The 72,089-nt window shown below is 39.2% G+C and overlaps 3 protein-coding genes, 1 long non-coding RNA gene and 1 pseudogene across 15 annotated transcripts; 4 read left to right on the top strand and 1 right to left on the bottom strand.

Annotated features, from left to right (window-relative positions):
- Window positions 1-8,785: 8,785 nt before the first annotated feature.
- LOC141598994 (alpha-galactosidase 1-like) lies at window positions 8,786-13,455 on the top strand. Its single transcript, XM_074418854.1, has 15 exons — window positions 8,786-9,009; window positions 10,050-10,108; window positions 10,196-10,252; window positions 10,376-10,410; window positions 10,527-10,630; window positions 10,769-10,844; window positions 11,084-11,208; window positions 11,307-11,390; window positions 11,495-11,559; window positions 11,663-11,745; window positions 11,987-12,034; window positions 12,072-12,114; window positions 12,514-12,563; window positions 12,852-12,992; window positions 13,111-13,455. The coding sequence occupies exons 1-15, from the start codon at window positions 8,858-8,860 to the stop codon at window positions 13,201-13,203; spliced, it is 1,215 nt and encodes a 404-aa protein (XP_074274955.1). The 5' UTR covers window positions 8,786-8,857; the 3' UTR covers window positions 13,204-13,455.
- A 17,055-nt stretch (window positions 13,456-30,510) lies between these two features.
- On the top strand, window positions 30,511-33,093 carry LOC141639286 (uncharacterized). The gene is made up of 2 exons (XM_074448468.1): window positions 30,511-32,363; window positions 32,538-33,093. Exons 1-2 carry the CDS (start codon window positions 30,511-30,513, stop codon window positions 33,091-33,093), a joined length of 2,409 nt encoding a protein of 802 aa, XP_074304569.1.
- Window positions 33,094-34,158: 1,065 nt separating this feature from the next.
- On the top strand, window positions 34,159-42,674 carry LOC141639212 (alpha-galactosidase 1-like; annotated as a pseudogene).
- A 779-nt stretch (window positions 42,675-43,453) lies between these two features.
- On the bottom strand, window positions 43,454-51,678 carry LOC141598950 (uncharacterized). 6 transcript variants are annotated; one of them, XM_074418822.1, is made up of 7 exons: window positions 51,274-51,678; window positions 50,514-50,776; window positions 50,271-50,357; window positions 48,394-48,498; window positions 46,810-46,984; window positions 44,869-45,466; window positions 43,454-44,241 (listed from the first exon to the last, which is right to left on the bottom strand). In XM_074418822.1, exons 3-7 carry the CDS (start codon window positions 50,311-50,313, stop codon window positions 44,125-44,127), a joined length of 1,038 nt encoding a protein of 345 aa, XP_074274923.1. In that variant the 5' UTR covers window positions 50,314-50,357; window positions 50,514-50,776; window positions 51,274-51,678; the 3' UTR covers window positions 43,454-44,124. The 6 variants fall into 6 exon arrangements, with proteins under 6 accessions (XP_074274923.1, XP_074274915.1, XP_074274907.1 ...); XM_074418814.1 differs by having other exon boundaries at window positions 50,542-50,776; window positions 51,274-51,677; XM_074418806.1 differs by having other exon boundaries at window positions 48,394-48,530; window positions 51,274-51,675.
- Window positions 51,679-54,633: 2,955 nt separating this feature from the next.
- On the top strand, window positions 54,634-62,659 carry LOC141598824 (uncharacterized). 7 transcript variants are annotated; one of them, XR_012523637.1, is made up of 5 exons: window positions 54,634-54,823; window positions 55,314-55,460; window positions 57,534-57,793; window positions 58,024-58,236; window positions 62,285-62,659. It is a non-coding gene; the product is annotated as an uncharacterized LOC141598824 (long non-coding RNA). The 7 variants fall into 7 exon arrangements; XR_012523634.1 differs by having other exon boundaries at window positions 62,265-62,659; XR_012523636.1 differs by having other exon boundaries at window positions 54,636-54,823; window positions 57,534-57,798; window positions 62,297-62,659.
- The last annotated feature ends 9,430 nt before the right edge of the window (window positions 62,660-72,089 follow it).

Below are 72,089 nucleotides of genomic sequence, written 5' to 3'. Positions count from 1 at the left end.
AAATACTGTCTCACCTCAAGCATAATTTCATCCTTATTATATTATAGTAAGCTTGGAGCTTCAATTACCCCGAGTTTTACTTTTCCATCAAGGTGTTAAGTCATGAACTCATGATCAAGATCTTACTTTTACCAACATTCTATACGTAAAAGAAATAGATGCCAATATAGTATCTTGTTGGATTGATAGGCTCAAAAGGCAATTAACATGACATTGAGTACATAGCTTGTTAAACATTATCTTCCTAAACAAAAACTATACCTAATAAGTTGTAAATTCATTGTTTTTATCAAGTATAACACTGATTTCGTGTATACATGTTCGCAATATCGTTTTCGATCATCGCTTGAAAGCTATAGTAGCCTATATTCTTGCATTTGTAAAATTGAAAGACCAGTAATATAATAAGGGCAAAGTTTTATCGTCAAACACAAAAACTTAAATTTAAACTTTCAAGTTACAAATTAACAACCATTGAATTGGTTGTAAGATGAATACCCACACAATATTAGTACTACGTAGCACATTACAAATATGAGTCACACCAAAAACCTAAATTTAGATTATTAACCCATATTGTTAGATGATACAATTTCTTTATGATGTATCTTTGAGACTTTGACTCCAAGTGCTTTTTCGCTTCTATCTACGAAGTATAATTATTCATGAAAAAGAATTCAAATAAACAAAATAATGTCCAAGATAATTAGAGAAATAGAAACATGGAATACTTAATTTATTTTATATGAGGTACCTTAAACTTTGTCATATAAAAAATATGGTATTTGTGACAAATAAGATACCCTTGCCATTAACTGCTTTAAGTATACTGTATAAGAGAATGAAGATATTAGGTTATAGATACGGAGACAAATCTTACAAAAATTGAACCATGCCAAATATGAAAGACATAACGGAAATTTAAGCTATTAAACTACTTCGATTGAATTATTCAATCTAATAGACCAGAACAGATTTTGAACACATAAGTAGTTTGTCTTACCGGAATATATTCATAATTTTTTTTGACCATCTTCAGCTTCCAACAGCTCTTCAATATAATTTTCCTCGAAAAATTTTCATTAACCTGTATCACATAAATAAATAAATAAATAACTGATGTCAGTAAATATCGCTAAAATCATGAGTTACGAAAATTTAAAACACATCAGATAACATAGTCGAAGCGAAATATTTTAGTTAGGCAATCGTCAGATGCAACGCGCAAGAAGATGTAAAACTTAAACTTATATACTACGCATGAATGCATGATGTCTTTGACCATCCCCAAGCAAAGGTCACGCTAACTAGGTCACGAACCGATTTTACTCTTAATTCCACCTTATTAACCTTGACCAATTTTCATCCTCCCAAGTAGAAGGTCGCGACCTAGGTCATCAACCCAATCATTATCCATTTTACAACATTCCCACTATCATATTATATACTTCTCTCTTACTTTTTCTAATTTTATAAATATATTCATTGTCCTTTTTTTTTGTGTCCAACAAACCAGAAAATGACACCTATTGGGTCATGGAAGAGGTCACCAAATGAAGCAAAGGTCATAAATTGACCTCCAAAGGTCACAAATTGACCTTTGGTCACAAATTAACAACTTTGGTCACCAATTAAGTAGCTTAATTAAGTCACTAACCATGACCAAGCAAGGTCATGACCAAGCAATTGACCTTGCTTGGGGATGGTCGTATTAGAATTGGTCTATTAGCTTCCACTTTATCTTAAGCAATTACGATTCATTTGGTGTGTTTTGAGTTTAAGAGAAACATTAAAACTATCATCATATTTATATTTACAAACTGGCGTATTGATAAATTAGGTTATTTCAATTACAATCTCCTAACCAAATTCATATACTCCGTAATTAGATTATCTTATTCGCTCAAAGGTGTTTCGTGAAAATTGGACTCTCTTTAATCGTTCGAAAAAAAGCTTCCTTTAATAGTATAGATAGATAGATATATTGATAGATATGTTTACTAATAGACATTGTTGAGTAGATCTAATACAATAAACTATGAACATTAAAAATAGATTGATAATATCTGAATTGATATCTAACTAATAACCAATAATATGTGTTCCGGGTGTAATTCCGGAGCAGGATTGTGACCACTTGAACTTGTGGAATGATGTCGTTGCTTGTCTCTTCCTTTCACTCTCTCCTGTAAAGATGAACAAACTGAGAGCTCGGCTTGGTACCGAGCGTACTCACTCCGACGCTCAAGTCAGTAAACTTAGAGGGATAAGTTGTATGTTTAACTTGGCAAAGTATATTGTAGAGAGATAAGGGAGTTTATACCAGATTATTCAGTTAGTTTCTCAATGAGAGATGATGAGTATTTATAGACTTTCACCTTTTGTCACGTAGTGGCCAAGTGGCCAAGTGGCGTAGCGGGTGGAAAGATCGCTTTACCCTCGGCCGAGGGACCCATGACAGGCCGCGAGCTGGTTGACTCCATGCCGAGGGGACTGGATGTGAGTACGCGGATATGCCTCTCGGCCGGCTAGTTGCCAAGCCGAGACCCAGTGACAGCCGATGTGCTTTGTTCGGTTAGGCTGTTAATATGTTGACTTGCTGTCTTTTAGCTTTGACATTGCTCAATATGTTGACTCGGTCAGCAGGTGCAGAATATGCCCCATCAATATGAATAATCTAAAGTGTACTACCCATAACCGTTTCAAGCCGAATTAAATCGAAATTGAACTAAATTCTACATATCCGAAAGATACTCGAACCTAAATGCATATGAACCAGGTATAAGTTAAACTAATTGACTCGAGATAAAAACTTATTAAATTCTCTCATTAATTATTATAACCTGAAACTATTTTCAAATATCCGACTCAATCCGCATTCGAACCATAAAACTACGAGTCGTTTAGGGTGTAATCAATATCAAATAAACCAGAACGAAATTGAACTAAAATTAAAATTAAGGTGGTTGTGAATTTATGACTTGAATTTGTCTAAAAAACGGACTAAGTTAAGGCAAAGAAGAATAAAAAAGCCTCGAAGGACCAAAGTAAGACCGAACCGGTATTAGAATCCGTGAGGCGCGCGTATGGGTACTGAGTGGCGTCAATTTCATGCATATACTTGGCCTTTATAATTGGACGTTTTCTCAAGTGCTCTAGTCTCTTAGTGTTTGACTATTTGACTTAAGACTTTGATTTCTTTTGGTTATTTTTTTTTTTTGATAAAATGTAAGCTTTCATTAAATCAAAAGAAACCGGAACCATATCCCGATCGAATGAGAAGTCAAACTCATTCATCGAACAAATTCAGAAACTAGCCCAAGCCCAAGAACAATACAAGACGGACCTCAAAACCAAATTACAACATAAAGACGGACAACAAATCCAAATTTCAACAAAACCTTATCTAGAAGAAAACCAAAAAAATCAATCAAAGAAATCCCAAATCTATCGTCTTCCTCCTCCTTCTTTGTGGATGACTACCGTGCCTTCATCATCTCCCACACAATAACCTCATCCAATCATCCCCCTTTTTCTTCGATCTCTCCTGATTATTAACAATCCAAACTTTGAGCTCCTTGATTAAGTTATCAGCGACTTTTTGAGGTTTGAGTAGCTGCATCTCAAACCTGCTTGCGTTCCTTTGCCTCCAAATGGAATAGATGAGAGCATTAAGGACGCCATTGACGACATCTCCCTTAGACCTGGATCCCTGAAAATGGATTCTCCAATCAAGCAGATTTTGTCGAGGTAATTTAATGCCCAACCAATTCTCAACAATACTAACTATATTGCTACTGTAGATGCAGGAAAAGAAGAGATGGTCCAGCTGTTCCGCTCCTACTCCACACATGTAACAGGTATCGTCTGAGGTAATACCTATATCTTTAAGCTTAGCATTAGTATTTAGAGCTTTATGGTGATAAAGCCAAGCTACCAAGCTATGCTTGGGTATCGTCAATTTATTCCAAACCATCCTTGACCATTGTACCTCCTGAAATTTCTCTCTGAGGAACTCATAACCTGTAGAGATGGAATAATCCCCTTCTCCCTGTTCTGTCCGGTCTTTAAGGAGATTCCTAACCGGCAAAGTTTTCAAAGCATCGGCTAGTGTCATTTGTGGGGCGTAGCTTTGCCAATCTTGCCCTTTGAGATACGTGTGGTTGATCCACTTTACCCATAGATGGTCAGTTTTATGAGAAATCCACCACACTAATTTGCCCAATCTTCGCTTTGTTCCACAGTAATCATTTTTAAGCCCCAGTCCCCCTTCTGTTTTGGGTCTGCAAACCTTATCCCAGGCAACCAGAGGGGTTCTAATATACTCACTTCCTCCATCCCAGAGGAAGTTTCTGCAAATTCTCTCAATGCGAGTTATCACTCCACTTGGGAGAATGAACATTGTAGCCCAATAGTTGTGATAAGTTTTTAGGACTGATTTAATGAGCACCAGGCGCCCTGCATAAGAAAGCTTTCTTGTTCCCAAACCCCTAATTTTAGAAATTATCTTCTCAATAAGAGGAGTACAATCATGGGCATTGAGCCTGGTAGGTTTGATTGGCACTCCCAGATATTTGAATGGGAGGTCCCTCAATACTGACGACACTTGAAGGATGTCTCTCTTGATCGCATCTTGCATTCCATTGAAATAAGCACTGGATTTCCCTTTGCTTAGCCTCAATCCAGAGGCTTTAGAGAAAGTAGCATAGGTCCTGAGTAAGATCATTATAGAGTTCACATCCCCCTTACTAAAAAGGAGGAGGTCATCTGCAAACATGAGGTGAGAGAGCCTCATGGGTTTACAGAGAGGGTGAAAGTGGAACCCCATTGTCGCAGTAGTATAATCAAGTAATCTGGTCAAGTACTCCATGCATATAGTGAAAAGAAGGGGAGATAGGGGGTCTCCCTGTCTCAGGCCCCTTTGACCCTTGAAAAAACCAAACATGTCTCCATTTAAATTCAAAGAATAGGATGCTGTAGTCACACATTGCATAATCCACTCAATGAACTTCCTTGGAAATCTCATAGCATATAACATTTGATGTAAGAATTCTCATTCCACAGTGTCATAGGCCTTTTGGAGGTCTACCTTAAAAAGGCATCTTGGGGAGGCCGTACCTCTAGAATATAGTCTGATGATGTCCTGACATATAAGGATGTTCTCCATGATACTCCTTCCCTGAATAAAACCCCCCTGGTTCTGGGATATGACGTCAGGCAACACCTTTGCAAGCCTATTACAAAGAATCTTAGCAATGCATTTATATATTACGTTGCAGCAGGCAATAGGCCTGTATTGTAACACAGTTGAGGGTCTGTCCACCTTTGGAATCAAAGTTATTAGAGTAGTATTGACTTGCTTGAGCATTCTACTGGATCTAAAAAAATCCATAATGGCCTCAGTGATATCATCTCCAACAATGTCCCATGAATCCTTAAAAAATTTGCTACTAAAACCATCAGGCCCAGGTGCCTTATCATTAGGAATGTGAAAGATGATACTTTTAATTTCCTCTTTAGTGACACTTGCCAGCAGCTGCTGTTTATGATTTGCATTGCATGTTTTCCCCTTCCTCACAATATGATTATTAACTTGCTCAGTATGGCTTTGAGAACCTAGCAGGTGTTGATAATAATCCAAGAAGGCTTTCTGTATTCCTTGGGCATCTGTGTGTAGATTATCATTATGATCTCTAATTTCATGAATATAATTATGTTGCCTCCTTGCTTTAATGACCCCATGAAAGTAAGCACTATTGATATCTCCATCTGTGATCCAATGAGCTTTGGCTTTCTGCCTGAGATATGCATAATTTGCAGCTTGGAGTCTATTAGCTTTCTGATTAGCCTCATGTTCAAGGCCCATCAGAGCAAGATCCTGGGGATGATCCATGAGCTGCTTCTGTAACTGAATGAGTTCAGTCATGGCTTGATCTGCTGCATTTTCAACATCGGAAAACTGGCTCCTGTTCAGTTCTTTTAGTCTGGGTTTGAGATGTTTTAATTTCTGAACAACCCTGAACATTTTAGTACCCCTATCAGCTTGTGCCCACACTTGAGAAATAATATGTAGAAACTGTGGGGAAGAGCTCCACATATTGAAGTACTTGAATGGTCTATTGTGTTGGCCCTCACTGTCCACCCCTTGTATCACACAAGGGCTGTGATCAAACGTACCTTCTGGTAAGAACTTGGCAACATGAGTTGGGAACTGATTAGTCCAATCCTGATTGACCAAGAACCTGTCTAATCTACTATACACTCTAGACTCCGGTACCTGCTTGTTATTCCAAGTAAAGTAAGCTCCAGTTGCTTGACTGTCAATCAAATGGCAGTAATCCAGGCAATCTTGTAAGGGTTCAGATTCAGCTCTACTTACCTTACCTCCTAACCTCTCACCATCATTCAACACACAATTAAAATCCCCTCCCACTGCCCAAGGAGAGTTCATATTCCTGGCAATTCTTCTCAAATTCTCCCAGAGAGGCTCCCTCTCACCAATACCATTGAAAGCATACACCACAGTGAAGAAAAAATTATTATTATGAACCTTATCTCTAACAAACATATGAATATACTGTGCATTGTATTCCAGAAACTGAATCTCATACCAACTTGTCTTCCATAGGATTAAAATTCGACCCCCGTGGTGATAGGCATTATTAGTAGAGATACTCCAATCACTGAAAATTGCACCCATAGTCTTATTCTTACTACCAGTTTTAATCTTTGTTTCCAGAAGGCCAAAAAGACCTATTTTATTCTTATGCAAAAAATTATTTACAAACTGCTGCTTGTTCTCCCTATTCAACCCTCTCACATTCCAAAATCCTATCTTAGTCATGGGGAAAGATTGAAAGGATCAATACCTTGGACACCTATACCATCTTTAGGGGAGCCTTGACCACTCAGGACCTCTTTATAAGTAGGAGAATCCTGAGTAGTCTTGCTAACATCACCAGTGCCCTGTCTTGAAACTCTGATAGGGGACATTGACCCTGAATTTAATTGCTGAGGCCTAGTATTTGGCGTGACTGCACCATCTTGCTGACTTTCTGTAATTGCAGGTCTGACTGTTGTCACCTGTAGAGGTCTTTGAACAGGTCTCCAAACCCTCTGAACAGGTTTAGTCACACTCTTCTTACCGTTCCTGCATTTATCTTGCTCATGCCCTATATGTTTACATTTGTTGCAAACACTAGGTTTCCATTCATAATCAACAGAAATGTGGTTCATTTTTTGTTTTTCATCAAGAAACTGAAGTTTGTGAGGAAATTTCTGGCCAATTTTTAACTCTACCATTACTCTTGCAAACCCTAATCGAGTATTTGTCTGTGTAGCTGTGTCACTCTTCACGTATTTCCCAACCAGATTTGCAATTTTGGGAAGGCTGTTGCCCCAGAACTTCAAAGGCAGGCCTTGTAGCCTTATCCAAGCAGGTACACATTTAACCTCTTCCTTTTCTAAATCAATGTCAGGTTGCCAAGGTTTGATGATAAGTGGTTTATTATCAAAGAGAAAATATCCACTGTTTAACACTGTCTGTTTCATCTCTTCTGTTTGAAATCTAGCCAAAAATACACCATTGGGTAAGAATGAAATTTTGTCTATTGAGTACTTACTCCATATTCTTTTCAGGAACCCCTCAAGGATCTGCCATGGTGGATTGGCGCCCACAATAAAACCATACACTGCCTGATTCCAATAGGTAATTTCATCTTTAACATCATCCTCTGTCAATTGTAATATCTCCTCTGGTTCTTCATCAACCATTTGAATAATTCTTTTTCCATGCCTTTGGAACCATTCACCCTCATCATCTGTTTCCTTTCCTGCGTTTTCAGGTTCAGAACTCTCCTCTTCAGTCTCCACCAGTATCTCATTTATATCATATGGAGGAAGCCCTTGAATTTCATTCACACTCTTCGTTTTCCCTGCTTCATCCACATCTGGCTTTCCTATTACTTTTTCCTTTTCCAATTGAATTGTACTCGCTGATTTCTTATGCTTGTTAGGGCTTGGATGCTTAGCATTATTAGATTTAGATGATTTCCTAACCATTGTAATCAAGAAATCAAGAAAGAACTACGATTAATGCAAACCCTAGAGACGACTTTTTCCTTTTTTTCTCTCTAGGTTAAACATCCTTTTTTGTATACACAATAGTTCATGTGATTTCTTTTGGTTATTACTTCTAGTAATTACGTATGGTTTGGTTTTACGTATGGTTTGGTTTTGTTTTTAAGAAATTCTAATTTTCTAACGACATAGTAAATAGGTTAACGTATAAATTTTTATTTGTGACGAGTATATCGGTTAAATATTACTCCCTTTGTCCCGGTCATTTGTTGTCCTTTGTTTTTGGCACATAGAACAAGGAAAGAAGAGAAGGCCAATAGCTAAATGACAAGTGGAACAAATTGAGTGTAAATGATCAAATTACTCATCAAGTTCATTCTTAAAATAGAAAGGACAACAAATGAATGAGACACCCCAAAATGGAAAAGGACAACAAATGACCGGGACAAAGAGAGTAACATATAGGTAAATAAAGATAAGTTATTTGTTACGGAGTACCCTACATGCATTTTGATTTTTGTTTTTCTATAACCCGTTACAAATTTGTGATGGATAAACTTATTGAGGTTAAGGATGAGAAGATATAACATTATCCTAATACGGAAACTTATGATGACTACAAAAATGATAAAGAGACGTAGCTGGTAAGCTAAGCCGGTAAGGAACTATAAATACAGAGTACGGGGGATTATGTGAGGAACCAAAATGTTATAGCAATAACAAAAGTCACTTAAAAATTGAATACTACTATACTAGTAGCATATATATCAAATTAAACATGGGAAATAATTATAAATATGCATTCTTATTGTGTTTGTTTTTGTTATTAGTGATTGATTACGGCATCAACACCAGCAATGCTACTGCTGCTCATGATTCATACAGAAGATTTTTGCTTTCTAATGGCCTTGCCCAAACTCCTCCCATGGGGTAACTAACTAACTCTACTCTCTTTCAAATCATTTCCGTTTTGGCTCTTTTTTTTGGCTGTCATTGTTTTCTTATCTAAGACGGATACCGCCGTTTTAAACAAGAATTCGTGAATAAGAAATTGAAGATACATTCTTTATTTTGTTTTGTTTTTTCGTATTAGGAGCAGTGGCGTAACTAGAAAATTTGATTAGTGGGATCTTAACGTAAATTTAATAACCACCCATAAAATAAAAGGCTCTTACGTAATAAAAAAAATACAATCGTACATATACTGGCATACGATATGGTAAATTTAAAAAAAACTGTGGGGTCTCAAGACCCCCTCGCTCATAAAGGTAGCTACGCGCCACTGATTAGGAGTCATGACTTTTTTTTTAGGTTAGGAGTCATGACTCTTTGATTTCAAGTATTATGGATAAGATTTTTAATTAAACAAACAGTTCTATATTTAACACCATATCTTCTTTTATTTCCACTTTTTTTTTTTAAGTGTGAGAGTCAATCTGAGTTAAGACTTAGAGACGGTTTTATATAAAAATGGTGATATAATCTAACTAGTCTGATACTCTGATACGAAGTGCATGAAACTGAAACCCTCTTTCCTTGATTTAAAAGGCAATTAATTTACAATAACAAGACTATACAACCATAATACAACTGATTGTATAGAACTCGAGCTTTATAATACATTATCTGAACTTAGAAACGTACTTTCGCTTTTATATACGTTGTTTACTAGATTATATACGTAATTTATGGTGCTGAATGTCTAGCGTTTCGGTTTACTAATGGGAAGGAGTCTTTGGGTTTGAATGTTTGATCGACATAAGGGTTTTATTTTTATAAGACCATATATTAATCGAAACACCAGTTAATGTACCAGTATAAACTCAGTGTATAAGAATTAATTAAGAAACTAAAATTCAGGATAATTGTTGTAATGTTTTCTATCAACAATCTTAGAATCAAGGTATAATTAAGGTGACTTTGATACTTAACAACATCAATTATATCTATTTAGTTATTGATTGAATCAGATGGAATAGCTGGAATCACTTCAAGTGTAATGTAACAGAAAAGATTGTCAGAGAAACCGGTAAGATTTCCGACCCCTATCTATTCTTAATAATGTAATTCAAGTAAAATAAGTGCTGATGAGATTAGAATCCACATTAATTGACAGCTGATGCACTGGTCTCTACTGGTCTCTCTAAGCTTGGTTATAAGTACGTTAACATAGGTACGTCCTGTATTTCCTTATAATCCGTTTTATGATCCTTAACTTTTTGAAGTTTAGTTTGTAGTCTGACAATTTGCTCGGATGTATCCTAATCCCTTACCGGTGTGTTCTTTGCTATCTCAGATGATTGTTGGGCTGCATTAAAGCGTAATAGCACGGTACGCGTATATAATCTATGAACTAGTTGATACTTCCCACTTCCCAATACCAAATCTGTAGATAGTTTAATCATTTGCCAACCAATCCAACTAAATGTTATGTTGATATGTTTCAGGGTCATTTAATGGCCAAACGATCAACTTCTCCGTCTGGTATTAAAGCTCTTGCCGATTATGTTCATAGCAAGGGTACATTTGTAGCAAATCACAAATTTATCATGTACTCCCACCGATTCTTAAGAATTGGCCCCATTTGATTAAAATACTCCTCACAAATCTTAAAACGTGGGGTAATTCCAAAGAATCGGATAAAGTAGTTTCTTATGCGGAATTAATGAATTGTTTTCATCTTTGATAGGTACTACACTTGTAGCGGCAAAATGCCGGGGTCATTGGGGAATGAACAGAAGGATGCAAATACATTCGCCTCTTGGGTATCTATCCCTCTTGAGTCGGAATTGTTATATGATTTGAAATTGCCCATTTATGACAATTAAATTATATAGTTCACACTACAAATTATTTGCATCCTTTTGTCAAGAGTGACTAATAATCATTCTTTGGAATTGCCCATTTATGACAAATTAAATTATATATTTCACACTACAGATCATGAATAGGCCATTTTTGAGTCGGAATTGTTATATGATGACTAATGATCGAATTTCTATAGGGTATCGATTACCTAAAGTACGACAATTGCAACAATGATGGATCAAAGCCAACTGTTAGGTATCCTGTGATGACAAGAGCACTGTTGAATACTCGTCGACCAATTTTCTTTTCACTATGTGAAGGGTAATACGAGATGAGTCGAAAAAATGGTATCTTAACAGTATGTGTCAATAATGTGTCACTGGTGATTCTTTTTTTTTTTTTTCTATTTCTTTCGATAGGGGGGGAATGCATCCGGCTCTTTGGGGTTTTCAAGTAGGGAATAGTTGGAGAACGACCGACGACATTGTTGACAACTGGGATAGGTAATGCTTGCAAATCTAACGGTCTCGTTTGTTACAAAAAATGTGTTTTCTGTGTGAATGTTGAGCTTTTTAGTACTATAACGGTCGTGTTTGTTACATTATAGTATGGTCTCTAGAGCGGACATGAATGAGGCTTACGCTGAGCACGCTAGACCCGGTGGCTGGAATGGTATGTTTAGTTAGATTCGAATTCAGAAGTTCTTTCGAATTTTGAATATTCATGTGAATGATTCTTTGTCTCTACTTAATGTTAGCATTTGCTATTTGAATAGATTCGGACATGCTTGAAGTGGGAAATGGAGGGATGACGAAAGACGAATACATTGTTCATTTTAGTCTATGGGCAATTTCCAAGGTGAAATAATTTTCTTGAAAAAAAAAAGCGAAAATTGAAAAACAAGAAAGTAGATGCTTCCTCCGTTCCATTTGTTTCTTTACGTAAAGAAACAAATGGCAACACAGTATGAATATTAAGAAAACGTACATTGGTATATATATGTATAAAGCAAACGTACTAAATATAGATGGTATTCTTAATTTGTGTTAAATAATGGCCAAGGACCTCATACGAACTGAAATTTTGAAAAAACATATAGGCCCCTCTTCTGATTGGGTGTGATGTGAGAAATATGACAAAAGAAAACATGGAAATGTGATGTGAGAAATATGACAAAGGAAAACATGGAAATCATTGGCAATAAAGAAGTGATTCAAGTTAACCAAGGTAAGGTCACATTCATTTGAGCACAATTTCTCTCCATTTCCAAAATGGAGAGGCAAGTTTTTATTATTGGTCCGGATCGCATTTTGGCAATATCTAACGATTCTCAATTTACACATAAAAGTAAAGGAAAAATGGGAGTGAAAGGGATAATTATTATTAAAATAAATTGTGAGAGGAAATGGAGAGAAAGGAAATGGAATTTCTATTTCCTTGAAGATAGACTCGAAATCTATGAGAGCATTGACTCAGACCATAAATAGTACTTCGTAAATACTTAACAGAATTGCTTTTGAGGAGGTTTGAAAAATTCCCTTCAAATTTTAAATTCTTACGGACGAGAATTTGAATATTAAATTAAAGTTTTTGGTGATTTAATGATGTACTCCGTATTATGTACAGATCCTCTGGGAGTTCAAGCAAAAAAAGTTAAGAAGGATGGTGTCCGAGAGGTAATGAATTAATACAATAATACTTCCTCTAACACAAATTCTATACAAATTGATATTTTTAACATCAAAGCGTCTTGCTTGTGACCTCTCACAAAAAGGGAGAGGGGACAAGGTGTGGCACCCCCATGTGCTTCCCCACTCACCTCTCATGAGTATTTTGTGAGAGAAAATGGTATCCGTCATAAGCTTGTGACGGATATTGTCATCTTCAATGAGATTTTGTTTTTTAACATATACTCAATTCTATGAAGTACAGTTTTTGTTGATAATGATAAATGTGGTGAACAGGTGTGGGCTTGGCCATTGACACATTATAGGGTGGCCGTTGTTTTGGTGAATAGAGGTACACATACCCATCATGTAACAGCCCATTGGGATGATATCGGCATTCCCCAAGGCAGCGTCGTTCAAGCCAGGGATCTTTGGGAGGTACATAAATCATAATGCTTCTCTCCGACTTCAATTTAATTATGATGAGTACTTATTATGTTAAATAAGCCGACTAAAATTAACGAGGTTTCGTTGTCATTTGTTATTGTTATAACAGCACAAGACCTTAAATGAAAAGTTTGTTGGGAATTTGACAGCAACATTGGAGCCTCATACCTCCAAGATGTACATATTAAAACCAATTGCTTGATTATCTCTATTTTCTTTTGTTACTTATAAGCATCCGTGTGGAATGAGGTATAATCCATTGGAATGACGAAGGAAGCCATTGAAGAAGCTTACAGCAGAAGTAGACAAGTATTTGTGAAATATTATATAGAGAGAAAATCTAAATATAGTGTTTTGTGTATTGATAAAATTATGATGTATGTACTGTATCTATATATACAATTAATTCCTACTTTATGAATTAATAAAAATATCTTTAACTACTTTACAACAACTTGTAACAACCTTCGTATTCTGTTATTTGTGAATTGTCGATGAGGTAGTGTGGTTACGCGTGCCCTCATTCTCGAGTCCTACCTCGAATCATGGTTGAAAGCGTTGTATCACCTTACGAGAAGTGCATTTTTTCTATGATTTTTTTTGCGAGGCTTTTTGTATAGTTTTTTTACTGACGGCATCAAATTGTTTCGGTAAAAACCATCAATAGTTATGTGAATTAGTTAAGTTAACCAACAACTTCTCTCTAGGCGGGTTTTGATTTCCGTTGATGCTCCTTATTGGAACGTATAGATGTGCAAAGGTAATAATATGATTTACTCAATAAATTGTGTTTACAAAGCTATGTAACTATCCTATATATACATCTCCTAGGATAGGATAAATAAGGGAGGATATAATCACTATAATATATATTTACATGATTTGGTAAAAGTTCCCTTCAATAGGAAGGATATTGTTGCCGTAATAGTTGCTAAGGCAACGGCTCTTTGTAGCTGGCAATGGCTCCTTATTTGCTCGTTAATATCCCCCCGCAAGTTGGAGTGTGGAGATTCGAGACACCCAACTTGGAAAGTAATGTGGCGAATGAAGTACGTCCAAGAGATTTGGTGAGGATGTCGGCGAGCTGAGCTTTTGTATGAACGTAACTGGGAGAGATAAACCCCTTTTGAATCTCGTCGCGAATAAAGTGACAATCAATTTCTATATGTTTTGTGCGCTCGTGGAATACCGGATTTCGAGCAATATGAAGTGCGGATTTGTTGTCACATTGGAGTTGTATCGGTTGAGCATGTTGTATCCCAAGAAATTGGAGTAAGCCTTTCAACCATTTAAGTTCGCAAACGGTAAATGCCATAGCACGATATTCGGATTCAGCGGAGGAACGGGACACCGTTGCTTCTTAGTTTTCCAGGAGATTGGGGAGGATCCCAAAAAAACGAGATAGGCTGACAAAGACCGACGGGTTGTAGGGCAAGAATCGTAGTCGGCATCACAATAAGCCTTTAGGCATAGATCATTGTCGGAGCGAAGTAGAATCCCTTGACCTGGAGAGTTCTTGATATACCTACCACATTGAGAGCGGCGGTCCAGTGATCGTTGGTGGGAGCATTCATAAATTGGGCCAAGATGTGCACGGAGTAGGTGAGTTCTGGTCGTGTAATAGTAAGGTATACGAGACGTCCTATGAGGCGTCGGTAAGGTTGAGGGTCAGGCATGAGCGGGGCTTTGGATAGACCGAGCTTATGGTTTTCTTCCATGGGAGTGGTCATTGGTTTTGAGCCAAGGAGACCCGTTTCGGTTAAAATGTCGAGGGCATACTTGCGTTGTGACATGAATATGCCCAAGTTATTCCTTGCTATTTCAAGACCGAGAAAATACTTGAGTGGACCAAGGTCTTTCATGTAAAAGCATTGACTCAAGTATGCCTTAAATGTAGAAATAAAGGCGGGATCATTACCGCAAATTACCAAATCGTCAACGTAAACAAGGATATGTACCTCGGTGTTGGGGCGTGAGATGGAGAAAAGAGAATGATCGTACGGGCATTGTTTAAATCCATATTTTGTGAGAGCGGAAGCTAGTTTGGCGTACCAACATCGAGGTGCCTGACGAAGGCCATATAAAGATTTTCTTAATCGACACACTTTCCCATTAGCTGAACCAAGAAAGTCGGGTGGAGGTTTCATATATACTTCTTCAAGAAGGTCGCCATAAAGAAAGGCATTATGAACATCCATTTGATGGAGAACCCATTGTTTTGCTGCAGCGATAGCAAGAAGAGTTCGAACTGTGACAAGCTTTACGGTGGGAGCGAACGTTTCATTGTAGTCAACCCCTTCAACTTGACGATTACCCATGACAACCAATCGTGCTTTGTAGCGTTCGATAGGCCCATCGGCGTTATACTTGATCTTATAGACCCATTTTGAGCCAATGGCCTTGTTGTTGGATGGCAAGTCCTCGAGTGTCCATGTTTGATTCTTTTCAAGAGCGTCGATCTCATGTCTCATGGCTTCGCGCCATTCGGGGACCTGCATAGCATCTTTAAAAAGACTAGGCTCGTGGTGTTTAGTCACGGCCGACAAGAAAGCTCTATGGTTAGGAGAAAATTTCGCATAATTAAGATAGTGAGAAATGGGAAAAGCGGTACCTGACGATGGTGATTCGGCCGTGAGAGCGTGCAACGAGGGGCGTGGTTTGGAGAGTACGTAATCGGTTAAGTTCGAGTTGGGTTTTTTCTTTCGATGACCACGTCCCAAATCAGTTGTGGTAGATGAGGTGGTAGCTGGTTTGTGGACCGTATTTGACGGCTGAGAGGGGTCGGAGGTGGGCTGTTCTTGGGTCGTAGTTGGTGGCGGATCAGTGCTGGGTGATGATACACTATTATTAGTGTCAGGTTGAGGTGTTGGAGAAATAATTGGAGGTGAGGTAGATGAGGTAGGTACAAGCACTGTATAATCAATAGGAGTAAGGTCATTGGTGAGACAAGAGTCAAGACCATGATTATTGTCATGAACGTGCAGGTTTTTAAATGGGAATTCAGTTTCGATAAAGATAACATCTCGGGATTCAAAGTAGGACCCCGTGTCTAAGTCAAAGAGGCGCCATCCCTTTTTACCAAATGGGTATCCAACAAAAATGCATTTACGACTCCGAGAGGCAAACTTATCGTTCGATCGATTTAGACTTTTGGCATAGGCGAGGCATCCAAAAATTCTTATATTTTCGAAAGGTGGTGGTTTTTTTAAAGAGGGTTTCATAAGGAGTTTTTCCATGTAGAAGTGGAGTCGGAGTACGGTTTATTAAATAAACCGCACTTAAGACACATTCTCCCCAAAAATATAAAGGTAAATGAGCTTGAAAAAGGAGAGCACGAGCGACATTTAAAATGTGACGATGTTTACGTTCTACCCGACCGTTTTGTTGAGGGGTATCCACGTTAGAGGTTTGAAAAAATATGCCATTTTCTTTGAAAAAAGGTATTAAGGGTCGAAATTCGGTACCATTGTCGGTTCGTAAGATTTTTATTTTCTTTTCAAATTGGCGCTCTATCATAGCGAAAAAATTTAACAAAGTTTGTTTAGTGTCGCTTTTGTGACGTAAAAGATAAACCCAGTTGAGCGCGAAAAATCATCAAAAATGGTTAAAAAATGACGTGACCCACAAGATGCGTTTTCAGAATAAGGTCCCCATAAATCACAATGTATAAGATCAAAGGGAGAAGTTGCATGACTAGTACTTAAATGAAAATGTTCACGAGTTTGTTTTGCGCGTAAGCAAATATCACAAGTTTTGCTATGAAATATATCATGAGTCCGAGTACTTTTATTAAGAAAAGGTAAAAAACGGGAAATATTGGAAGAGGGATGCCCCAACCTTCGATGCCAAATTTCAGCGGATTCAACGGGCTTGGCCATACACACTCGGGCTTGGTCATTTCGAACACCGATTAGATAGTATAACCCTTCGTGCTGCTCACATACCCCAATCACCATCTTCGAGATACGGTCCTGAATAAGACATAGGTTATGAGAGAATTGAATAGTGAGACTTGTATCCATTAAAAGACTAGAGACAGATATTAAATTACAATGTAAATTAGCGGCATATAGAACATTTCGCAACACAAGTCGGGATGACAATTTTATATCGCCACTTTGAGTAGCTAACGTGAGGTCGCCATTGGGTAATCCAACGGATAAAGGAGAGATCATTTTAAGGTTTGAAAAATGAGAAAGACATCCCGACATGTGGTGGGATGCCCCCGTATCCACAATCCAAGAAAAAGAAGAAATATTACCATTGAGACGGTCATTGGACGAGGCACCTTTACGAGCTTGCCACATCGTACTCAGTTCCTCTAATTCTTGTGCACTCATTGAATTAAAGTCAAGTTTATCAAAGTGAGTGAGGGGTGTGCTTGATGATGAGGGACCCGTATGTGCAGTAGCATTAGTAGTAGTCATATGCGGATGTGCACTGATCATATGTGCTTTAGGAGACGGACCAGGAGCACTCTGTTTGCTGCGGTCAGTTTGTGATTTTCCACCTGGGTCCGGGACAAAGACGGCCTTACTAAGGTCGGTGGCATTGGGGTCAATATAAATACGATTACGAGGACGGTCTCCCCACCAATCGGGAAAATTCCCCGTAACTTGAAAGCAAAATTTCAACCTGTGGCCCGGTTTTTGGCAGGCAATACAGAAATATTTGGATGGTTCGGTACGACGATCACTACGAGGCTCACGACCCCCTCCCCCTGACTGGCGAGACCCAGTATGGACGCGGGCAGCAAATGCCATGACTTCGGGTGTGTTATCAGATTTAGAGACGGATAAATTTCTAACACCCTCATCTTGTAATAAGCGATTGTAAATAAGATCCAGAGAAGGGAGAGGAGTAATACCTAGTATCTGTGACCGGATATTCGCAAAGCGGTCATCAAGACCGAGTAAGAAATCGCGTACCTTCTTCTTCTCCCGCTGTGTTTGAATGATAGTTAACCAGTCGCACGCACAGGGGTTGCATGAACATGACGGTAATGTGTCGTGTTCAGCGAGCGCATCCCAGATTGCGGTGAGGCGGCCATAATAGGCAACCAAAGATTCGGATGATGCTTGTCGACAGGCCAATAAGTCGGTCTGCAATTGATATATACGAGGTTCATTGGATTGACAGAAACGATTCTTGATATCAAGCCATACCTGTTTCGCCTCGGGACGAAGCGTGATTTGCCTTCTCAGAGGGGACTCAAGGGTATTGAAAATCCACATAGTGACCAATGCATTGGTCGCTTGCCAAGACTCGAAAGTAGCAGATGTGCTGTCCGGTTTGGAGATCGATCCATCAATGTAACCGAGCTTCCCTTTAGCCATGAGAGCGAGTTGAAACGAACGGGACCACTCATCGTAATTATTGCCATTAAACGCAATCGGAGTGATACTGGTACCCGTTTGTTCAACGTGAACCACGGAGAGAGACGGGGGTTGTGAGGATTCCACGATTTGAGAATTATTGGGATTCGTCATTGAGACTGTTAGATGTGAAACTAAAGACGATGAAGACGGCAGAGAAAAAAAAAATTATTTCACTGATACCATATTGGAACGTATAGATGTGCAAAGGTAATAATATGATTTACTCAATAAATTGTGTTTACAAAGCTATGTAACTATCCTATATATACATCTCCTAGGATAGGATAAATAAGGGAGGATATAATCACTATAATATATATTTACATGATTTGGTAAAAGTTCCCTTCAATAGGAAGGATATTGTTTCCGTAATAGTTGCTAAGGCAACGGCTCTTTGTAGCTGGCAATGGCTCCTTATTTACTCGTTAATACTCCTCGTGGGTGCCGATCTCGCTCAACCTACACGTGTAAAGGAACGGGTCCCGAGGTTGTCCGAACATACCATCTCCGATGCCTAAATTAGTAGGTTTACGAAGATAGAGTTTCTACTTTGGCACATGATGTGCCCAAAGTAGGTTTCTCATGTGCCCAAAGTAGGTTTCTCTTGCTCGTGTAGAGAGAAAGAGTAGTTATACACTTCTACGATAGTATATGGTGAAAATGTAGTTCACCTCTTTCTTTTTTTTTTTCTTTCTTTTTTTTTTTAACCTTGGTATTGGTGTGGTATATATAAACAATGGATTATGTAACTTACTTCCATACTAACCGTTATGTCAACGTGACGTGGCTAACCTCTGGCCGAGACCAACCAACGTCAGAGGGATCTCAATCGACCTAGAGAGTCGACAACTCTTGTGGACGAGTTCTTTTCCTCGTTGTTAGAATATAAAACCATCAGATTCAGCTTTTGGTTGAGATGATTTATTGACATGATATTAGAGTCAGTGAATCCCACTCCCTTCAATTCATTCTTATTAGTTGAGATGATTTTTTGACATGGTATCAGAGTCAGTGTGATCAAAAGGTCACGGGTTTGAATCCCACCCCTTTCAATTCATTCTTAAGTGGAATATTAGCACCTGATATGGGGAGGCCTCCAGTTGCATCCACAATTCAAGCTCAAAGGGCATTTGTGTAAGGGGCCAGGTTAAATATAAAATCATCCACATAAACTTTACACTCGTCGCCTTTCATTTGATGCCTTCAGGTTTGGTGAGCCTAATTAGGGATGCCAACCTTCTAGCCTCCGAGTCTCCGACACTCTCATATTATATTAGTACCGTGTCATAAGGCACTCTCGATATTGAAAAAGTACAATTCAAGAAGCTTAAAAACTTCCAAAAATGACACGGGTACATTAATATATTATATCTAACATTTCTAAATAAAGGGACCAAAATTTTAATCGCAATGACTAATTAGTTTTTGTTGGATATGCAAAACACAAAATTTTTAGAGGCGGTGCTGATAAAATGATTAGTGATAGCCTATGAAATTCGTCTGCATTAAGTTATTTTTGTGACTTTGTTTACTCCGAAAAAATAGATCAAGCTAATATTATACTCTCTCTTAGTTGCTGTTTTATTCATTTTTTTGGATACAAGAATAATAAAATAAATTTAGACCACATAAAGTACGCTACTCTACATGAAATTGAATTTGGACCGCACAAAGATTTTCAAATAAGGAAAGAGATAACAAAATCCGACTAGCATGAAAAAGGAAAGAGAGAACATTACGGCAACTAGGAGAGAATATAATTTTAAATACAGGAATTAAAGTTAAGTAGAATTATACTCCCTCGGTCCCACTCATTAGTTATCAACTGAATTCGACATAAAGACCAATGAATTGTGATAAAAAGCATTTTAATTTAAATAATAATATTGGATCACAAATCTCCACTCGCACCTTGGCACTTGTAAGGTAAAGTTTAGGGTTTTTTTTGGTCAAAAATTACCTTATTGATGGGGCATATTCTGCACCCGCTGACCGAGCCAACACATTGAGCAAGGTCAAGGATGTCCACAACAAGTCAACGACCTAGACAGCCTAACCGACGCAGCCTGTCTAGGTCCCGGCTGAGACAACTAGGTAGCCGGGGCACACATCAGCGTACTCATATCCAAGACCCCTCGGCGGTGAGTCAACAGGGCCCGCCGGCCTGCCATAGGTCCCTCGGCCGAGGGTAGAACAGTCTTTCCACCTGCTAGCCACTTGGCCACTACGTGACAAAAGGTGAAAGTCTATAAATACTCCTCTACTCTCATTGAGTAGAGGATCCACAATTTAGCCTAAGAATCACTATTCATCTGGTAACATCTTCCTTATCTCTCTACAACACATACTTAGCCAAGTAACATACAACTTGGTCCATTCGAGTTTACTGACTTGAGCGTCGGAGTGAGTACGCTTGGCACAAAGCCAAGCTCTCAGTTCGTTCATTGTTGCAGGGGAGGCCGAGGAGAACAACCAAGGCAAGGAAGATTCAACCAAAGACGTCATCTTACAAGCGCGGGTGGTGAACAAACTTGCTCTGGAATTACACCCGGAACAATTGGCGCCGTCTGTGGGAATAGATACTAGAAGCTAGTCACATTCATTCCCAAACAAAAAACCCACCCAAAAAGCTAAAAAGATGTCAAAACAACAAGAGGTATTCGTAACTGACGAGACCGAACTCTACCAAGATGATACCGTCCACAATTCTGGTGTTGCGCAGCCCTCCACCGGCCTAGTAATTCAGCCGGAATACGGGATGCCAATAATGCCAGATACGCCGCTACCCGCCGACCAGATCACCATCATGGGACATGTGGTCGAAGCAGCAAAACTGAGGCTGCTTCTGGAACTAATAAGTAGTGCGCCGGCTCACACTGTCACACCGACAAGAGCGGCGGAACCCGTCCAGGAGACCAGGGCCCATAATGTGACTCCAAGAGACTTGAACGAAGCACTGGAAGAAGCTGGCCATGTCAAGACGCCGGGGGAGCCCGGAGCGCTAGTGGCGGACCTAAGCCCTTCCCGCACTCACGGAGGAGGCGGCGTCGCCGCAGCGCCGACGAGGCATTCCCCAGAGGAGTGAAAGAAGTCCGACTTATCTAAGTCGGAGAAGAAGCCCGACTTACCAGAGTCGGGGAAGAAGCCCGACTCACCAGAGTCGGAGAAAAAGCCCCTCCCGCCACGGGGAGAGGATCCGGACTAGGGGTGCGAGGAGTCGATCGCCGCGTATCGTTCGACACACGGTCAGACAGCCTCTCAGTGCCTACGTCCTGGATACCCCGGTGCCGACTAAGCTGAAGTTGCCACCCATAGCATACAAAGGGGAAGGCGACCCAACCGACCACGTTGAGGCTTACGAGTCTCACATGTCGGTATGGGAGCAACCCGACGAGGTTTGGTGCCGAGTCTTCCCAACAACACTGCATGGGATGGCGCAAAGTTGGTACAAGGGGCTACCCGACGGGTCGGTATACTGTTACGCCGACCTAAAGGACACTTTCCTGGCCCAGTACTCTTGCAACAAGAGGAGAGCCGTCGAGACATCGGACCTCCTGACAATCAAACAGGAGGGAGGCGAATCTCTCCGGAGTTACGTGAAGAGGTTCGACGCCAAGGTTTAGCAGATCTGTGAGTGAGCAATGAGTCGACGGCCCAGCCAGCGGCGATGAAAGGCCTCCCAAGAGGGGACCTAAAAATGAGCTCATCAAGTGCGGCGGCTCGAACCCGGAGTCCGCCAGGAAAATGGCCGATCAGGCCATAAAAGTAGAGGACTACCACAAAACCTGGGTAGGCCCCAGCGAGGCCGGACACTCAGAAAGAAAGAGCCGCCGGGAGGACAACCCGGACGAAGGACGCCGTGACTATAATAGGTCACGGTCGACAAACTGTCCCGTAGCGTAACTCGGGGCGCGGGAGGTCGGGAACATACTACCCGGCAAGACAACGATCACACCCCCCTAGTCGTGCCCGCCGCCGAGGTCTTCGCCCTGAGCAAGAGCGAGGGCCAGAAGTGGGAAAGGCCCCCAAACCAAAGGAGAGGTTACACGAGTCGATCGTGAATACCACGGCCACACCGGTCACCATATCGACGATCGCCGCATCCGAAGAATGCCATTGAAGAGCTTATCCGGAAGGGGAGCCTCGGCAAGTATGTTGCCAAAGATCAAAAGACTGATGCCGGCGGCTCGAATAAGAAATCCGTCTTTGAACGGATAGGTGTAATCCATGTTGTCATCGGGGGCAACGAGAACGGTGAGTCCGCTCATGGGCACAAACGGCACTTAAACGAGTTGTATCAGGCCATCAACTTTGTGCCCAAGACAGCGGCCACCACTTCCAACATCCCCGATATAACCATTGGGAAGAAGGACTACGGGGGAGTCATCGCCCCGCACAGCGACCCACTAATAGTCCACTTAGACATATCCAATCACCTGATCAAGAGGTGCCTAATTGACACAGGCGCCTACACGAACATTATGTTCAAGGAATGCTTCCTAGGACTCGGCCTGAAGACTGAAGGCTTGAGCCCCTGCACCAATCCGCTGTATAGTTTCTCCGGGGCCGGCCTGGTACCCCTGGGATCGATCAGGTTGCCGGTCATGTTCGGCGAGGGGAATGCGGCCAAGAATGTCCTATCGGAGTTCGTGGTCATTGACGGCTCATCCGCCTACAACGTCCTCATAGGCCGAGTCACTCTGAGCGAGGCAGACGCAGATGATGTCCATCGGACCCGACACGATGTATGTGTCGGACCGGGGAAGCGCATAAGCTCGTCTCCAAGAACGAGAAGGACGAGGTGGTCAACACCAGGATATCCGCCGAGGGTGCAACATGCAATCCTCAAAGTGGCAAAACAAATCGAGAGAAGGGGAAGAGCCCATCCCGCAGCAGGAGGAAGACCCGATGAATACCAACGTCGGCATGGTTGGAGGAACCCCGACCAACCAAGAAGAACCACATCCCGGCATATGGGAAATAACACCGACGGGCCCCTACAACGAATGCTCGGGAGCCGCATCCTTATCACCGGCCCAAGCGGGAACGTGTCTAAGCACCCTTGAAACTTATCTCCTCGGCCTCAAACAACGGGTCCGATTACGAGGCGGTGGTAAAGGGAGTCGAGTCGCCTAGGGTGCGGGGCGGAGCACGTCGTGGTAAAAACATGCTCACTATTGGTGGCCAACCAAGTCGGGGAAGAGTATAAGGCCCGAGACGATGGGATGGGAAGATACCTGGAAAGGATAAAAGCCGACACCGCCAGATTAAAGTCTTTCCGGATACAAGACACTCCCGTGTCCGACGCTCTCTCAAGACACACCGGGACGATGACATGGAGGGTGCGCCTTTAATACACCATTGGGACGGGCAATCTCGGAAAAATTTTGTATAGCGGCGGAGGTGCCCGAAACAATGTGGGCACCCGACGCATGTTATTTCTAATGAAGAATGGTCCCAAGTTTTCCATCAAAGTGTTCATTTCCCCCCCATAGTCACTATCGGGAAGCGGGCGCCGTCGCAGTCACCCCAAGAAGTAGACGCTACGGCGATCACCCTAAGAGGTAGACGCCGCAGCAGATCACTCCAAGTGGTAGACGCCACGGCGATCACTATCAAGAAGGCGCGCCGTCGCAGATCACCCCAAGAAGTAGACGCTACGGCGATCACCCTAAGAGGTAGACGCCGCAGTTAGTCACTCCAAGTGGTAGACGCCACGGCAGCCCACACCAAGAAGAGATAGGCAAAAACCTCGATTACCCGGCTAAAGCCGGGAGCAACGGGGAAACGAGCCCACATCTCCACATATGTACACAGCAGATAGAGCCAAAACCTTGATCACCTCGACTAATTAAGACCGAGAGTGACGGGGGAACGAGCCAATATGCTAACATGTGTGCTGTGCCGATCAAAACGTAAACTCGTTACCCCCGGCAAATTAAGACCGGGAAGAGACGAGTAAAACGCGACTTGCCCTCGGCAAATTAAGACCGAGCTTAAGACGTTAAACACAGTTGAGATACGCATCCTAAACTACCTCGGCCCGGCCGAAGGTAAAAAGAAGCGCTCAATTAAATAACGCAAGAAGATAAGTGAAGAGTGGTGATCAAAACCCCGGCCAAGGCCGAAGGCCAAAAAGCAAACTTCATTGGAAATAATTGCAAGGAGAATACAGACGACGGCCGTCCCCATAGGGATAAGCCAAAACTCTACCTACCAAAGTGTTACGAAATACAAGGAAAAAGAAAGCAAAAGGTTACAGACTTATAATTTGAAGCGCCAAAAGATGGCAGGGAGAAAAGGCCTAATAGTTGGCCCCCGAACAGCTAAAGCTATCCGAGATGCCGGGTGAGCCTGGTGACGACCGCCCGTCTCCCTATGCCTGTGGCTGCCCGCCATCGGTGGGGTTAGCAGCATCGCCCTTGGTGGACGAACCAGGAGCTTCCTTGGTAGCCCCGACCTCGGTCTCAGCCTTCTTGACAACATCGGCCTCAACCTCAGCTTCCTTGGCCGCGTTAGCATCCTCAGCAAGTATCGCCTTCCCTGCGGCCTTATCTTCCTCCTTCTTCACCCTTGCTTCCTCCTTGACCTTCTCCTCATGACCTTCTCCTTGGCCTCGAGCTTGTCATCGAACACTCATCATATTTCCCCACGGAAAGGAGCCATCAAGAGTAAAGAGCTCCCCAATTGTTTCCCTAGCGGCTTCTTCGGCCAGTCCCGTGATTGGGTGCACATGTTAGGAAGGACAACGGTTTGGAGCATCTCAATGTCCTTCTCCCTCGGGCAATGACGGCGTCCTTGTTCCGGATCACCTTCCCCTGGGCCTTATACCCGGACCTCAGCTCTTGGTAGCTCTTAGCATTGAGGTCGCGAGCCCTCGAAAGTGGTCACGCTCCTCCAGCAGCCTAGCGGCATTGCCATCCGCAGCCTCGACCTTGGCCCTTTCAACAACTAGTGCCTTTTCGGCGTCCTCCCGAAACTTTCGTTCAGCGAGGACCGCCTTTTCGGCCTCAACCTTGGCCCTACAAGCTTCCTCCTTCGCAGCAGCAAGCTCAGACTGGAGCTGCTCAAGCTGAGGCGCAGCCTCAGCCATGGCCTGAGCCTGCTCCACAACGAGGTTACCGGCCACCTCGGCCCACTTTGACAGCAACTTAACCAAGCTTAGGCCCTCCGACCTAACCTGGAGTGGGGTGGACTTCGGGAAGGATGTGACAACGGCGGCATCTTGGCCACTTGCCTGCGCAGGTTTCTTCTCGGCATGCCGCTCGACAGTGTGACCCGTAGACGGCGGCGGTTGATCTACAAAAAATCCAATCAAGGCATCTGTGTCAACATACATAGACATACCAGAGAGCCCGTCATCGGGGAACGCCCTAATGAGCGGCTAAATCGAGCCACAGGGTTAGATCACCGCAGGGCTTGGCCTTCTTGGTCGGATGCCCTTTATCCTTGCCGGCCTCGGCGGTAGCGGCAGTAGCAGCAGAGGCGTCAGTGGCAGGGGTAGGCTCTTTCCTCTTACGAACATGAGGAGATCCCTCTGCATCGGAGTCCTCCCCAGCAATAACATCAACGACTTCCACTGTCCCTTTTTGGATCGAAGGAATGGGAGGCGGGACTGATGTCGACGCCGTCACCGCCGATTTCTTTGTTTTCCGCGTTCGGCGCGGCATATTACCAATAACCGTCGCCTGGGCCGCCTCCGCATTTAAGCCTTTCAGCTGCTGATCCATGAGATCATTCGGCGGCGTTCTGCGGTCACGAGCCAGAGCCTTAGGGTGCTTATCAACAACTGACTTGTCTGCAGCAAGCCCCATTCTCCTAAGGATATCCTCCGACAGGTCCGGGCCAAAATGGTCTGCAAAAGAAGCAAAGCAACAGTTAAGTGGAAGGAATGAAATCAAAGTTCAAGAAACATGAACATTTAAAAATAACAGAAAGGGGCCTCACACCGACCCCACTCACCCTGTGCTAGGGCCGGTATGAGGCCGACGTGGCAGAGCGGCGCATCCTGGAGAATGATCTGCGTCGGAGGAATCCATCCCTTCGGCAACCCATCATCTCCCACCTCAAACAGCTTCATCGCCCGCTCCTCATCGGCGTTAAGAGGGACCTTGCTGGCATCCATCTTAAGCTTATTTGGGGTGACCCATCTGTCACGCTCCGCCTTAGTCTCACACCGCAAATTGACTTGGTGCTGGAAGGACCGGGGCAAGGGATATTCCTCCGGAACCTCAACAAACACCCACGATCCTTCCAGCCCTTGCAGGAAGAAAGCTTTTCAACGGAGACGTAACCCGGCTCCGTCTGCACGCTGTACCAACCGACGCGACCAGGAAACGACGGTCGATGGTGGTGAAGCCGACGAAATAAATTGACCGTCGGAACCTCCCTCCTAAAGAGACAGGGCCAGACAAAGCCGACTATGGTCCTAACAGCCAACGGGTGCAGTTGGGCCACGACAACGTTCATGGCTCTAATAATGGCCATAACGTATTTATTCAGAGGAAACCGGAGCCCATACTCCAGGTGTCTGATGTACACGCCGATGTAGCCCTTGGGAGGGCAACAGACCGCCTGGTCAACCCCGGGAATGACGATACTATACCCCCTGCCAAAGTAGAAGTGACGCGCAAAAACGTCGGGACCAGAACAGCTGGCAAATTTATGGGTCCAAGCGCGGTCAGGGCAGGCCTTACAGGCATCGCCGTGATCCTCGATATACGGCCTCCCCTCATTAGGATGAGCCCCTTCAGCATCATCATCTTCCTCATCCTCCCAACCCTCCAAAACATCTGGATTAGCTTCAGGAGAAAGAGGCCTAGGACCCCTAGACCTTATCGGGATAGCCTCTAGTATCTCCTCTTCATTAAGACGCGACGGGGAACCCCCCGGCGCACGATTACTAGGCCCGGCGTCAGCAGAGGACATGGCAGCAACAATTATTTAACAAAGAAAAGATCGAGAATTTGATTGTTTACCTTGGAAAAAGGGTTACGCCGAGTAGAAGTTTGAAGGCTAGAGAGAAGTTCCGTCAATGAGAGTTTAAGCAAGAAGGAAATTTTAGAGAAAATGAAATTGGTGGCCAATTTCAGGGACTAACTACCCTATTTATAGGAAAAAACCCATGAAGAAAGACCAATCAGGGCACAGCCCATGAAACGTCAGCCAATCAGCGAACAGACACGTGTCAGACATGCGACCACGGAATGTCAATCATTGCAACAGTTGAACGTCAATCAATGCAATAGTGACCAAGCTTCTTCAACACGCCCCTTTATATCTCTGCCAATTCATCTCCCTCAGCAAATTCCTAAGTATCTGTTCTCCGCCGGCCACATGATCAACCGAGCTTGGCAGCACCGGCCGGGGCAATCAAAGCACACCGGCACTCTCAACCTCGGGTCCACCGGCCACCGGCCACCGCCATCTTCTCTTCCACATTTGATGTCCATTACACATCCATGTGGAGGGGGGATATGGTACGGCCCGTACGAAAGTAAGCCGAGGGAGAAGAAGCCGGGGATTTAAATTGTTTTCTTACGCAGAATATACGCTCAACATATATCGGAGCCCATACCACGGCATAGACTACGCTGGGGGCAAATTGATGGGGCATATTCTGCACCCGCTGACCGAGTCAACACATTGAGCAAGGTCAAGGATGTCCACAACAAGTCAACGACCTAGACAGCCTAACCGACGCAGCCTGTCCTCCAGGTCCCTATTTGAGACAACTAGGTAGCCGGGGCACACATCAGCGTACTCATATCCAAGACCCCTCGGCGGTGAGTCAACAGGGCCCGCCGGCCTGCCATAGGTCCCTCGGCCGAGGGTAGAACAGTCTTTCCACCTGCTAGCCACTTGGCCACTTGGCCACTACGTGACAAAAGGTGAAAGTCTATAAATACTCCTCTACTCTCATTGAGTAGAGGATCCACAATTTAGCCTAAGAATCACTATTCATCTGGTAACATCTTCCTTATCTCTCTACAACACTGATATATGAATTATTTACACCTTATTTCCCTCTTTCTTTTACGCATTCCGGCTCATAACGAGTCGGTTTCGTGTGCCTTTCCTCGCATTTGTGCCCGATCCCCGTACTTGTCATTTTGTGTGTCCTTTTGTAGGAACCGAGTCGAGTATGGAGGAATTGGGGCAAGAAAAGGCATTCTAATGCCTTTACATGAAGAAAAGGGAAATAAAGGATTTTGAAGAAGAAATCCTCTGCCGGCAGGCCGGCAGCCGGCAGGGGATATGGCTATGAGGAGAAAAAGGAGGAAACAAGCTGAGCAGATGTTCTCTGCGCAGAGCGGCGGCATGCCCACACCGGGGAACACAATCCCATACTTAGTCAAATTTTTGAAGAAGTTTTTGGCCAAAGTTCAAGCAACGCGCTACCGGCACAGGTAGCCGGCAGCCGGCCCGCCGGCAGAAGGCACCTGACATGAAGAAATGGAAGAAAATCTCAAGAAGAGGAATCCTCTGCCGGCAGGCCGGCAGCCGGCCCACCGGCAGGGAATTACGCAACCTCAATTCTTCCTCAGTTTTTGATGAACGCGCTGCCGGCACATGAGGCCGGCAGCCGGCCCGCCGGCACAGGAACACGTTACACGCTAATGGGCTTTTTCATTCTTTCCTTCCTTAATCCAATGATAGCCTATAAATACCCCCTCCTTAAACCCTTTTGCACACAACCCTAGATCTGAAAAACATTCCATATTTATTGTAATACCTCCTTAATCAAGTTCTAATCTTTCAATAATTATTATTAATATTTAGCAAGAATTAGTTAGTTCTAGTAATAGTCAATTGTTTACACTTGTTTGTTGAAGTTTGTATTGGGGATTTTGAAGGGTTTTCCTTCTTATTAATCAATCAAGCATCCATCTTTCCTTTTGTTGGTATAATTCCTCTCCTTTCTTTTACTTGTTTATCATTTGTTTACATTTTCCTTGTCTTTTGATATTGTTACAACCTTCATTATGTCTCCTCCTTGTGTTGTTTGTTTTTCTTCTCTATTTAGCATAATTTCCCTTAACATGAGTGAGTAGATCCCTTCTAGGGTTTAGGGTGATTCTTTATGGAATTTATGGGCATGATTTTTTGAATATTTTGGTCTTTGGTGAAATTGTTTAACTTTCCTATTCATTGCACTCAAGGTGTTTGTTGATTTGCTCAAGTGAAAGCTTTTGCCTTTCTTCCTTTATTGCTTAATTCTCCCTTAGAATGAAAGTTTTTGGGAGTCTTGATGTTTGTTAGGAGAGGAGGGATACTTAATGAAAATTAGTAGCCATCCTTAAGATAGCCAAGACATTGGTTCTTCATCTTAGGTTATTCTCTCACCATTGACCCTTTTTGATCTTCATGCTTGCCCCTAAACCATATTGATGACCCCGAAGGCCCTAGCTTTTAATTAACCGTATTCATTATCATCGTCTTGTTTGTCCTTGCTCTAGTGATAATAACCAAAACCCTTACTTTTAATTTTGATTAAACTTGACTCTTAATCGAACTTTGTAGCAACCCCCGCCGTCCTTGAGTTCGACCCCGACTAAATACTACACTTTTTCGGGTTTTATAAATTGTTTTGGTATAGGGAATAGACGACAAATTTCCTACTATCAAACACATACTTAGCCAAGTAACATACAACTTGGTCCATTCGAGTTTACTGACTTGAGCGTCGGAGTGAGTACGCTTGGCACAAAGCCAAGCTCTCAGTTCGTTCATTGTTGCAGGGGAGGCCGAGGAGAACAACCAAGGCAAGGAAGATTCAACCAAAGACGTCATCTTACAAGCGCGGGTGGTGAACAAACTTGCTCTGGAATTACACCCGGAACACTTATATTTAGGTGTATTTGTAAAAATACTTCCTTATATTATTTTTTTTGTTTTCAACTACCTTTGTTTTCTTTATTTTTGGTCAATAACTACCTACGCTAAGAATCTAGACATTGAAAGCGCCGGGTCCAGACGGGATGAATGGACTCTTCTACCAAACCTACTGGCACATTGTGGGTAATGCGGTGGTCCGTACCGTGCTTAGTGTGTTGAGAGGAGCACCTTTTCCGGAGGGCATCAATAAAACCCATATTGTTCTTATCCCAAAAAAGAAGGCACCCGATAAAATGGTCGATTTCCGCCCAATTAGCTTATGTAATGTGGTCTATAAGCTAGTTTCGAAAGTTCTAGCTAATCGTCTCAAGCTGTTTTTGGGGGATATTGTGTCAGAAAATCAGAGTGCGTTTACTCCAGGCCGGTTAATTACGGATAATATTTTGGTTGCCTTTGAATTGTTCCATTTTATGAAGAACTCAAGAAATAAAAATGGGCATATGGCGTTAAAACTCGATATGTCCAAAGCGTATGATAGAGTGGAATGGCATTTTCTGGAACGGGTTTTATTACGCATGGGATTTGATTCGAGGTGGGTTAATCGCGTCATGATGTGTGTTTCATCGGTCACGTTTTCCGTTTTGATTAATGGTAGCCCGTCGGAGGAATTTAGGCCGGAGCGTGGGCTGCGACAAGGGGACCCGTTATCACCTTACCTATTTATATTGTGTGCCGAAGTTTTGTCGAGTTTAGTGAGGCGTGCTGCTGAAAATGGTTCGCTACATGGGATTCGAATTGCACCGACTGCTCCTGTGGTTTCACACTTGTTTTTTGCGGATGATAGCATTTTCTTTATTAAAGCCAAGCTTGGGGAAGCTATTTGCGTACAAAATATACTTCAGGAGTATGCTGCGGCATCTGGGGAGGTTATTAATTTCGACAAAACCACTGTGTCGTTTAGCCGCGGTACTAGGGAGACTGATAGAAATTTGGTGACTGCAAGACTCGGTGTTCGAACTGTTGAAGTACAAGAGCGATATCTCGGGCTCCCCACTGTTATTGGACATTCGAAGAGAGTTGTGGCTAGTGTTATTCGAGATAAATTATGTAAGAAATTGCAGGGATGGCGAGGACAATTATTCTCGAAGGCGGGTCGGGAAGTTTTGATAAAGGCTGTGGCCCAATCAATCCCGACTTATGCAATGAGTGTCTTCAAATTGCCGGCCAACTTTTGCGATGAACTACGGTCAATTGTGTCTCGATTCTGGTGGGGGTCAACGAACGGGAAAAGCAAGATCCCGTGGATAGCATGGTCAAAGCTTTGTCAACCGAAATGCATGGGAGGATTGGGCTTTCGCGATTTTCACATGTTCAATATGGCTCTCTTAGGAAAACAAGCATGGCGATTAGTCACAAATAAGGTCAGCCTTATGTCTCGTGTGATGGGAGGCAAATACTTTCCTGCGGGTGATTTTATGAGTGCTAGTATGGGTACTAATCCGAGCTATACGTGGAGGGGGATTATAGAGGCTAGGGAGGTTTTGTTCAAGGGGTTAAGAAGGCGGGTTGGAGATGGTATGAGCACCAAAGTCTGGACTGACCCATGGATTGCAAACACGCAGACGAGGAGGGTCCTTTCACCAAGACGGGATGCGGATGCAAACATGATGGTAGCTGACTTATGGAGCCCGGATGGTACGTCATGGGATAAGGATAAGGTTCGTGAGTACTTTCTCCCTTTTGAATATGACAGAATTGTTAGTATGCGTATTAGTCTCACAAAGCCAGAGGACGCCTGGACATGGGAACTCGAAAAAAATGGTGAATACTCCGTCAAATCTGCCTATAGAGCGCTAACAAATGGAAGAGAGGATGAAGGGGGTCCGTCTGACAACTCGAAGGACAAAGCTTTGTGGAATCGAATCTGGAAAGCGAAGGTGTTGCCTAGAATCAAGGTGTTCATGTGGCTCCTCTGTAATGATGCCATAGCCACGAAGTACAATCTAGCTACTCGGGTTCGCGGGTTTGGTGCAGGCTGTCCAGTTTGCGAGAATGAAGTGGAGACTAGTCTTCATCTTATTCGGGGTTGTGGGGTTGCGGGTGGGCTGTGGGATAGGCTGGGAATGGAGGTGCGGATGGCGGATGGGTATGAGCGGGTGAGGGAGTGGGTGGAGGATGTGTGGAGGGAGTTGGAGGATGGTGAGATAGAAATATTTATGACGGGTTGCTGGGCATTATGGGAAGCTCGAAATAAATGGGTCTTCGAAAATACACGTGTAGACATCGAGAAGGTACGAAGGAGAATTATGGAGCTTTGTAGGGAGATGGGTGAGGAGGAGGGAAGTACGTACACAGGGGAGGGAAATGGAAGTGGGAGAAGGCAGTGGGTAAAACCAGATGGAGAGGTGGTGAAGATAAATGTTGATGCAGGGGTAAAAGAGGGATGGGGCTCGGGGTTGGGGGTCATCTGCCGTGGGAATGAGGGTGAGGTGCTGTGGGGATTGAGCGAACATAGAGAGGAGATGATGGAGGTGCGGATGGCAGAGGCTGAAGCTATGGTGATCGGAATTCAGGAAGCAAGAAGACGGGGATACACGAAGATAGCTGTTGAGAGCGATTGCAAGCCTCTAGTCGATGCGTTGCTGACAAAGGAGAAGGGACGAAGTGATTTTCATTTGTTGTTAGACGATATTTTTTCAGTTTGTGATAGTTTTGAGTCTGTCTCTTGGTCTTTTGCTAGTAGAAATTTAAATAGGGTAGCGCACGAGTTAGCTAAGTTAAGTGCGATTCATAGCGGTCGTAAACTTTGGGATCTTGGCGATCTTCCACGCTACGTTGTTGATCTTGTTCATTTTGATTCTTATGGAATGAATTAATCCCATCTTTGGGATTTCAAAAAAAAAAAAAGAATCTAGACATATTTGATCTATTTTCCGGCTTTAACATATCTCACATGACTCTTTTATGTTTTAATCTTACTAAGGCCTGATTTTGGGAAGTCATAAAGTACTTACGCTAAACTTTAGTAGATGTTTGTAGTTATTATTGAAATGTGAAATTTATTAATTTTCTTATCCAAGTTAAATTTTGGTTTGACGCATGATTGATCATTGTTGTTTGATGTTAAGAAAGTCGTGTGAGATAGTTTAATGTCATTAAATCGACCAAATCTCGCCATATTTTCGGCGTAGATAGTTTTTGACCAAAAATGAGAAAACAAAGGTAGTCAAAAACAAGAAAAATAATATAAGGTAGTTTTTTTTTTTACAAATACCCCTAAATATAAGGTAGTTTTTACATGAAAAAACTCTAAAGTTTACAATAAATAGAACAACATGCTCGTTGAAGAGGAATATCCGTCATGGTGAAGATGGATAATGTCCCTCTCACAATATCATGAAGTGAGAGAAAGCTTTTGAGTCTTCTATTTAATTCCCACTTACATATTATGAGAGAATCTACCCGATTTTTTGGGCCAGTTTGATAAATAATGTCCATTTTTAATGAGAATTTGTGTAAATAGAAATGATAACTATTAACGGATACATCTATACCTAGAAAATGATACCTATTGACCGAAATTTAGTCATGGAGGAGGAAGTAACAAGTATTGATAAAAGATAATGTTGAGGAATGTGCTAATGTGGTAATGATAGATACGTTAAGGATGAGAAGATATAAGGTTATCCTAAATCCTAATACTCAGAATTAAAGATTAGGACAAAAATGAAAAGAGAAGAGACGTATATAGTAAGGATAGCCACAAAATGATCCTCGTAAAGCTAAAGCGCGGGCCATACATGAATCGCGACTATATATATGCACAGCCTTATAACAGGGGATGTGAGAAACCAAGATTTTATAGCAATAGCCAAAAGGCCTTCAAAATTTATTAGCTGTGTAGCATATTTATACGAGTAGTAGTAGGTCCATCAGTAAACATGGGGAATAATTACGCATTCTTGTGTTTGTTTTTGTTGTTAGTGCTTCATTACGCCATCAATACCAGCAATGCTATTAATGTTAATGCTACTGGTCATGATCCATACAGGAGATTTTTGCTTTCTAATGGCCTTGCCCATACTCCTCCCATGGGGTATGTAACTATCTCTCTATTCTTACTCTTTCAAATCATTTTCATTTTTGCTTTTTTTTTTTCATTGTTTCGAGTATGTCGGAAATAGTCTCATCCAATGGTGGAGTGAGGGGGCTAGTAGAGGTGATAATCGGATCACTCGGATCGGTTACGGGTCGGGTCAAAGCGGGTCGGGTCATATCGGGTTCGGGTTGTGACGGGTTAGCGACGAGTCGGGTCGGTTACGGTTCATGTCGGGTCATCTTCGGGTTGGGTCATCAGCGGGTTGCAAGTCGGGTCGGGTCAGTATCGGGTCATATTATAAACATATATTTTCTCTTATGTATTTAGTTTTAGATGGGTAAATTTCTGTTTAAACAACGTGTAGGTGCATTAATTGTAATTTTAAGTGAAAATAATTAAGATTATTGCCAATTTGGTCTTATTTACACCATTATTAAGCTAATTCACTATCGGGTTGAGTCAATATCGGGTCACGGGTCGGGTCGGGTCGGGTTCGGGTTGGAAAAAATAAGGGTGTTATCGGTTATCGGGCCGGGTTGGATCGGGTCGGTTCGGTTTCGGGTCACCCAATTTTCGGGTTGTATCGGGTCGGGTTTCGGACGGGTCGAGTCGGGTTTCTCGGGTCGGGTCAGCTTTTGCCAGCTCTAGGGGCTAGTAGGGGCCTGGAGCGCTCGTCCTTTTTTTTTAGTTTCCCTTATACTATTATTATTACTACTACGCTACCTACTAGACCGCCCCCAATCTCCACCACTTTCTCTTAGTTATTTTCATCAGTTTCATGTAGTTATGCAATACTCCCTCTATACCATGGTAACATTGACTTTTTCACACTTGTCGAGACACGTTTTGCAACGTGAATATCTTTAGTTATACATTATTAAAAATTATAAAAAATTGATATTCTTATAGCATTCATGACGATAAATCAAACAAGATCTCACATGACTATATTTTGTTTTATAGATTAAGAATAATATTAAAGATTCTCTACGACCATAAATAGTGTCAAGATTCTCAATGTTACCATTGGTTACTTTGTATTTGCTGGTTTTATGACTTGTGATAAATATGAATGAGTATTGCTATCTACCTTTTCACTCATATCTTCTTCATTTGCCCTCTCACAATCGATTAAGTTAATATATATCGTATGAGACAGATGACAAGTGGATGAGACTAAATATATCCCCCCTACTACTAAGAGAATAAAAACTCTTAGTAGTTTTCCCGCCTAATAAAATAACTCTCAAAACTATATATGGAAACAATATTACATTTATATTTACCTCTTTTAAAAAACTTGATTATTATCCCTAATTTATTAGTATACAATCATTTCCATAAATGTTATCCTTCATCGATTCTACACTCTAAAGTTACGCAAATCTCCTTTTTATAGTATTATCCTTCATCAGCTAGACTCAAAATATGGTTTTCTATGACGTAACAAATTTTTATGTAAATAAAAAATAAAAATAAAAAATATTAGTTAATTATTTGTAAATTGTCTTTTTAAATGCGTAGTATACTGTTTTTACCTGTTTTCGTTATAAGGCAATACGCATTTTAATTAGATCTTACATCACTTAATTTTATTTTATGTCATATCATATAACGATATAACATTATATTGTTATTTTTAATGGTAAAGTAAAAACAGTTTCAGACAAAAATAACTTATAAAGTGTCTTTTAATGGTGATAAACTTTCGTTTTCTATCTCTTACTAAGATTATATTTAGTACTTCGTACATTATAACATTAAACTCCAAGTATAGTTAATTTATACAATTAATTTAATAAGAAAATTTCTTTATAAAACAAATCTAAAAAATACCGTGCTGTAGCACGGGAACTATACTAGTTATATTTTAATCGGTTATTAAAAAAGAAGATAGATAACACTTCTCAATATGAAAACATGATATTCAAGTCTCCAATTCTTGATGTGACAATTCACTCACAAAGTCAAAAGGGTAGTTGGACACAGGTATCCGTTTTAAGATGAAACAGGTTAAGAGCATCTCCAATGGTTACAAAAAAGGACCTGCTTGCAATTTTGTAAAAATTTCAAGCAGGTTGTTCACCATTGGAGATGGAAAATCATGACCCGCTAGAAAGCTACACCTGCTCTACCAATTTACATGCTTGATTTTTGTTGCTTGGTTTTTATTGGTTGATTAATGTGAAGTAGGTCTATTCAAGCTACAAGGTATAGTAGCTTACCATTGGGAGAACATGTAGTTTGAGAGCAATATTGCTGAAAATAACTATGTGGCATGTCAAGCTACAATACAATGTAGTTTACCATTAAAGATGCTATAAATATGCTCTTTAGGACAAACTTTTTTTTAGTCCATAGGCATCCTCCTTTTGGACCATTTATCATACTTTGCCAATTTTAAGTTTAAATGAATATTGCTGTCTTAAATAAGAATTTTTGTATAGGGATTAAATATACATTCTTTATTTTTACTTTTAAAACCTTTTTTTTAAAGTGCATTATGACTAATTGATAAAAGTATTTTGGATGAGAATTTTGAAATTACTCTAATTTAAGCTAGGATTCATGGTTCTGTGTATAATCTTAACTTACTAATATTTAATCCGACCAAAAATATTTAAATAACTTGTATTGTACTACAGTCTGATACTCTGATACTCGAACATGAAGCCAGTCACGTTTCACGAAGACCAATTTATGACGATTGTCTTTGTTGAAATTCTTTATTAACATTGTTGATTTTGGTCTACGGATGCTGTCATTTGTAGTGGTTTTATATGTTGGTAATTTAAGTGTAATTATCGGTTCATTTGACGTAATTAAAGACTGGTTCAAGGATGGGTAATTTCTAAATAATAAAATGCTAGTTCGGGAAGTACGGAGTGTACGCTTGCATAATTATTTACGGGATTACGGAATAATTTTCGTTCGAATAACTATGCGGGGGTCTCGCTGACCGGTCAGCGAGTCTGGGTCCAGGGGCGAAGCGCCCTGGTTTAAGGGTTCGGGGACGCAACGTGGTCCCCGATGGGGGTTCGGGGGCAACGCCCCCGAAACTTTGGAAATTAATTAATTCCTGTCGGAATTTTCTAAATCCAACAGAAAATCTGAAAGGTTGCAACCCTTCAGAATTCATTCCCCTTTCCCTCTGCTTTCCCATTCTTCTCCTCTATAAATAGAGTTTGAGAGACAGAAGGAAAATACAGAAAAAACATAACTTCTGCATTCCTGAACAAAAAAAACACAAACTGCTCAAAAATACTTCTTAATTATATCTCTGTATTCTGTGCCGAATACAAAGGGCAACCGTCTTATCTCAATAGAAAGTTCGATACAACCCAGGCACTAAAGTAAGGGTCGAATTGTTCTATTAGGAAAGCATAACGATTCGGTGCGGTTTTCATTATTGTCTTTTCAGTTCGTGTACAATTTCCTAACATTATAGAGTTAGTCACCAACTCCAACACCAATGTCTATTTTAGAACACAAAATCTCATTATAGACGGCAACTATACGTCTATAACTAAAGACGGACCAAGTAACATACCACATTATACATAAGACAAACAACAACTTGCGTGGTGGGTCCCAAAAATGTCATCACTTTAAGGGTATTTGACCCGTCTCTTGCTGTAGACGGATATATCCGTCTATATCAAGACTTAATATGCTCCCTTCTTTCTGATGTCGTAGTTATTGCATGAGACGGCCTTTACACCCTAAGACGACCGCATTGTATACAAGGCAACTTGTTTATATGATCAATAAATTAACAATTGGTCTCCCTTGTGACGGGTTACCATTTGTGACGGATATTTTGTGAGATAAAATGGTAACAAAATGGGTTAGTGGAGAAAGGGGACCACATGAATAGTGTTGCAGAGAGAGAAAAAGTGGGTACATTGTGAGATAAAATGGTATCCGTCTTCAGCTTGTAACGGATATATCATGTCTTCAATGAGAATTTGTGATAAATTAAATGAAGGTGAGATAGTCTTACCCTATAATATGTATTCCCTCGAGGCTCCAAGTATAGTTTGGCGAAGTTATGAAGTATATGAAAAAAAAATAGTAGCATAATGATTTTAGATAAAATATGAACTACATTATTAAACAAATAAAGATTTATTATAGCTTGGGGATCGGGAGACGTTAACGCATAGAGCTTGCCAACAGCACGGGCCACCTTGGCCCGACCCGACTCCAGCCCGTCATCTCACACGGTCCGCTCCTTCCCCCTGGCCTGGCCCGGGTTCCATTTTCTCAGCCCGGCCTGCACTTGTCCATCTATTTCAGGAAAATAAAAAAATTATGGTAGGCCCGTCGGTCCGGCCCGCATTGGGCCTAGGCCCGGGTCAAGCATGTCCCAGCATGGCCAAGCCCGCCCCTCCCCCAGACTTGGCCCGGGTTTGACCAGAAGAGCCTGACCCGCCCCCTGGCCAATCCGGGGAATTGTGAGTTAGGTGGAGTTTGGTGATAGGAGAGAGGGATGAATAAAATAAGAGTAAAAGTTGGGTGGGGTTTGGTAATAGGAGAGAGATATGAATAAAATAAGAGTAAAAGTTTCCAAAATAAGAAAGAGGAAGAAAACCTGAATAATCCGTTTAAGGAAATAGGGAAAAAAATGGTGAATAGGAGGGAGTACATATTTATGTGTGTCTTATATAAGTGGTTTTTCACGGTGTTATAAGTTACTTGTATAATTTTAATTAGATGTATAAGTTTATACTCACTCCGTACCAGACCAAAGGTAACACTTACTATAAACGGACGTACCACACCAAAGGTAACATTCTTTATTTGGCGCACAACATTACCAAATTATCCTTATACCCATTTGATATTTACACAAAATGTCATTACATACCCCACATACTAACCAACAATTAAACCCATAATTACATACCCCACCTATTTTTTCTCTCTTTACCCTTACTTTTTCCACATTTTCTTAAATACTCAACTTTTCCCTACGTTACCTTTGGTGTGGTACGGAGGGAGTATCAGTTTTCTGGAGAAAAATTGTTACAAATTTAATAGAAAGGGAATAATCTTCATATTCCGAAAAATAGCAAGTTGGAGATAGAAACGTAATTTCTCTTTTACATTTGTTGTTTACTAAATCATATACGAAATTTGTAGTGCTGGATGTCCGGTGTGTTTCGGTTTACTGATGGGAGTCTTTGGGTTTGCTTGACATGAGGGTCGTTTGCGTATAAGTCGATATAAAACTAATACTGCTAACCGAAACACCAGTTAATGTACCAGTATAAAGTCGGTATAAATTCAGGACAATTGTTCTAATGTTTTCTATCAACAATCTCAGAATCAAGGTAGAATTAAGGTGACTTTGATACTTAACATCAATTATATCAATTTACTTATTGTTTGAATCGGATGGAATAGTTGGAATCACTTCAATTTGTGATGTGAGAAAAGATTGTAAGAGAAACCGGTAAGATTTTCGACCCCTATCTATACTAACGTAATTCAAGTAGAACAAGTCTTTGAGGGATTAGAATCCACATTGTGGTGATGCACTCGGTCGCAATCGGTCTCTCTAAGCTTGGTTATAAGTACGTTAACATAGGTACGTATTGTATTTCCTTATAATCCGTTATGATACTTAACATTTGAAGTTTAGTTTGTAGTCTGACAATTTGCTCGGATGTTTCCTAATCCCTAAACGCTGTGTTCTTTTCATCTCAGATGATTGTTGGGCTGAATTAAGGCGTGATAGAATGGTACGCGTCTTTTTTTCCAACTATGGCTCAACATCAACATTACACTAGTGACTAGTGTAATAGAAGGCTCCCGTACTTGATAAAAAGGGGGTGCCTTACCTATCTGAGACTAGCGTTACAAATTCACGATGGGTTGATACTTCCGAATCCGACTAAACTCCTGATTTTTTTTTTCCTAAATCTAATGTTGTGTTGATATGTTTCAGGGTCATTTAGTAGCCAAAAGATCAACTTTTAAAATGCAGTATTAAAGCTCTTGATTATGTTCATAGCAAGGGGCTTAAGATTGGAATTTACTCGGATGCAGGGTACATTTGTAACAACCTCTTTTTATCACAAATTCATAATGTAATTTCTTATGCAGGAATTAAGGAATTGTTTTCGCCTTTGATAGGTACTTCACTTGTAGCAAGAAAATGCCGGGGTCATTGGGGCATGAGCAGAAGGATGCAAATACATTCGCTTCTTGGGTATCTATCACTTTCATTTAACCGTTAACTCTTGACAAATTAGATAGTACACATTACACATTATCAATGGGCCACTTCTAATTGGAATTTTAAAATGACGACTAATTATCGACTTTCTATAGGGCATTGATTACCTAAAGTATGACAATTGCTTCAACGATGGGTCAAAGCCAATTGTTAGGTATCCTGTGATGACAAGAGCGCTGTTGAATGCTCGTCGACCAATTTTCTTTTCACTATGTGAATGGTAATAAGATTATTACCTTCTCCTACTATTATATGAGATCAGTAAAAAAAATGTTATCTTAACCATATGCGTCATTGTTGATTTTTTTTTTTTTTTTTTTTTTTACAGGGGGGACATGCATCCGGCTCTTTGGGGTTCTCAGATAGGGAATAGTTGGAGAACGACGACTGACATTGCTGACAACTGGGATAGGTAATACTTGCAAATCTATCCGAACAAAAATGTGTTGCCTTTTGTATGAATGTTAAGCTTTTTAACTACTATAACGGTCATGTTTGTTACATTATAGTATGGTCACTAGAGCGGACATGAATGAGGCTTACGCTAAGCATGCTAGACCTGGTGGTTGGAATGGTATGTTCACTTAGATTCTAATTCATAAATTCTTTCGAATTTTGAATATTTATGTGAATGATTCTTTGTCTCTACGACTCTACTTAATGTTAAACGTTTGCTACCTGAGTAGATCCGGACATGCTTGAAGTGGGAAATGGAGGGATGACGAAAAACGAATACATTGTTCATTTCAGTATTTGGGCAATTTCCAAGGTGATATAATTTTCTTTAGTGGGTCTTGCTTCAGACAGGCCTTTTTGGTCTGAAATAATAAGACGGGATTTTGTAACCATTTTACAGTTAAATGTGACCACCATTGAAAAAACTAGTTACCATAAGCTGTAACACTGCCTATACCATTGTGGTTACATTTAACTATAAAATAGTCGCATATGTCCGTCTGAAAAATAAGACGAAAAGTGTCCGTCTGAAACAAGAATTTGTGAATTTTCTTTAAAAAAAAAAGCAAAAAATGTTGCTTATTTTAATTGATGGCCAAGGACCTTATACGGCAAAAAAAAAAACAATGTAGGCTCCTCTTCTGATTGGGTGTGATGTGAGACATTTGACAAGGGAAACCATGGAAATCATCGGCAATAAAGAAGTGATCGACGTTAACCAAGGTAAAGTCGTCTTTTAAGTACTCCGTATAAAACATGTCAAATAGTACTACTTTGTTTAAGACGGATAGGTGAATAAGATAAGAGTTTGTCATGATCTAAACATTCTGCTTTTTGTCTCATTACCCGTTTTATATCCGTCAAAAAACAATAATTGTATTGATTTCTATTTCCATGAATAAATATAGAGGATTGAAACTCTTGGTGATTTAATGATTGTATTATGTACAGATCCTCTCGGAATTCAAGCAAAAAAAGTCAGGATGGAGGGTGACTGGGAGGTAATGATTAATACTCCGTATAATATACTCATACAATATCGTATACATTCAATTTTTCTAAAAAAAACGGGTATATCAGTATTAAGATTAAGACGGTTAAATACTAGTCTTTGCTGATATAATGATAAATGTGGTTAACAGGTGTGGGCTGGGCCGCTGACATATTATAGGGTGGCCGTTCTTTTGGTGAATAGAGGTACATATACCCATCCCGTAACAGCCCATTGGGATGATATCGGCATTCCCCAAGGCAGCGTCGTTCAAGCCAGAGATCTTTGGGAGGTACACATTGTTACTCTCCGACTTCATTTTAATTACTTCTTATGCTAAATAAGTCGACTTAAAATAACGACGTTGTGTTGTCATTTGTTATAACAGCACAAGACCTTAAATCAGAAGTTTGTTGGGAAATTGACAGCAATGTTGGAGCCTCATACCTCCAAGATGTACATATTGAAACCAGTTGCTTGATTATCTCTATTTTTTTCGTTATTCTTGATGTATTCCTTCATGTCGGTCCTTAGTTTGTGCTTTGATAAAAGAAAACCAAGAAACTTTAGTGAAACCTTGACATACTGCTTCAATTGCGCCCAGTGGCGGAGCCAGAATCGTTTTACCTGTGGGGTCTATTCTAATGTAATTGTTATTTATATCTTATTACGGGGTCTTAAAGACATAAAATTTTCAAAACAGTCAAATTTTAATGATAAAAAACGCCAATTATCGAAAAGTTATGGGATGTCAAGACCCCACTATCATATATGTGGCTACGCCACTGATTGCGCCCAAGAATCATTACTTATAAGCATACCGTACAAGCTACTCAAACAAATCCCCTGTTTTTCTCTCCTAAGCTCTCTAATCGATTCTCATTAGCTCTAACCACACGGTGTTGTCACGAGTTCGCGATTGAGTGTGTGGTTAAATACACATCAATCTAAACATATATAATCGATTAATTTCCTAGGAAAATATAATCGTGCGGACTGAACCCTGAGATTCGACAGTAACATAAAGAACCAAAATGTAGCGAAAAAACAGGATTTTTAAAACTTTTAAATAAAATCCAACAGCGGAGTCACGAGATACAAATCACAGTTAAAACACGTTCAAAAGTGGATAAAAGGGCGTAGAAATGTGGATAAAAGGGATTGTAGTCACTCTCAAACACCTACATGTCCAAAAGTAGGTGGCCAAGCTAAATTGATAAGGGTCAACATTGAGTCATTAACATATCTACACTCGCTAGCTCACTCATTAAGTCATGACCATCCTCCAACAAAGCACCGACCTTCCATTTGCTAATTCACCAAAAAAATGAATGTCACTGTCGGTGCGCGGGGCAGAGCAAAACCGTATATAAAACCGTATCTGATATCCGGTTTTTAACATTATCATTTTCCAGTATCCTTATTCAAACACGGATTTTCTATATATACGGTTCTATATAGCTGTTTTTTCCGCATATCCGAAAACCGTGTATACAGAATCCAATTTTCAGTTACAGTAAGGGGGAATCAGAGTGCTCAGTGACGGGGCCAGACGTTCAGATCCAAACCCACAACCAGACTTATCCCGACAAAAACATCCACACCCACAATCAGATACAGTAAGGGGGAATCAGAGTGCTCAGTGACAGGAAAACTAGAGTTCTGAGTGACTGAGATCAGTGGTAGGCTGATTTTGGTGATATAAACTCGTAAAGGGCTAAATTTGGACTCAGTAATTACATTAGTTAATTACTGTTAGGTATATTGAGTGGTAGGTTAGATTAATTCGAGAGTAAAAAAAGGGCATCACTGTAATTTTAATACAGAAATCAGGAAAAGTTGTTATTTTGCATGGTAAAACCTTCTCTGGTGTGGATGGAAAGTTTAATGAGAGATGTCCGGGAAAGGAAACACAGTTTAATCAGATAGAGGTAGTAGTGAGATTACACAGAAAAGTTGTTGACTTGTTGTTGGCTAACCGTACGTCTAGACACGCCCATGATCTTATGAAACAAAGATTCATGGGCCAGTGGGCAATGCAAAAAGTTAGCTGAACTATTAAAAGTGAAGTGTCCTACAAAATGCCACCAAAATCAAAATATCAGGGCATGACAAAGTTACCTCACAAATATGTAGCACATCAGCACCATATAAACAGTTGATTTAAAAGGCTCCTCCCAGGAAGCCAAGACTTTTAAACGGCTAGCAAGTAGAATCAGTGGGAAAAGCAGCTCCTACAAGAAAGGATCATGCTATGAGTTTTTGGGATCATTAGAAGGGGAATAAAAAGGAAATGACAAAAGCAAGCCATCACGAAAGCAAATTAATTTGAAATTTTGATAACTCGTAAATGTACTATCAATTGAGATAAAGGAACAAAATGGAAACATACATCCAGTAAGTACATAAAACACATTAAAGGGGGAAGAAGAAACATACAATGGTATACAATGTTGCATTCATTTTCCCTTTATTATTGAAAACGGGCACAAAATATGTCTTACGGTCGACCTCCCAGATTGGGAATGGCTACCCACATCAAGGGAACATTTTCTGACTAAGAAGTCCGATGAAATCAGAGTTCCGCACTTTGAGGAGACAAAGATGATCTAAATATGCACAGGCTTTACCTTCCACCGATTGAGAGGAGCACAATGGCCATTTTAGATGTCAATATGATTTCTAATTATGACGGCAATTACCAAAATAATTTCAATTAGCTCTTATGAAATTGAAACACATGTTATACATAAGCAGGCTTGTCATACACACACACACACACACACACACACACACACACACACACACACACAAAAAAAAAAAAACGTATACACGCACAGAGAGATGAACAGAAATATTACTCTCATGATGACAAAATTTGCGTCTATTCCATCAACTTTAACTTGGTTAACAGTCAGCTGTGCTGCTTCAGCCTTTCCCGTATCCATTTTCAATTGTTTCACTGCCGCTTCTAATTGATTTGTTTCACCCACACAAACATATCCTCTAAGATATGTAGCTTTTGAATCAAATTCTACATCTTTGTCCAGGGTTAGTCCCAATACGCTTAATGTTACGAGCGAGACTGGACATTCCACAAGCTTCTTCTCAGTAAATGAACTACCAGATATATCCGCTTGTGCAGAGCATGCTCCGATACGTAATAAGCAGCTTGCCAGAGTTTCTAAAATGGCGTCTCCTCCAGGAAGATTCTCAGCAAGGTTAAAAACAAGCAATGATTTATAGTGCGATGAAAAGAAGTGAAAAGCCTCTCTAACTGCGCGACACCGAAAGATCCCCAGAATAGCCCTTGCAATTGCTTCAGACTCTTGAATTCCTTTGAGACTATATTTTCTTGTGAATTTGTGAGCACGTAATATCTCCAAAGTGATATCCAACCAGTAGTCTCTACGCGAGCTTCCTTTGAACTCTGGAAACTCCAAAAATACAGGCTCCACGCTGTAATTAAAAGAACTTTTAACTTCTACAACAACAACAACAACAACATCAGAGCCTTAATCCCAAAATGATTTGGGGTCGGCTGACATGAATCATCTTTTCGAACCGTCCATGGGTGAACGCACGCCTCAAAATGCGAATAAAAAGAACTTTTAACTTCTAGCAGGTAAAAAATTCCACAAAAAAAATTCTCACAAAAACAATCAAATGACAGGCTTTGTATCACTGATATGCTTTTTGTGAAAGTTTTGTTTAAACCACAGAGGTATAACTTTTAGCAAGATAATATTATATCATAATAAAAAAGAATGACAACTCAAGGTTGATTGACAAGCAGACACGAGAGTGCTCCATGAGGCAAGTGGGTGTGTCTATGATGACACCCAACGCCGCTCATATGGCTATGCCAAGATCACCGCTGGCCACGAAAAGCGGTATTGAGAAGGGCAATACTTAGTGTTCTTTGTGCCATGGCCTAAGTGATCGAGTAAAATATATTTGGTAGAATCCTAGGTATGTGTCTTAGTACGAACCATGGAGCATCCTAGTGGACACTTGCGTCAAAAAAAGTAAGCCTAGTCGCCTAGATGGCTCGATTCTAAGAGGTATTGCTACTTTGAACAACCAACTTCATGCAACAATTATGCACTAATTATGTCACATAACAAAAGTATGTCCTTGAAACGGAGTATCCCTATGTATGGCATATCTGTAAGGCAAAAGCTTTGGTGAACACCCTACGTCCCTGCGGCCTACCCTTTGGCCTTTGAACAAAGGTGCGCTCTTAGCATCTTAGTCATGGAGACATGCCCCATGGTGAGTGTCTAAATCAACTTGGACCATGGTGATTCCAGCTGCCAAGGCAAATGTTCATGGAAGAGTGTTGTCAATAGTATGCACTATGCAACAATAATGACTAGCCATTCCGTGTGGAGTGGTATGGTTCATTAACACACTCTGTTGTCCACATGTTCATGGCTAATGATCGCAACCAATGGTTAATGGTTGTGACCCTAGTCAAATGGCAAGACATTATTTGGATAGGATTCATACAGAACCTAGCACAAGATCAAGCTCTGCTGAAGACCTAATTGGTTGGGCAAATGGACAGATGACAAAAGGTTTGATTAATAAAACGGTATACAAAGGTATGATCGCATTGGCTCTAGCTCGTCTAGCGGAACCTTTTCATGTCCTATACATACATCTCACTACCAACTTCAGGAAAACTGAGAGCAAGAAAAAAGCAGCACAAGCTAAGTTCTACATATAAGGTAGTAACAGTAAGTAGGTTTCACTAATTTCAGAATTATATAGCATTTTGATATGACTGCAATACATACAGTGTTGATCGGTACATCACAGCCTTGTCGAACAGTCGAGCACCAAGCGGCCCAGTCAATTCCGGCTTTATAACCTGTTTCAAACCCCTTGAAAGATCATATCTTGCAGGCTTTTCATATTGACCTACTCCCAACGACTCAAAACACAAAGCTTTATTGCTTAGGGTCAACCTACCTGTAAATACAAACCAAGTCAGAGTAAAGACGATAAAAAATAAGATACAGGCACTACTCTTAGGAGTCATCAATGAAATCAGCAAGAATTAAGACAACAAAGCTCAGTAGCTTCAGAACTCTAAAATAGTTCAGGCACAAATGGCTTTTCGCCATGGTTCCTGACCAAAAGAGAGAAAGAACAGGTTAATAGTCTTCACCCTTTACTTTGTCAATACAGATTGCAAGACCATTGTACAAGTGATAGGAAGGACTTCTATTATACATACATACCTTAAAGAAAGAAATTGGGGAAAAAAAAATAGACACGGTAAAGTACATTACCACATCCCAATCCATCTCATTCTAACACATACATAAGGAGATATACAAGCGCCCCTAACCCACATGAGCTGGCACAAATGAAAATGCATACACAAAAGATATCATGCACATGCACAACTACAAGCCCTGCAGCAATAATGACTAAACACAAGCTTAGATGGTCAAATATGGTTCCTTGATTCTTACCCAGTAAAAATTCATGACTAAATTAAGCGTGTCATTTTCAGCTAAGGGGTCTTATTTTCGAAAAAAAAGATCTAGATTATCACCACAAAAACCCTTGAAATGGGATTAGATCAGAAGACATCTCAACAGTTCCTATATGATAGAGAGAGCTAAGTGATGTCGGCATTCCCAAAGAACTTTATTGTAGAGTTAGCATTAGCCAAATGCTTTCCCTTGACTTTGGTGTCAACTAGGATTGAATATCTTCATTCACACAACAAGGCTGATGGCACCTGCCACGAAAATCCTCTAAGCCTCACCATGCTAGTAAAAAAAGCGAATAAAAGCTTCATCTCACGTTATATAGAAATAGCCGTTTCTCTCTGTCTATTTAAATGGTAAAAAGTTACTCCTCCAATACTCGGAAATGCCTCATATTCCGTTATTGGCCTATTCACTGTAAAGTAATTAGCCCATTTCCATTTTGAGTAAGTTTTTGTTAGTAAAATTACCCTACTTTATTGGTGAGACCCACCACCCCACTCACAACCTTAATCCTTGTGCAAAAAGCTAATGGAGCATTTCCAAGGAATCAAAGGTAGTACTCCGCATGTATCTAATTGTAGAAATATATTCAGAAACGTTTTGAGAAAGGTTCTCAAGTCACAAGCCTTACCTTGTTCAAAAAAATTACTCTCTTTGCCTACATGTCTATTTATTTGTTAGCAACATATCTTATTTTCAAACTCAGTCCATGAAAAAATCGGAATTTTTGGATAGGGCTCGCCCTGTTCAGATAAATTCAGATAAGTATTCCCAACGTCCTCCAAAAACAGGCCTTAGAACAGAAGCTTGAAGATAGCGACTACTTGAAGGGGAAATAAAAACTCACGTCAAAGTTTCTCAAGAACTGTGACTCACCAGGCCATGCAGATATTCCGATATGCTGGAGAACTGGCTGGGTGGGTACTGCACCATCAACATCTAAGATGACTTCACCATCAACAAGTTCCAGGTTAGATGAAGCTGCAACCACATTTTTTGCAGATTTGATCACCCTAGAAAAACAAAAATTAGGAAAAGCTGGAACTGGAAATTTCTATGCTCTAGTCCACTACAAGATGTGTATTAACAGCAAAGTTACCAATGCCCTTTGTTTGGTTAAAATATAGTAGTTAGCACTACCATTAACAGCTTTAAAGATGATAAAACAACGCCATGATTAGGAATTAACAAAAAGAAATTAATGAACTAATGACTGACAATGTCAGGCAAATCATGAAGAAAACTATTGAAATGCAAGCTTGATAGCACACTATTAATTTGACGCGATAGATAAGCATGATATGTGCCATTATGTCCCTGTCCAGAAGACCTCCCAGTACAAACAGCCTTACACTAATATGAAGTATGGTATCAACTATTCCCGGCCACAACTCCATATGAATACAATCTATACAACATCGTAACATGGTGAAGTGTCACTAGTGACTAGGTGAAGCAACACAGGTAACACCAACAGCGTCCCTTGCTATGAGCAAAACTATGTAACATCCCAGCAAAGCAGTTTGCTATCACTTCACGCATCCCAAAATGTCTGTCACTCTATGTTACTCCAACTCTTCTAGTTCTCTCGCCTACCGTGTCGAATACTTTTAAACGACTCTGAGTAACATAGCTCACTCTATTGGTCTTGCCACTAAAATTAGGAAGTCAAGAACATAATTCAAGGCATCTAACAAAGCATCCAAGTATTATATCTATTGTAGCTGTCCAATTTTACTCCTAGAGTAGGCTAAATAAGCCTCCTAAACTAAACTCTTGCTGGTTCTGTATAAGTGAAACACTAAGTACGATAATAGAAAGCAGATGGACAACACCAGTAGTGACCAAACATCAGGCCTCACTCTCATGGTTGCAGATGCGCAAAAAGGAATATGCATCCATGGCTGATGCAAACAATTTATTCACAATCTTAAGTCCCGTAGAGTGTCATTGGTCTAAATTAATTAGAGGTGCTTATAGCAAGAGAAGGGTTTCAAAGACGCCTTCTTGGAACTAAGAGTTGTCTAGTTTATGAGGCACAAGGATCTCCTGAGGCACGTTCCACTGAGAAGTTGATCGCAAGTAAACAATATGTCTTTGGACATCAAGTAAAATGCCCCCTATGTTGAGGAGCAAACACATTAACAACCCATGGTCCCGTGACCACAATCCATCTTCCTCCAAACACAAACTTCTAATGTCGCAATGCTTATTGACGCCAAAATGTGTAACTTGATGTTGTAACGGACTGATGGAGCAACATCGTACAATGCTTGAGTAGCAATGCAATGGTACTAGCATAACTGCGTAATGAGATTCAATGCTTCCACATCAAGCCTCAGTAATTTGACACGTCAAGCAAGATATGCATATATTGCTAAAGGATAGCTACAACTACAAAGCTACGTATATTGGCCATTTGCACACTTGATCTGATCCTCGTATTGTTTGTAATGATGTAACAATTCACTAAAAAAAGTAAAATGAAAAAACAGGATAACTGAACCACACCAAGTTTGGATAGTAACAAGTAACAAACTCAAAGAGCATAAGCTGCAAAAACTTACTTGTCAAGGCTCTGAAGGTACTTATCATATATGAGAAAGTGAAGTCTACTTCCTGAAGTGTTGGTTAATGCATCAAAAAGGTTTTGGGTAGTTACTACATCTAAATATAAATATATACAAATACTCATGTAAGTGTATGTATATAAAGCACATAAGAAATAAAAGAGGCAGAACCCGATTTATAACCTGAACAGCCATTTCCGTAGAACTTGTATAAAATAAAGACCATCCCTCATCATCTTCAATCTGATTGTTACTCGGGGAATCACTTTCCTACAAATTGACCCGAACAGAAGAGTAGTAAGCCTCAATAACAGAAATATAAGATTCCCGCTTGTAAAGAGCACCGAGTAATATATATATATATATATGTATATAAATCACTTAGTATAAACGAGAAATGCTACTTATGATACCGAGGCATCTTACAAATATGATAAGCAATTTGCTGTCTCACTTTGTTAATTGGTTCGATATCAACTCCAGGGGCCTCCCACGCAAGCATCATGTCAAATGTCAAACGGCGGAAATCTTTATCAATCAAGTAATCAGGACGAGAAGTGAAAAGTTGAAGCGCCTTGTATGAGCAAAATTCCAACAAGTTTCTGGCATATATGATTTGTTGTTTGTCAAGGTGAGGAAACTCGGTGTCGAAACAAGTATGCAATTCTTGTGTAGATATATTCAAAATCCTGTAGACAGCATATAAAGAGCGGTGAAAACTAATGCAGCAGATAAAACCTCTAGAAAATGGAGTTATGGATTATTGAAGTACACCGACTCCCTCCGTCCCGATCAATACTTGTCCTTTGGTTTTGGCACAAAGACTAAGGAAAGAGGAGGCCGAACCAAAGTGTGAAAGATTAAATTGCTCATCAAATGCAATCTTAAAATAGAAAGAACAACAATTGACTGAGACACCCAAAATGGAATAGGACAACAAATGACCCGGACGGAGGGAGTACTTGTTTAAGACTCTCTTAACTAAAGACGCACTCACACTCGATTAAGACGGTCTTGAGCAATACGGACTATTTGAATAATAGAATTAATTAAATCAAGGGTCAAACATGGTGTGAAATATATGATCATCATTTCACGGCAATTCAGAAACAACTACTCGTAGCGCAAAAGGGGACAATAAAAGTGGAACGAAGGGAGTATAAAATACGGGAAGAAAAAAGGGAACCTGGAACATCGGGAGACGACGGAGTTAGCGAGAGGAGACAAAAACGGGAGGGGTTTAGGTGAATCCAAGTCGACGGGAGAGCGAGGGCTTGTCGAAGAAGTTCGCCGTTGGAAAATCGTCATTATGTTCTCCATTAATTTGGGGATTTTGGTCGACTTCTCCATTTTTTCTCGTAACCCAGAGAAAGAAAGAGATTCATTTCCCGCTTTTCTACGATTCACACTACGCAATAGGGATGGGCCTCGTAAACGGGTCGACCAGGGTCGGGTTCGGATCGGGTTAATTTTTGGTCGGCTCACTTTGGTTTAGTTCGTGCAGGATCGGGTCATTTAGGATTCAGGTGATTTTCGGCTCAACTATTATCAAGTTATTTATGAATAATAATTAGTTTGCAACACTAAACATTCGAGTCAGGTCAATTCGGGGTTCCGTTAAAACTCAGGTCATGAACTTGGGTGACGAGAGAGGTTATTCAGAACGAGTCAGGTCAATTTTGTCAGGTTTAAGGATAGTATTAGATCATGTACTCTACCCAGATATGCATTACCCTACCTTAATGGGCAGAATATGAATCCTAGGGATACAAGTTCTTTGTTTTGGAAAGAGATACGGATCTGGATATAGTCAACCAGACCCGAATACGAACATCAAACTCGTTTTCAATTTTTAAAAAGCTATTTTTTTTAAGAAATAAATTGGCAGTGGCCACAAACATAGGTTGAACTAGACATGTGCATGGGCCGGGCTGACCCAAAGACGGGTTGGGCTCACTTAAGCAGGCCTTGAACCGACCCCTAGGATAAGCGGGAGCTGGCGGGCCGGGTATTAGAATCGTAGAGAGGGGAAAGCATAAATGAGTCGCTCGTATTATTGATAATTTGTGTCTCGAATGATTACATTGTCTCGACATTTATAGTACTCCCGAGATCTAAATCGTATCAACTATTATAGGCAACATATAATAACTTTATTCATAATATTATATTATTCCGATTACGGTTTATTGTAATATACCGTAATATCTTCTAACATCCCCTCAAACCCATGGTAATTTGTCTAAATTTCCATGGGTTTGCAAGGTAGACAAAGAGAAACGGCTCTCTTTTTGAATCGGTTTCGTCGGGCGGGAACGTCGTCGCTTTTCGAACCCACCAAATCGTTGAAATTTCGTTGTCAAGAACATCGCATTTTTTCGAACTTGACAAATATCGGTGCGTAACTCGGCGATCGATGCGTATAGGACTCACGGCATCGAATTTCTCGTAAATCGCCAATAATTATAACGTCCTACATCACCAATCATCACATGATGAATGCAGTCCAATCGTCGGAAATCATCTCATCAGATGATAAAAACGGCCAATGAAAAACACCATCTGGTTTAATTCAGATCAAAGCAAATTGAAGCCATCGTTAGCCAACAACCAATTCTATTCAATCGTCTTTTTTTCTTTTTCTTTTTTTTTAAACGAAATATTATTGTATATAAAATTTTCGCCAACACTAATTATTATATTTTCGTAAATTCCCGCCGGAGGGCACCTTAATTTATTAGTCCCTCCGGCAGGAAGGCGGCGGAATATTGGTTTTAGGCCTCAAGAGCGTGAGGCTCTGATACCATATTACATTGTCTCGACATTTATAGTACTCCCGAGATCTAAATCGTATCAACTATTATAGGCAACATATAATAACTTTATTCATAATATTATATTATTCCGATTACAGTATATTGTAATGGGTTTTTTGTCAAAAGGTACCTAATATTTAGGGCACTTTGTACCAAGGCACCTAACATTTTTTTTTTTGCCCAAAGGTACCTAACATTTACTATTTATATGTCGTATGGTACCAAATGTCTATTTCCGTTAAAAAAAGACATCCTCCGTTTAGTTGACTGACGGACATTAGGAAAGAACAAGTGTTTTAACCAAACTTGCCCCTGTTTCATCTATACGGAGCACCCTCCTCCTTCCAAGTTCTCTTTTTCTCTTTTATCCTTACTTTACCCTTTTCTTTTACCCTTGCCTTTCCATGTACTACTGCCATTAGAGAAGATCAAGCTATATGGCCAAGGTAAACAACTTTTTCTTTTTTTGAAAACAAAGAACTTGTTATTATGTTAATAAAGATAAACACTGGGATGATGAAACATCCGACAAAACAACCGAATGAAAGTAGCGCATCCGAAATCGAACCTAACCAAATCCTAGTAGTGTACACCGAAGGAGTAAGATGTGCGATCCCATGAGCAACAATATTTTCGTTTTTAAGAACAAAACTAAACTCACAAGGGTTAAAACTCATGGCTAAAGAGCTAATTTCTTTACCCAGTACACCAGAATAGCTTGATGCAAAATCCCCTGCCTTTAACATCCTCACCAAAGACAACAAATTCGATTCGAAAACGATATCTTCAAGCCCCATTTGAGTGATTTGCCTTGCAAATTCTAGCCCAAACACAACAGCTCTCGAACTTGCCTCACACCCATCCGCATCACTTCCCCGCTACTATTCCGAATAACCATCCCGAGCCCACGCCCTGCCCACGCCCTACACTGCTAATTACAGCAGCGTTGACGTTTATCTTATAGCACCCAGCGTGCGGGCTCCACCATATACCACTATCGCCCTCCACCCTACTGACATCCGGGCTTTCCCCTGCAAATCCTTCAGGAGAGCATGGACTTCAGTTTCTACTCCTACATGGCTGCATTGTATATTTGCATCCCATACCCTTAGGATTAGCAGGAATGACGCACCAGCAATTGGGAGCAACCATTGACGAATTTCTAGTCGAGCTTGAGGTGAACATGTTTGATGAGAATGATATTTGGAGAGATGAATGAGAATGATATTTGGAGAGATGAAGGAAGATGAATGTGAAAAAGTAATGGAGAAATATATGCGGAAAAAAATTAAGTTTTAAAGGAAAGGCATGAAGTGATAAATAGATTCCGTCAGTCAACTAACGGATGTTCCACTTTTTTTTAACGGAAATAGACATTTGGTACCATATGACATATACATAGTAAATGTTAGGTACCTTTGGGCAAAAAAAAAAATGTTAGGTACCTTGGTACAAAGTGCCATAAATGTTAGGTACCTTTTGACAAAAAACCCTATTGTAATATACCGTAATATCTTCTAACACCGGGCTTGCTGCTTCTATGATGACATCCTAAATTGTTAGTCAATTCCACTGTTCGTCTATTGGCATTATCCCTCGATCGAAGAACAAGAAAGCTCCAGTTGTATCTAAAGCTGTGTTGAGCTCCCATATGTAATCGTTGAGAATGATCCTATCCCTAGAGGACTTGGTGGTACTGTAGCTATGAATAGTACCACCCAAGTTCTCCCCTCTACCGTTGGATCTCTTCATTAAATCTCAGTCCTTCATTTTTCATTCACTCATAGCCACATCTTTTCCCATTCTTCCTAATTCTAACGCTCTACTCCACTCATTCTCGACTTCTCATCCATCTTCTGCTTCTCACTCCTCACTAAAACGCCCTCATCAAAACCTAACATCTCAAACTCTCTCTCGAAGGTATTTACTCTTAATCTCTTTCATTTTGTTTATTTCAATTGCATTTCGTTATTATTATTGTTAGGGGTTATGATGTTGATGTTGGTGCTCTGCGAGCTCCGTTTTAGTGGTTTGTTTAGATCTCTATTTTGCCGATTTAATTGTATCTCATTAGGGTATAGGATATTGTAATTAGGTCTTGATTTGGAGATCAAGTGTTGTAGTGTTGTTGTCGTTGATGGTTTTCTGGTATTATTATTATTATTACTCTTATTATTGTTGTTATTAGTATAGTGATTATTGTTCATATTTGTATCGCTTCCATTCTGGGTTTGGTAGTTCGGCTACTGCGCAACGGTACCACTGTTGTTTGCTATTGAGTCGTTCATACTGGTCTTTTCTTGGGTGCTTAGTAGACCTCCTTCTCATTCCATAATATTCCAAAGCCAAAGAAGCTTTGTGTTATTTTGTCATCTAATCTCTTATTGTTGTTTGCTGCTGTCGTGGTCAGGTACAGTGCAGCCTCCAACAATTTCCAACATGCCTGCGATCAACTCAGTGACCATTCTCTCTCTGCTATGATTATTGGATCAGAGGTTTATGCACGCTTAAAAATCTCAAGAGGCTTTCAATTGCTTTAACATGATGAAAGCTCAAGGTATGTTGCCCAAGATTGAAACTTGTAACCATATACTCCTTGTTTCTTAAATTGAATTCTACTCAGGTGGCCGGCCTGGGTTTTGTAAGCCGATGTGTTTAGGTTGAACATTAATTCAAATACTCACACTTTTAATATCATGATTAATGTGGTTGTAAGGAGGGTAAGTTAAATAATGCTTTTGATTTTCTAGGCTTTATGGAATTGGCTGACTGTAACCTAATGTTGTCACTTTTAATACCATTGTTCATGGCTTTTGCTCTTGGGGTAAGATTGATCGTGCTCTTAAGATTCTCGCTGAGATGAAGCGCTATTTAGCCTGATTCATATACTTATAGTTCTATTATTAGTGCCCTCTTAAAGGAGGTCATGCTTGATGATGCTCTCCTCGTTTTCGATAAAATCCTTGAAACTGGTTTGAAGCCTACCGCTGTCACATACAATGCTTTATTTCCGGCTTCTGTAATGTCGGACACTTAGACAAGGCCTTTTTTAAACGTAGTTGCTCTTTCATGTACAAAGATTACTCTTTCATGGACTTTTTGTCATTACTTTTTCATATCTTACCCTTCCCCAAAAAACAAATAAACAAACTCTCTCTATTTCTTTTGCTCACAAAAGTAATCAAATCCGTCAAATTACTCAATTAGAAACGTTAATTCTCATGTCGATTGATTAATAATTCTAATTTATTAATTATGTTATATCAAATTAGGGAGATTAAATTAATTTAGATTAATGAAATTAGGGCTTGAAGAAATTATTGTCAATAAAAAGTACCTTCTCAAATTATTGTCGATGAAATTAGGGTTTGTTATTGATGATCAATACTAACTACCCTACCAAACATGGATGCGATGATCATGCTATGATGATGAGACTATGTGCTTAGTTGCTTACATTATTTGCTTGTTTGACTGATTAATTGATGTAGATTGACTAAGAGGTTAGGCTGAATTGATGATGATATATACATAGATCTATGTTTTTGGTGAATACGTGTATGAAAACCTTTGTCAAATTCTTGAAATTCGGGAATTTGCTAGCAAATCAATGTGATCACTAATTAATTAGCGTGATATTTCCGGTGCTACACTTGAGTGTTCATGTATTATACATGAACAATTAAAATATTAAATCTTTAATGAATGTGGAAATTGTTGTCAAGTGAATTAGCCCAACAATTCTGCTACTTTTTTTGCTGAATTGTTGATAGATTGAAAGCTAGGCTTTTCGCTGGAAAAGTAAAAGGTGATCGATTACGAAACAAAATGGAAAATGGGTGTAAAAATGACAAGGGTACAATGGTCATTCGTGTCCATGGTTAAGTAAATCATGTCCATGAATGAGCATCACCCTTTTTAAAAGGGATGAGATGGTTGAGAGTGGTATTATCCCCACATTGTTCGCATATAATATTTTGGTACACTAGCTGTTTATGGAGGGGAAGGATGATGATGCTGATACTTTGATAAAGCAGATGAGAGACAAGGGTATACAACCTGATTCCATTACCTATAATATTCTCATCAATGGCTATAGACAAAGGTACATTTGAGTTAGTGAATATGATTGTGGTGTTTGTTGGACTGATTCTAGGAATTTATTGGAGTGGGTCCGTACTTATTTAGGGTGGGATGCCGTTGTTTTCTGGTTGACCGAGTCATTGGTGTTTGTTTTGCGTCTTTCTTTTTTAGGTTGAATTGGGGTATATTGGGATAATGTGTTTATTTAACGCTTCTTTTATTTTGTATTCTTGGTTGTCGTTTTAGACGACGACCTCGGGAATGCTTATTATTTATCGCCGAGTTTTCGCTGGGGTATTAAACTGATCTTTTTGTTGGCCCTTTGTTGAGATTTAATGGTTTGGTAGTCGTCTTAGTGACGGGTTTATTGGTACTCCTTAAGTGTTTCGTGAGCCCGTATACGCCAATATAGTTTGCTCTTTTTAAAATTGGATAGACCTGATCCTCGCCGTGTCAAGGGTTCTGAAATTATAGGTGTGGTGCGATCAGCTGTTTTTCCATATAGAATGTTGTTTAACTGGTTTGATTCTTTAACTGTGTTTTCCAGTGTTGTTGGTAGTTTGCGTGAGGCGCTTTTGGTTCGGCAGTCAATGGTGAGTTCACCGGCTTGGTTAGGGTTCCACTTTAATGGGTTTAGTTAGTCTTGGTTACACGCCAGAAGTGAACAACGAGCATCTGGCTATTCATCTGTGTACGCTCCAGATCTCCTCCCTATGAGCAGTACTGTGTGATTATTCGGGCATCCATCATTTGGGCTGATGAGCTGCTACTACTTGGGGTACCAGCTTACCTGGTTGTTTGGTTTGGGTGAGGTTATTTACTTGCTCCGTGTAATATATTAAGTTTCACTACTCTTGTCATGTGTTGCTCTTTCTTTCTGCCTTCAATAGAGTTGTATGAAATTTGTGTACACTACATTTGGAGTTTTGCCTAGGGTTCCTATCATTTCTTTTTGTGTTTCTGTTTGGGTTTGTTGGGATGGTTTCGGTTGTATTTATTGTTCAGATGATTGCTAATTTGGATATTATTTTATGCAGGATGGTAACTATGTGCTTTAACAAAGGATGGATAGCGGAAATATGGAAAGTAAAGCATACTTGGTTAATGGAAGAGGGCGATTGATGAATAAGTCATCGAGTAATATGCTTATTACTTCAGTCTACTGACAACGTAACACAAATTTCTGGGTTCAATTCTCCTTACCGGTTGAAACGTTAATCGTGCGCATGGTTTTGCTACTTTGTCCCAAGGTTTGTTTATTATATGCTTTATTTTAATCGGGTGCTGTATTTTTTTGAATTGATTGTTGTTGTTTGAATTGTTTGTTATATTGAAAGTTTTGGTCTCTTTTATTTGTTTGCTTTTGGGTGTGTTTTTTCGGTTGATTTTCCCTGTTATTTAACAAAAACAAATTGCTACTATAGATCTATTGGTGCGAAAATAGTACACTTTTTTTTTGTAAAAACTTGTTTTTCAATACTAATTTTAACTTTTGTGTTTGAGTTTATACGATTTAATCACTGATATGACTTTATTTTATACAGATTCCACATGAGGTGAAAAAAGTATTTCCCCCTTTTTTTCCGGGAATTTTGTCTGTGTGAACCCTCGACTTATTAATTAAGGGAGTTTGTGGTTGATGTTTTTTGCGTTCATTATTTGGGATAGGTATTGATGGATTAAGCTGTGGCAATGGAATTTGTGAATAAATATGGATTATTTTGGAGTTAGTTAAGCTGGAATTTTAGTAATTTAGGATCTCGATGGACTGGGTAGGCACTGCTTGTAGAATTTTAGTGATTGAGGTAAGTTTGTGATGGGGAACTGAACTGAGATGTTACAGAATTCGGATCCCTCTCTCTGGAAACATTTATAATGGAAAGGGGCGATTGATGTTTATGTTAATTGGGGGCTTATTGCTTCAATCTAATTGTAAGGTAACAAAAAATCCTGAGTTCTGATTTGTCTTTAAAAATCACAGCATTAATTTTAGAGATAATTGTTTAATTATAATACGGGGTAGGGTGAAAATGGTGGAGGCCAGATCCAAGTGAGGAGGAGAGGGGGAGCGTATGTACGTTTTTGGTTTTGTTAAGATTGTGAGGCAGGGGAATGGATAGATGGTCTGAGTGAGGGAGAAGAAGGTTAGTGGAGAGAGAAAGGGAGAGGGAATCGAGTGGCGGATAGATTACCTTTGCTTTATTTTGTAGAGATTGGAAGGACGGGGGTCAGAGGGAGGGAGAGGTAGTCTATGCTTGATTTTGTTCGGATTGAAGGACGGCGGGGGTAGGGGATAGAGGAAGGGAGAGAGAGTCTCTCCCTGCAAACTACCAGTCAAGCTGGAGGGAGTAGCTATGATAGAATCGAATCTTTTACGCCTAAGTAGCTATGATAGCATTGATTCTATTGTATACATATATTTTACATGTTGGTCATCCTAGCTACTATGGTATTTTATTGTTAAACTCTGTTAAATACACATTGCAAGACCTATTAAATTATTGGGATGAAAGGGGTTATTCTTGCCGAACACTGGTTGTTGTTGAATTGGTGCTACATAGATAATACGTAGACGTGAGCGGTTTGATGTCAAGAACAGAATTGAGGTGGCCTGATAACAAAAACTCAAGCAATTTAATTTCCTATTCAGGTCTGTTAATTATGTTAATATAGACATTGGGACGTGAATTTTTTTCTTTTTTACATCCATTACATTATTTGCTAGGCTGCAGACTTTGGCCTGTCATGTCATGCATAAGGAGTGGGCATGAATAGACAACTAGGTTTGGGAGTCATCCGTTTATAATTTGAAAAGAAATTAAAGTATTTGGAATTCCATTTAGTATTCTCTTTCTATTTGAATCTCTTAATATTATGCCATGTATCGTTGTTAATCCGTGATCTACTTTGATTCAGCCTTGTATGGTGATTAGAGATGGAGTTTTAAACCCCTCGTATATCTGATACATTTTTAAATGAGAATAGTGGGATTATTATGATTATAATTTGATGGCTGAAGTTTGATGAATAGTTTTTTAATGTTATATAATTTAAATTGTTTTCTACGGTTTGGGGTTTGGAGCTTTTGACGTCACTCACATGAACATCACAAATTAAAGAGATCTTGGGATTTCTCTTTGTTTTGTAATGTGCTAGGAAATTATCAATATGAAGGTAGGATTAGGACTTGAGGATGCTTATTATTGAAGTGATTCAACTAACTCATTATGAGCCCGATGGGTTAGATTATTGCTTTGTCATATTAATTATAATATATCGTGTTGATATAGTCGGAGCTTTGGAGGGGACTCTGATATGGTAGGCATATACTTGGTCTTGTATTAAGTACCTCGAAATGGCAGATGTTTTTTTAGTAAATTGTTCAAGAGGGACTCTTGCGAACTTTTCGGTTGATCATGGCCATGATTTTGAAGGACGAAAAGTAGTAGCACCAGTTTTTAAAGTTACTGACAATTACTGATTTGAGCATGCTTTACGTGTGATTCATAGTTTCAGGATATTTTAAAAAGATATAAAAAACACATAAGCACTTCGTTATAGGGTAACTGAGTCGTTTAATGTGATTTTCGTAAATTAAGATTGAAGCAAATGTTTCTAAACTGCCTTCCAAATGTAATTGGTTTGTATCACATTTGTTACATTACGGTGTATGCTTTGGAATATTTGGAACATGAATTTGAGGAAGCAGGGGAAGGGGTGAGGGTGAGGGTGAGTTTGAGACTTTGAGGAAGGAAAATCAAAGTATTGTTTTTTAGAAAAAAATTCTGAACATTTTCCAAGATGTCGAAATTTTTGGGTGAAAAAAAGCTAGCTATTCAAAGTTCAATTTCTAGGCAACATTGTGTTGAAATGTTTCACTTTGGGGTATGTGCTTGCAACTTTTGCCAAGGACGGTGACCAACCGAGGTATAGCTTAGAGTTTCAGACTATAAATGATGACATTTTTGATGGGGTGGCATTAGTGATATTTTTCAGTTTGGAGGTTGCTAGGAGGTTGTTATTCACGATTCTTGGACATAAAGCATGTCGAAGGTTTTATATATGTTCATGGCAAAAGCTGGAGATTATTCGATGACGTAATTGAGTACTTTATTAATAGGGTTTTTTGTCAAAAGCTACCTTATATTTAGGGGTATTTGTAAAAACACTACCTTATACTCCCTCCTATTCACTATATTCTTCCCCTTTCCTTTTTGCACAAGAAATAAGAAAGTGATTTTGGACCACACAAAACACACTACCCCACATGTAATTTAATTTGGACCACACAAATCAACCCAAAAAAGGAAATAGGGAAGAAAACCCGAATAATCCGAATAAGGAAATAGGGAAGAAAATGATGAATAGGAGGGAGTATTATTTTTTTTTTTTTTCAACTACCTTTGTTTTCTTTATTTTTGGTCAATAACTACCTATGCTAATAGTATAGACAAATTTGGTTAGTTTTTCGGCTTTAAACTATCTCATACGACTCTTTAATGTTTAAATCATGCCTAGATCAGATTTTGGGAAGTCATGATGTACTTATGCTTAATTTTAGTAGATGCTCATAGTTATTATTGAAATGTGAAAAACATAAATCTTGGTCAGCTGAAGTTAAATTGTGGTTTTTATGCTTGTTTGATGTTAACAGAGTCATGTGAGATAGGTTAATGTCGCTAAATCGATCAAATCTCGTCATATCGTGAGTTTAGGTTGTTTTTGATCAAGAAAAGAGAAAACAAAGGTAGTTTAAAACAAGAAAAATAATATAAGGTAGTTTTTTTTATAAATACCCCTAGATATAAGGTAGTTTTGGACAAAAAAAACTTATTAATAATTAAGAACGTTGATGTTTCCATAAGTCAAATGAAGTTCTTGCTTTTGAACTAATTTGTCGAGATGTTATTTGTCTCAGGGATTAAATTCGGTAGTTCAATTTTTAGACTAGCGAGTCATTTTTCTTGTGTTTGTAATATGGTATATAGGCATTGAGTCATGATATTTTCTTGAGAAGGTAAAATCTGGATTACTTTGTAGAGTTTGCATTTTCGCTTTGTCATAGAGTTTACATTCTCATTTTTGTAGTTGCATGAACATTATATTGTATTGAAATAGTTCATACTAACTTGGATGAGTATCGTCAAACATGTAATGACTGTGAATTACCTCATGCTAACAACTTTGCTTTACATCGTGTAGTTTTTTTTTCACTTACTTCATGTAGCTTTATGTCTCTTCGTTTATATAATAGACAACCATATTTCTCTCCTTATAGTAAAGCCTCAGCATATGCAGTGGGTTTTACAGGCTATATTGAGTCATTGCTGGCGAATCTTCATGAACAAGGACTTGGGCAAGAAGGGTCTCTTAGAAGTACCATACTTGCAAGCTTTTAGTCCTTATCATCTACTATGGAGCATCATTCCATTATATGGTCTGTTATATAGCAAGGTCTTAGCTTTGTGAATTGTGACATGGTTTTGTTGTATTGAATGTTTAATACTTTTGGTTTACTTATAGCAATCAATCCATTGGATGCTAAAGTACACAATTGTATAATCTCGCGCTAGATGAGTAACTGTTGTGGGAGCTATACCAATTTATTGAAGTTGTCCCTAAACTTAGAAACATGTCATTCTTCGACAATTACAAGTTAATATTTTTACCTTTTATCTCGTTGTTGTGGACTTCTCAAAAATGAGTGTGATACAATGATACCCCAGTAATTATTAATTTTATTTCACCATCTAGCCAGATGATAAGTTTCTACATTTAGTTTCCAAAGATGACGGGGTTTAGTAGTGGTTGTAATGCACGCCAAAATTTGAAAATGAAATTCCCAGTTGATGTAGCTAAAGAATATTTTTTTTTTGTTTTTGGGATTGAGAGAGTGGAAATACGCCTCTCTTCCTAATGCTTTCACATTCCACTCCTATCTTGTTACATGAATTTGTCTCACTCCAAGTTCCTATATCTAAGCAAAGTCATTTATGTGGTTCAACACGTGCGCTTATCTTACAAGTTGAGAGGCTACATAGTTTTTCTTATTATCGTGATTTGTTTTTCTTAACATGTCATTCTTTCCTAAACAATTAATCTTTCGTGAGAATTAAATGTTTTTGTAACATGACACTCAACTTCTCTTAAGGTGCATAATGTAATTTAGCCAGTAATGTAATAACGTGTACTGGAGTTTGTAGTTATTTTCAAGTACTTTTTAGTTAGTTTTGTTTCCTTTTTTGTGTGTGTCGGGAGAGTTATTATAGATGAATCGGTATTTCTTTGAATTGGAGACTTTACGAGCAGTGGTGTTGCTAATAAGTAAATTAACTTCGAGTACTTTTTAGTTTTATTTTTAGTTCTTTTTGGGTGTTGGGAGAGTTATTATAGATGAATCGATATTTCTTTGAATTGAATTGTTTAAGAGCAGTGATGCTACTAAATAGTAAATTAATTGGAGTGATAAACCGCCAATAATGATAGGAATTTTGTGAATATGAGTTAGTTTGGTGTTTTGTTCTATAATATTTTGGGTATTAGGCCTATACTCTCGAAAGGTTGTAATGTTAGTCTTGGTTTGAATAGTATGGATTTCGGGATGAAGTGGCAGAGGGATGAGTCGTTGGTCTTAGAGACCAGTAGTAGTATGTAGTTATAGTAATATTAACGAGAGAGTGTGAATGGTGGTGGACTGATGAAGAGAGAAGTGGTGGTGGTGCGAGAGGGACTGACGGTTAAGGGTTTGGATTGGAAGAAGATAGATTCCAAAATCAGGCAAAGAAGGTTTCATCATTTTATTTTATTTTTCTCCAGTTTGTGAGGATACTAGAATGACTTTGAAGGGGAAACGTCTTTGCAGGGTTAGGAATTAAAAATGTCATGTAGCTTGTATTGTCTTGGACTCCGAAACTGGATGTTCACATAGCATTCCTTCTAACACCAAACATTAAAGCTTGATTTTAGGCGCATCCTATTGTAGTACAACACTTACGTGTTCTTTACATGTTTTGGGCAAGATGAATGGCAATATCAATTTCGATTGCGATCTTTCTAATGAGGTCACCTACACGATTAGCCGAATTGGGGCACCGCGTCCGGTAGGGCGCGGAGCAACAACTAGTTGTCAAAAATATGACAGAAAAATTAGTGGGTGCATAGAGAACGTGATATAATCGTATTGTTTTTATTTTTAGACTCGAGAAAGAACATATTAAATTTTTTAACAAGTACTTAATTAAGTGTATTGTGCATAATGTGACTGACCCCCAAACAACCCAAGACTATTTCATTAGGATTTTTGTTATAAATTTATAACTAGATTTCATGCCCGGCCGTTGGCCGGGTAATATCTAGAATTAATTTCTAAATATTTATCTTGATCGAGATTGTTGTTTTAAAGCATTTTAATTATTACTAATATATACCTATATTTTGGTCAATTTGTGTGATAATTGTTACTGATCTCCAAAGAACACCATAATAATTATTGATTGCTCTTTTGGGTAGACCATTTTGCATAATATTTGGGGTTCGACACCTAGGATCGTGATTTGTGCAAATCTCTTACACATATGATTTGATCAAAATTGTAATATTGGAGAAATGCTTTTTGCTTAAATATATAGTAACAGTATAATAACAAACCAATATTGAGGAAAACGATATCTATCATGCTCATAATATAAAAGGTGTTTAGGTATACAAATAGACCTTGTATCCTACTCAAATAGATATTGTATAGTTGCGCAGCTAGAATTCTCTTACATTCAAAATTATATAACCTATTCTATTATTGATCAAATTCTTGCAGTAGTTTATTTTCAATTTGTGATAAACATTCTTTTCTATTCTTCAATTATGTATGAATAGATTTCATGTCAGGGTTACCCGAGTTATACACAATAATAATTTCTAAGATGTGAACACTTTTTAACTTTCGTCAAGCAAATTGTAAGATTTCATTCCCTAATCCAACTGAAGAGACCAAAACAGTGATATAATTATCATGAGACTTAGTGTTAGTATGATTATTAATACTATTGGGTATAGACTATATTCATTTTGTGTCTTATCGTCTTTTTAAGAATTTGTGATTGAATATAGACCATTTTTATGTGAGACTGTTAAGCGTAATAATTTTTATGTGAGACTGTTAAGAGTAACTATATAGACCTTCTAATTATTAGTAAATTTGTGATTTTTTAAATAGGTGTCGTGTTTGAGGCATGTTTGTCTTCGTTTATGTTATAATCTTAATTAAATTGCAATTATCATGCTCTCTATTTGTTGCAAAGTCTATAATCACAGGCCAAATTGTAAGAGTCGTTGTAAATGATTGGTTTATGAACTTTTTACTACCTACTCTCAAATATTAAGTAATTCCGCCGCGAAAATTAGATTATTAATAATTAGAATAACAATCATAATTAGACTTTCTTGTGCACTTACTGGAGAAGTAAATAATAATAACATGGCAAACCCATTAAACAATTTCATTTTTTATTTAATTATTACTTTCCCGGTCCCAGTAAATAGTTTATAGTTGCTTTATACATGGGTAAATTAACAATTTATGTGACGAACAATTATCAATACAATTATCTTCTATGAACCTTCCTCTATCGAATTCTACCATGATATCAGAGCCCTTTTTAGAGGACTCTAAAGAAAGGCCGATTCGGCTACAATCTATACAATAATACAAATCAAGTTTATAAGATTAGTATAAGAGTTGAAGCATAGAGCATAGTTATAAAGATAGAATTACGCACCAATGCAATGGGCATGCATTATAACTTATAAGCATACTGCATGAGAGTTATTAAATTAAAACACGTCAAAGATAATAATAGTAATAACCATATACTCCGCAATCCGTATATAAGAGCAATAGCTTACAGTATCAAGAGTGTATACATCTTCATCAGTATTCGTGTCCATTAATATTGCCCTGCTTAAGTCACGTGATCTGTGACAAAAATTAAGACCACAATGAATAATGAAGTATTAGATGGGATTGAAGAAACAAATGAATACATGAAACAGTACAATCAAGAGGGAGAAATCAATACATAAATAATCAAATAATGACAAAGTAAGGAAGAAAGAATAAATTCATTCCTCATTAATGGACATAAAAATACAGGAGCTATACAATTCGTTCATATAGACAAAAAAAAAAAAAAAACATAAATGTAAAATAACTTAATGCTACAAAGCCTACAATTGTTTGGAAGAATACATATATACATATGCATATTGATTGATATTATGAGGACCGAGGAGTCCTATGTCCATTAATAGAGTTGAATCAATATTTAAATTAGATATTTATCTTTTTATATTTTTTTAACCGATGTAAGTAGATAACTTTTCAATAGTTTACAATTAAATACTAATATATTTATCTTATTTTAATATTTTATAACTTAAAAATAATTCATCAAATTTGAACCAATAACATCGCTTGAAAAGCTCCTTTTTTAAGTATATACTAGATTTAATGCCAGTGCGATGCACGGGCCTATTTGTAATGTTCTATTGTATATGTTGTAGTAACTGAAAATGTTTGTGATACGTGCATTTTATATAGTCCTTTTAGGCCTTTTTATGCACGTATTTCTATGCTATTGTGAAATTTCTAGGAACAAGAAAGAAGATGAATATTGTGTTATTCGTTCATAATCAAAGAGTCAGATTACACCTATACTTATATACACAATTAGGTTATATCTTTCCTAAAGTTAATCCTACAAAATAGGAAAACTGAATAACAATATACAACAATATTAAGCTGTAACGCCCCCGAAAAGCAGACAGGCAGCTCAAAATAGCTCTTTTTATTAATAATAGACAGCAGCGGAAATACAAGGGCGTCACCGCCGTATTCCCCCTTCGGAGAATACAAGGCTTATGCAAAAGTAAAGATAAAAACATATGTTAAAGATAGAAACTAATAACTCTATAACATATTCATCCTATTAGGTCATCTGAAAATCCTCACACTTGACCTTCCCCCTTACTTGTACCTGAAAAAGAATGAAAGTAACGGAATCAGCCAACCACAGGCTGAGTATGACTCCGGTCACCTCCACCGGCCCTACTTACCTGCTTTTAGTAATTTACTCAATTCACATCTCACAAGTATAGAAAATAGGTCATATGAACACAGTCAAATAATTATTAAATAAAAAGACATGCACAACCTGTCATTTTATCATAATATGCAAAATATAGATTACCGGTCTACTATTACTGAAATGAGACACATTACGGAGTAAAAACTCCCCGGGCTAAGCCCTCCTCCATGTACACAGGATCCCGAGTCTAAGACCCGTGTAAACCCCCCGGCATTTTTACCGTAATAATAATCGAACCGTAGTTCACATGAGGCGAGTGCCCCTTCCATGTACACAGTCAAATTTGTAATGTTGTCCCCTCCCGTAATCGTATTCCGAATGCTACAATTGGCCAATAGTACATTATAACAAAAGTACTGACATGACAGTCACATTTTCATATAAAGACAGTTAATATAACATGTGGGTAACATAATGATAATATAACATTATACGGTTGATAATACTATACAATAAGTAGTACATTATTACTTATTTCTACGACGAAGGGTCCCGAAATCATACCTTATAGTTATTATATACGGAGTAAAAGATAGATGAAATAAGGGAAATATGGATTATTGTAACTTTTGGTCGTTCCTCTCATATTTTTATGCTTCTAAAAAAATGGTGGATGGTTGGCTATTTATAGCCATCGTCATGAAGGCTTTTAGTGAACAAATGCTATACGGCTTCCTCTACCTTAATGAGCAAGAAACAAATTAAGCTTATCCTATTTACTACGTACCAGATAAACACATACATGTATATCCAAAGTCATAACTATCCATTCAAATATTATTACTTAACCACTAAGTAACATCATATATAGATAAACATGTATTGGTTACATTACACCTTTAAAGGGTGACTCAAACGAGATTGTTTTCAACTCGGGTTAAAAACTACATATCCAACTATACTGAAGATAACTCTAATTTAATCAAATACTAGTCTCTATACGGATAATAACAGTCTTATTTTTCTCGGGATATTACATTCTACCCTCCTTAAAATAAGTTTCGTCCCGAAACTTGAAAATAGAAAATAGAAAAGTTAAAACTTTGTTTATCAAAACTTAAGAATTATATAAGAATATAACAAAAGTCTTTCAATCACATTTATAAAATGAGTAAAAACGTGTGTCTTATAAAATGGAAGGCAGTAATTCCCGTCGCGAACAAGAATTAATGTAATCCAATTTAAAGAAAAACTCAAATCATGTGTTAGTAGGTGCTGAACCTGTTATTAGATGCCTCTAATAACAAGTCATAGCATCTCACCAACCGCATAAAGTTAAAGAAAACAAAATTAAAATTTTATTTTCAAAATCTTCGCAAAGGTAAATAATTTTTTTTTTTTTTTTTTTTGAATATATAACATGAAATTTTCAAAATACCAAAGACAAACAGCAACAAGTTGAAATTTTTTGTAATATGCGAAACATACCGTTTGGTTATAAATACGTCAAAATCACAACACTCAAATTAATGAACGCAAGGCAAAAGCTAGAAATTTTAAAGGTAGAATGTCCCGAAATTTGAAAATATACTATAACTCCATGAGACTAGAAAGTCCATGCAACTATATGTAATGCATGCAGAAGAAAAACAGATCACCCATACTATACATCATTAAGGCAAGTATAAACTAATAAACAAGTCACGTAAACAAGTAATCTGAGACACTTTATATCTACCCCTCTCTCTTTTAGTCGGTTTCTATATATGTGTTTGATACGAGTTTTATACTAGACCCAAAAATCTATACCCCCGCTAGACGTATGGCCGAAGGCTCAACACGCGGTTGCAGAGTTGCTCTGATACCATTTTGTAACGCCCCCGAAAAGCAGACAGGCAGCTCAAAATAGCTCTTTTTATTAATAATAGACAGCAGCGGAAATACAAGGGCGTCACCGCCGTATTCCCCCTTCGGAGAATACAAGGCTTATGCAAAAGTAAAGATAAAAACATATGTTAAAGATAGAAACTAATAACTCTATAACATATTCATCCTATTAGGTCATCTGAAAATCCTCACACTTGACCTTCCCCCTTACTTGTACCTGAAAAAGAATGAAAGTAACGGAATCAGCCAACCACAGGCTGAGTATGACTCCGGTCACCTCCACCGGCCCTACTTACCTGCTTTTAGTAATTTACTCAATTCACATCTCACAAGTATAGAAAATAGGTCATATGAACACAGTCAAATAATTATTAAATAAAAAGACATGCACAACCTGTCATTTTATCATAATATGCAAAATATAGATTACCGGTCTACTATTACTGAAATGAGACACATTACGGAGTAAAAACTCCCCGGGCTAAGCCCTCCTCCATGTACACAGGATCCCGAGTCTAAGACCCGTGTAAACCCCCGGCATTTTTACCGTAATAATCAGAACCGTAGTTCACATGAGGCAGTGCCCCCTTCCATGTACACAGGTCAAATTTGTAATGTTGTCCCCCTCCCGTAATCGTATTCCGAATGCTACAATTGGCCAATAGTACATTATAACAAAAGTACTGACATGACAGTCACATTTTCATATAAAGACAGTTAATATAACATGTGGGTAACATAATGATAATATAACATTATACGGTTGATAATACTATACAATAAGTAGTACATTATTACTTATTTCTACGACGAAGGGTCCCGAAATCATACCTTATAGTTATTATATACGGAGTAAAAGATAGATGAAATAAGGGAAATATGGATTATTGTAACTTTTGGTCGTTCCTCTCATATTTTTATGCTTCTAAAAAAATGGTGGATGGTTGGCTATTTATAGCCATCGTCATGAAGGCTTTTAGTGAACAAATGCTATACGGCTTCCTCTACCTTAATGAGCAAGAAACAAATTAAGCTTATCCTATTTACTACGTACCAGATAAACACATACATGTATATCCAAAGTCATAACTATCCATTCAAATATTATTACTTAACCACTAAGTAACATCATATATAGATAAACATGTATTGGTTACATTACACCTTTAAAGGGTGACTCAAACGAGATTGTTTTCAACTCGGGTTAAAAACTACATATCCAACTATACTGAAGATAACTCTAATTTAATCAAATACTAGTCTCTATACGGATAATAACAGTCTTATTTTTCTCGGGATATTACATAAGCTAAATATGGAAGACTATACGGAACAATATTATCTCCAATATTGACCATATCTCATATTCTAATACTCCCCCTCAAATTGGAGCACTTGGTAAGCCAAGTCCCAACTTGAACTGCAAATGATCATACGATTCCCCTCCGAGCGCCTTTGTAAATAAATCCGCAATCTGCTCCTTACTCCGAACATGGAACGTATTAATCGTATTTGAAATCAAATGTTGTCGCACAAAATGACAATCAATTTCTACATGTTTAGTTCGATCATGAAACACCGGGTTCTTTGATATATGAAGTGTTGCTTGATTGTCACAGTACAAATGCATTGGTTTGTCGTGAAAAATTCCGAGTGATGCCAAAAAAGACTTGAGCCATATTAGCTCACTAGTTACAGCTCCCATTGCCCTATACTCCGCTTCCGCGGTAGATTTTGCCACTGTCACTCGCTTTTTTGCTCTCCATGAGATAGGTGATCATCCTATCGACACAAAATACCCGCTTAGTGACCTTCTTGTCAATGGACAGCTCGCATAATCCGAGTCACAATAACCTTTCAACTGAAAATCTGAACTCTTCTTGAACGTGATTCCCTTACTTGGATTTCGTTTAATGTATCGAACCACTCTTAAAGCCGCTTCCCAATGCTCTTTCCTCGGTTCGTTCACAAATTGTGACAATATATGTACCGCGTACACAAGGTCTGGCCGAGTTATTGTCAAGTATACCAACCTTCCAACTAAACGACGATATTTCATTATATCCTTCAAAACATATCCCTGAGCTAGTGCCAAATTATGTCGCGGTTGTATGGGGTGTATGCCGTCTTTGCACCTGCCATTCCGCTTTCTTCAATTATATTCATTGCATACTTTCTTTGATTAAGGAATAACTCATTCCCTCCATGAGCTACCTCTATTCCCAAGAAATATTTGAGTCTTCCCAAATCTTTGATGCCAAATTTTGTATCTAAAAAAATTTTAAAAATTGCACAAGCTCTCTGATCATTACTTACCACAATCATATCGTCTACATACACGAGTACGCCTATAAATATTCCGTCTTGATTGAGCGTAAACAGGGAGTAATCTGCCAAAGATTGCGTGAACCCGTAACTCTTCATGGCCTCCGTTAACTTGGCAAACCAGTTTCGAGAAGCTTGCTTCAATCCGTAAATCGATTTCATCAACTTGCAAACTTTATTTTCTCCTCTCCTTTCAAAACCTTGGGGAATCCTCATATAAACTTCTTCATCGAGGTCTCCATGCAAGAAAGCGTTGTTTACATCTAATTGTTCAACATTCCAACCTTTCATCACGACAACGGCTAACATGCATCGAACACTTGTCATCTTTGCTACCGGTGCATATGTTTCATGAAAATCGACTCCTTCTATTTGCGTGAAGCCTTGTGCCACTAATCTTGCCTTGTATCTCTCAATTGTTCCATTGGCATGGTACTTGATTTTATATACCCATTTGCATCCGATGTGTCTCTTCCCTTCCGGCAAATTAACTATCTTCCATGTACCATTTTGTTCCAAAGCATCAATTTCCTTTTTCATTGCTTCTCTCCATTCCATGATTTTGGCTGCCTCATGATAATAATTTGGTTCCCTGTGCTTATCAATTTTGGCTAGAAAAGCTTGATGAGAATTAGTGAAACAATCGGTAATAACATAATTTGCCAATGGATATCGTGTACCTGACACCGTGGATGATCTTTGTCCGTGATGAGCATGCGACGTGGGTGTAATTATTCTCGTGGACTTGCAATAGTAATCCTTCTTCCATGAAGGTTCTCGTTTTTCGCGTGCTCCTCTTCCCATTCTTT

This window comes from Silene latifolia, chromosome 1, assembly GCF_048544455.1.
Source record: "Silene latifolia isolate original U9 population chromosome 1, ASM4854445v1, whole genome shotgun sequence".
Lineage (NCBI taxonomy): Eukaryota > Viridiplantae > Streptophyta > Magnoliopsida > Caryophyllales > Caryophyllaceae > Silene > Silene latifolia.
This window is presented reverse-complemented; position numbering and strand designations above follow the sequence as displayed.

What these genes read in the sequence shown, in the direction of transcription:
- LOC141639286 (XM_074448468.1), top strand. Translation starts at nt 30,511, where the DNA reads ATGGTCGATTTCCGCCCAATTAGCTTATGTAATGTGGTCTATAAGCTA. An exon ending in GAGGTGCGGATGGCGGATGG is followed by an intron (nt 32,364 to 32,537) that starts GTATGAGCGGGT and finishes GGAGCTTTGTAG; the next exon opens with GGAGATGGGTGAGGAGGAGG.
- LOC141598950 (XM_074418793.1), bottom strand. Translation starts at nt 50,212, where the DNA reads ATGAGTATTTGTATATATTTATATTTAGATGTAGTAACTACCCAAAAC. An exon ending in CGGAATATCTGCATGGCCTG is followed by an intron (nt 46,985 to 48,393) that starts GTGAGTCACAGT and finishes TTGTATTTACAG; the next exon opens with GTAGGTTGACCCTAAGCAAT. An exon ending in CAAATTTTGTCATCATGAGA is followed by an intron (nt 44,242 to 44,868) that starts GTAATATTTCTG and finishes CCTTTCTTGTAG; the next exon opens with GAGCTGCTTTTCCCACTGAT.
- LOC141598994 (XM_074418854.1), top strand. Translation starts at nt 8,858, where the DNA reads ATGGGAAATAATTATAAATATGCATTCTTATTGTGTTTGTTTTTGTTA. An exon ending in TTATAAGTACGTTAACATAG is followed by an intron (nt 10,253 to 10,375) that starts GTACGTCCTGTA and finishes TTGCTATCTCAG; the next exon opens with ATGATTGTTGGGCTGCATTA. An exon ending in GAAATATGACAAAAGAAAAC is followed by an intron (nt 12,035 to 12,071) that starts ATGGAAATGTGA and finishes ACAAAGGAAAAC; the next exon opens with ATGGAAATCATTGGCAATAA.